Source organism: Lathyrus oleraceus, chromosome 3, assembly GCF_024323335.1.
Source record: "Lathyrus oleraceus cultivar Zhongwan6 chromosome 3, CAAS_Psat_ZW6_1.0, whole genome shotgun sequence".
Lineage (NCBI taxonomy): Eukaryota > Viridiplantae > Streptophyta > Magnoliopsida > Fabales > Fabaceae > Lathyrus > Lathyrus oleraceus.
The window spans coordinates 38302119-38374207 of NC_066581.1; the positions used below are offsets into that span (position 1 = coordinate 38302119).

Below are 72089 nucleotides of genomic sequence, written 5' to 3' on the forward strand. Positions count from 1 at the left end.
CCAGAAGAGTTTACTCCTCTCCGTTGGTGTCGATAAACGTTGAGTTTTTCCCGATCATCCGTTGATGATTTGGTTGTGTTCATTATCTCCATTACTCCTCTCCGTTGGTGTCGATAAACGTCGAGTTTTTCCTAGTCATCCGATGATGTCTAGTTGTACCCTCCCCATGTGGACTTACCTCTCCGTTGGTTTTGGTAAGCGACGAGTTTTTCCTATTCGTCCTATGACGTCTAGTTGTACTTTTCCCCATGTGGATTTACCTCTCTGTTGGTTTCGACAGTCGTCCGTTGACGTCTGGTTGTGTTTCTCTTATTCCCATTCATCTGTAAATGTCTGGTCGATCTTTTTGGTGTCTGTAAACATCATCTTTCGATGTCTGTAAACGTCGAGTTTTATCCCATTCATCCGTCGATGTCTGGTCGAGTCTTCCCATTCATCAGTAAATGTCTGGTCGATCTTTTTGGTGTCTGTAAACATCATCTTTCGATGTCTGTAAACGTCGAGTCTTCCCATTCATCAGTAAATGTCTGGTCGATCTTTTTGGTGTCTGTAAACATCATCTTTCGATGTCTGTAAACGTCGAGTCTTCCCATTCATCAGTAAATGTCCGGTCGATCTTTTTGGTGTCTGTAAACATCATCTTTCGATGTCTGTAAACGTCGAGTCTTCCCATTCATCAGCAGATGTTTGGTTACCTCTCCGTTGGTTTCGATAAACGTCGAGTTTTTCCTGGTCGTCCCCAGTTGGTTACCTCTCCGTTGGTCCCGATAAACGTCGAGTTTTTCCTAGTTGTCTGTTGGCATCTAGTTGTGATTGTTGTTCCCATTCACCGTCGTTGTGATGTCTGGATGTGGCCGTACCCTTTGAAAACAAAACCAAAAAATATATACCCAGCAATAAATATCAAATCCCAGTGGACGTTTCCATTGGTGGATCCCTGTATTGTGCAAATTCTACGGTTCTTGGTATTCAATCCCTGTTTACCCTGAAAGTCTGACAGCCGTTGCTCTCATCCATTCGGGTTCCCAGCTGATTGAATAGGGGCAGCTGTAGCACCTCAAATTTGCACCTATCATTGTACATACATTTTCATATTAGGTCATAGCATATCATGGTCCATTGCATAGCATTGCATTGCCTCATTTGCCTCAAGTGCAAGTCAATCAAGAAATTGGGTCAAACTGGTCAGGAGATCAGTCAGTCAAGCAAGCAAGTGCATTTCTCAAGGAGCCAAGGCCCTAGGGTTTGTCCAACAAGTTCACATGACTTGGAAGTCCATTTGAAGTGTTCAAGTCAAGGGTTGAAGGCTCAGAGGTCATCAGTTCATGCACAGACAGTCAAAAACCCTAGACAGTCAACAGTCAGTCAAAGTAGTGGATGGTGGCCATTCTTGTGGAATTTGGGCACCATGATCATTAATCAAGAGTTCATATGTCTTGGGACATCATTTGAAGTCAAGTTCTCAAGGAATTAGGGTTTGGAATTCATCAGAAGAGGTTCAGTCATCCAAAACCCTAGAAAAGTCAACTGTTGGTCAACTGTTCATTTAATCAGTAATTTGATGATGGAAATTGGTTTGAGAGGTCTCATTCATGTCCATATAGGCCTCATATATCATGTCAAACACCATCATGGAAGAATTTGAAGCCAGATCAGAAATTTCCAAAAATGGAAACTGGACCTGTAACTGAAACTTACCAAAAATGGAAAGTCTTGATCCTCAAACTTACATCATGATACAAGCTTCAAATGAATTTTTTCCCAACATGAAAGTTGAAGATCTTGTTCTCCCATTTCCAAAAAGTCCAAGAACTCTCAATTCCCATGTGTGGTTGGCAAGTTATGATCGAATCGATTTCAGAAAATCTTGAACTTCAAAAGGCCATATCTCTCAAACCATTTGGCCAATTTTGGTGGGGTTTTTTCCTACAAGTCACATTTGATCCCCTCTTTCCAAAATATAAATTTCATGAGCCAAAACCTTGCCAATCAAAATGGCATTTTTTGACTTGTCTCATTTAAATTCAAGTTTGACCAAGAGTTGACTTTTTGATTTAATCATCTTTTAACCATTTGGCCATTGGAATATGTTCAGAAATGTTATTTAAAACTTGTTGGGAGCCCATTCCCATGAAGTACATACAGCCCATGCTAGTTTGCTTGATTTTTGGAAAGAAAGTACAAGTTTCACCAAACCACATCCCACAAATCCATGGACCATGCCTTGTACATCAAAAACAGAAGATTTTTACCTCATTTTCTGTCACAAAAAACCAGCTGCAGCCACATTGGACAGCAGACACAAACCAAATTCACTCATGCTCAAAAACTTCATTTTTGGCCATTTTTTCTAAAAAAACAGTAAAACTTCCAAAGTGAAAAAGCATTGCCTTACCACAAAGCAGCATCCAACAGCAGGTCCTTTCTTCATTTTTCTGTCAAATGAAACTCATAACAAGAGACCATAAAACACATTTGCATACAGAACTTCACATTCACTAAAAAACCTTGCTTGCATTTTCGAAAACCAGTCAAAAAAGCGCCAAAGAACTGAGCCTGTACATTGTTCATTCATCATCCAAGTATCATTTTGAACCTGTTTCAACCATATTTCCCCAGCTGGAAGTCCCTTTTCTATTACTGTTTTCAAAGAGCTTCATCCATGGCAAGGGTCGAGTGAAGTGGTTCCAAGTCGTTTCAGGCCCAACTTCTTCCTCCATCCACCTTTTAGAAGCTTCATGTACAACTGTTTTGGGCATTTGCAAGCAAAGAACCCCTAAATCACGACTGCCCTCCAATCTTGGTGAGTTTTTTATCTTCACCATTCTTAAAACTATTCCATGCTTTAGATAGAGTATGCCATGCTGATCACCATGAAATTTAAATCGTGAAAAACCATCAAGAAATGAGAGAGAACGAGAGTTTTGAAGTTTCATGTTCATGATGAAAGTTGCTCGATTTGTGCTTGATATGTTGTTATTTGATGGATTGATTGTTGTTTGTTGATGCTTGATGGTGGATCTACGCGGTGCATTTTGTAATTTTCGTTTCTGGAACTTTTTATTTTTGCTGGGAATTTGCGTTTGAAGGTGATGAAGAACACCTTGCTGTTTTTTTGGTTGCTGCGTTTTACCTGCGGATTTATCCGCGACCTTCATGGCCAGCCGCGGATTTTCCTGCGGATTTCGCATGTTAGGGTTCCGCCTGGACCGCGCCTTTTTTCATTCAAACGGACCAATAGGAACATTTCGTTCCTTGGCCCAAAACGGCAGCGTTCCATTTAGTGGCTTCCAGAATTACAACTTTGCCATTCTTGCTTCATTAATCCAAATTAATTTCTTCATTTTATTTCACTTTGATATCCAATCTTCTAAAAATCATTGCGCCTTCAATTTTAATCCAAAAATCATGGGAATTTTTGCATTGTCTTCCTCATGACCTCTAGTATTTTATCATATTTTTTCCAGATTTTTTTGATCAATGGTTTTTAAATGGTGCTAGGGTTTGTGACATGTGACCAATTTTTATACACTTTGCCAAATCAATTGTGAAATGATGAGGATGTATCCAATGGTTCCCAAATTTTTTGTGCTTAAACTAGACACACTCATGGTGATTTTGGTGCAAAGTTTGTGAATTTATCATTGGTGGTTTGTAAGTTATGATTTTTTGAATTAGGGTGTGACAATTTGTGTCACACCATTGATGTCCAACTTCATGATTTTCATAGCCATGCTTCTTGACCTCCAATTGATCTGATTTTTTGCATGAATGTACTCTTGTATGTCTAGTTTACATGTGAATTTTCTTGGAATTATTTGTGGCATTTCCTAATTGTTTGAGATTTTCTCCCCTGCTTGGTCATATGTTGACTTTTTGTGACACTTGTTACTATTTCATTTGTGAAATTCTCATACTTTATTGGATGGACAGGAAATTTGACATGAGATAACTAGACATCCTTATCTTTGCCATGGTTTTAGTCCCATTCATTTATCATACACCATCTCTGATTTATGATTTTTCTAAGTTGATGCATGTTTGGTTGACTTCTTTGAGCATGTTCAAAATTGCCTTGACTTTCTGATTTTCATTGACTGCCTTCCACTTGTCCAAATGAGATGAAATTTGACATGCTTACCATGTTATGTGTTGGGATTGATCATGATTTATTTGGTGATTTTTGGAAATGTTTAAGATTGCTTTTGAGTTAAGTCTTGCTGTTGACTTCTATGAGCTTCTGTTTGCTATACCTTGACCTAATTTGTTCATGAAATGATGATGATGATTGATATGGATGTGAATCCAATTGGTTGTGTTTCCTAATTGTTTGAACATGATTTTGGATACTTGCCCTTTGCTGTTTTGGCTTTCTTATTCCCTTTTGACCCTAGGCTTGCCCTAGTGGTCCTGTTACTCACCTTTGAGCTTGTGTTTTCAGGTTGACCAACAAATGGCCATTGAGACCAATTCTTTTGATTGAGCTTGCTTAAAAATCATTGTCTAACTTGTTTGTTTTGTAGGTGGCTTGGCTCACATGCCTTAAGCTTTGTGCCTTGCACATTCACTTGCTTGTGTTGACTGGTTGATGTCTGTTTCATTTTGATTTAACTCTGACTTGTATACTAACATCTGCTTGACTGTTTCAGGTACTTTAGTTGCTTAGTTCCTTGTGAACTTTTTGCTTTGCTTTGCTTGTATAAGCAAGTTGCATTGAGGTATGTCTCTTTTACTTCATGTAGTCTGGAAGACCTGGCCTGTTACTTGGCCAGGCGACTGTCTGAAGTCCTCCTTAAGAGGCAATGTTTGTGGATGTTTAATTTTGTCCTTGCATAGAGTCAAAGACCTCCTAAGTGAAGAGGCAATTGGTGGAAGGTAGGGATATGCAATCTATCCCCCACTATTCAGTGTGTCATCTGCTTTGCTCACACCACTGTGTTGATGCATTGTAGATACAAACCCAAGATCTTGTACAATTGTACAGTTGAGTCAGTTTTAAATGTGTAGAAGGGTTCCCACTTTCTGAACCCACACATTCTTGTCTTGAGCTCTCCCAGGCCAGGGATAAGAGCTGTGAAGTCTTATCTTCACTCACCTTTCATCTGCTTCACCTTAGCCCCTCAATGGCAAGGTTAAGAGCACATTCACCCAGTTCCAGAGGTTTGTTTGTCGAGGTTGATATGACCCCTTGACTAAAACCTAACCCTTGTTTGAGCCACTTGCTTGTGTATAGTGTGTGCTATCTGTGCTTGTAGGATTGTTTGACTTGCTTCCTGTGCAAGTTAGGATTGTTTGACTTGCTTCCTGTGCAAGTTAGGGTTAGTTTAGACTTGCTTCCTGTGCAAGTTAGGTTTTGCTTGGCTTGCTTCCTGTGCAAGTTAGGTGTGTGTGTGGCTTGCTTCCTGTGCAAGTCATGACTAGGATAGGCTGGCTCCCTGTGCCAATTAGCTAGAAACCTTAACTTAGGGATGATTTTGCATGATAACATCTAGGCTCGAGTCGTAGTCTCCCTAGTGTTGTGTCTCCCTCTGTTATCTGGTTAGGCTAATCCTTTATCCCTCCGTAGGGGAACTACATCGCCCTGATCTTCATACCAGATGAAGTATGTAGGCAGGAAATTGAGCTGATCTCTCCGGGCGCCTTTTCTTTTCTTTTGTGTGTGTGCTTGACAGTTATAGGCTCGAGTCCCCGACTCCCTATTAACTTGTTGTGTTGTTGTGTGCTTGGAAGCTGATGTAAGTCCATCGAGTGGCAGTTAGGTTCCAGTGTGCGTGTGTTTGGTTCGGAAGCTGATGTAAGCCCAGCTATTGGCATTCAGGCTCCACGTTTGCCTCTTTGTGTGTGTTTTGGTTCGGATGCTGACATAAGTCCAGTGATTGGCAGTCGGGCTCCACGTTTGCCTTTGCCTGTGTCTTGTTTGTCTGTGTGCGTGTCAGCCGAGCTACGAATGCTCTGATTCTTCTCTCGTCCGAGAAGATACGTATGCATAGGATGCGACATCCTAGCGAGCATGTGTCGTCTCCCCAGTCCGAACTACTTCGACTCTGATGTCTATGCCTGATAGACTAAGTAGGCCCAGGATGCGACATCCTGCCGAGTCAGTTTCAGTCAGTTTCTTGTGTCTCTTTCAGCCAGTGTGTGTGAGTATTTGAGCAGTGTTTAGCAACCAATTTTCCTTTCTAGTGTGCGTGGATCCCGTCGAGTACGACGGATGCGTAGGGGTGCTAATACCTTCCCTTCGCATAACCGACTCCCGAACCCATTCTCTTTGGTCGCGAGACCATGTCTTTTCCCAGGTTTACTCTGAGCGTTTCCTTTCCCTCTTTTGGGATAAATAACGCACGGTGGCGGCTCTGTTGTTCTTGTTTTCCCGCCGGTTTTTCGCGTGATGCGACACTAACAAGTGGCCATGCTTATTTGTGTGGTTAGTAAGTGGTAAAGTGGTAGTAACAAATATCTCAAGTGACACTAACTTGTAATATTTGTTCTACCGGAGCTATTGACCCATTATTAGTGTTACCAAAATGTCCCAATTAATAAAAGGTCAATTCTAAATAATATTAATTAAGTCAACCTGAACTCACTATTTTCTCTATTTATCCCAATTGACAACTTTTAGAGCACATAGGAACTCAGTTGATCTCAATTAATAAGAATTTAGGCATTTAAGGAAATACGGGGTATTACATTGGGCTTTTATAGTTTTAGGCTTTGGCTTGAGGTCCAAGTTAACCTAAATCTATAAATAGAGGGAGTAACCCTTATTTTTGTAATGAAGTGAATAGAGCATTCATAACATTGTACTCACAGTATTTTACAGTTGCAAAATGAATAAGAAGTTTTCCACAGTTTGTGGGCAGAGAGAAACTCTGCAGAATTTAATTTTTCTCCTCCTTCATCGTTCTTTAGACTCTTTCTTTCTCCATTGTTCTTTTATTTTCATTGTTATTGTGTGGGTGATAATAATCTTGTTCATCAAGATTGATTGAAATTCTCCATAGGTTTTGGTGGATTTCCAACAAGGGTGACACTCAAGTAATCCATTTTCTCTATTTCTTGATCTCTGTGTGAATCATATGTTTGCAACAAAAGGGACATAATTTTCTCAATTTCAATCGACTAGGCGTATTGTTTCGATTCTTTTGAGTAATATATCGAGAAATCCCTATAGATTCCTTATTAACACTTTTTTTATGACAACTAGTGCATTCTAAAATAACAGTTATTTGGATATCTTTACCCTTAGCCATGAACCTCCTTTGGTTTTTTTATTCACTTAACTCATCGATTTTAAGATTCGAATGGAAGAAGAAAAAGGAACGAAATAAATTATAAGTTGATAATTCAAAATCAAATTCTGAAATATTTTGTTCCAATTAATTTTATATAGTACAGTAATAACTCATTACTACAATGCTTTCGAAATAGATTTTGAATCACAGTATAGCAATATAGGAAGTCTGAATATAGGAATATAATTCAATGTTTTTTTATTAATAAAACCACTTGGATTTGTCAGGGAAAGTCCGAATCCAAATTGGATTGTACAACAATTAATTAGATATTTTTATAGAGTACTATTTAAATATTATTATTTTATTTCTTTTATTCAAAGAATTATATTATAATTAAATATTAAAATAATATTTTTAATTATTCTATTTTCATATATAAATTCTATTAGATATGTCTTATTATCATTTGTATATTCTTTGTGCTTGTTATTAGACTCTTTGTATCTTATTATTTATAGATGTTATCTATTCTTTGTTTTTAATTAATTTACTATAAATATTCTATAAGAATATTTGTTCTTTATACGATCGATATAAGAAAGTAAAAAAACAAACGAGAAAAATGGCAGGATATATTCTATATATAATGGAAGAATGTGGAAAACAAGACAAAAAAATTAGAATGGCACTGGAAACTAATGTAAAGGGATGTAGCGCAGCTTGGTAGCGTGTTTGTTTTGGGTACAAAATATCACAGGTTCGAATCATGTCATCCCTATCCCTAACTATTAGTTATCGTAGCAGCAATAACAAGAGATCAATTGTGAGCGATTCAAAGTGGACATACATACTCAAGATCAATTGTGAGCGATTCAAAGTGGACATACATACTCAGTATGAATAGTTCTCCATATTGAGTTTGTATGCATGCAAAAGATGTATTTCCATCACCAGACATAAAATGATTAAAGAAAGCGCTCTTAGTTCAGTTCGGTAGAATGTGGGTCTCCAAAACCCGATGTCGTAGGTTCAAATCCTACAAAGCATGGTACCATTCTTCTAAAATTGAGACTGAAATAATGGGATAACAGTCTAAGTCTAATCTAAAGTGTTAATTTGATCTCCTGTCAATTATGATTAAAACAAAAAAATAGGAGGTCAATAAACAAAAGAGACAGTACTAAATCAAATATCCAACTAATCGCCATGTCGGTATTGTAAACAGGCCGTTACAAATATCCAGCCAAAGTAATAGGAATTAGACCTAACACGATTCCAAATAGAAAAACTTCAATCATTTGAATTTGATTGAAAGTAAAAAAGGTGGGGATAATATTGATCCTTAAATATGAATATATATTGACTATGAATCTCAATGACCAAGAATTGGAAATATGATAAGGAGAATATCCAAAATATTCTAAAATTTTCAAAATTCATCTCAAAATTGCAAAATAAAATAAGTCATATCTTATTCAAACTGATAAAAATACCCGCGGTTATAGTTAAAACTGCTAGTAGAAAACCGAAATAATTGGTTATAGTGGACATAAGGAAACTATATGAAATATATTATTTCTATACATATGTTTATAAAGCACTTTCCTAAGTTTCCATTTTTTTTTTGAGTTAAAATAGGAAAATAAGCAAAAAATACCACTTGAAAGATACAATTGAAAATAATTAATTCATGAATCAATTATTATGGACGAACAAAAAGAAAAATAGAGTTACATATGTAAGAAATTAATTAATTCATCATATGTGACATCTGCCCAACTTGTGATTCCAAATCAACATCAAATCATGACATGAAAAGCTATATATTTGTAATTCAACCAAGAAAGAACCATACATAGACTTTTTGTGTCTAATATAAGAACAACGAATCTTAATTTTGAAGAAAAAAGGATTTTTTGTTCTTATATTAGTATACATTATATACATTCACTGATATAAACACGCTGTAGCACCTCAAATTTGCAGCTATCATTGTACATACATTCTCATATTAGGTCATAGCATAACATGGTCCACTGCATAGCATTGCATTGTCCTATTTGCCTCAAGTGCAAGCCAATCAAGAGAATTAGGTCAAACTGGTCAGGAGATCAGTCAGTCAAGCAAGCAAGTACAAATTCCATTGAGCAAAGGCCCTAGGGTTGGCCCAACATGTTCACATGACTTGGGGATCCATTTGAAGTGTTTAGGTCAAAGATTGGATGTTCAGAAGTCATCAGTCAATGCACAGTTTGCCAGAAACCCTAAAAAGTCAAACTTGGTCAACTGTGTCTGATTTTATGGTTTTGATGGTTGGATTTGGTTTGAGAGGTCTCATTCATGTCCATATAGCCTTCATATATCATGTCAAACACCATCATGGAAGAATTTGAAGCCAGATCAGAAATTTCCAAAAAGGGAAACTTGACCTGTAACTGAAATTTACCAAAAATGGAAAGTCTTGATCCTCAAACTTACATCATGATACAAGCTTCAAATGAATTTTTGCCCAACATGAAAGTTGAAGATCTTGTTCTCCCATTTCCAAAAAGTCCAAGAACACTCAATTCCCATGTATGGTTGGCAAGTTATGATCAAATCATTTTCAGAAATTTTTGAACTTCAAAAGGCCATATCTCTCAAACCATTTGGCCAAACTTGGTGAGGTTTTTCCAACAAGTCACATTTGACCTCCTCTTTCCAAAAATGTAATTTTCATGTACCAAAACTTTATGGATCAAAATGGCACTTTTGAACCTACATGGATTATTTTCAAGTAAGGTGAAAAATTGAACTTTCCAAATAATCATTCCCAACCATTTCTACCATCCAAACATGTTCTGAAATGTTATTTGTGACTTGTTGGAAGCCCATTTTCGTGCAGTACACACACCCATCACTAACTTGCTTGAAAATTGGACAAAAGTACACTTTTCACCAACTCCATCCCACCTTTTCATGAACTTTGATTTGTACCCTTAAACAGCAGATATATTCATCATTTTCTGTCACTTGGAAACCCTAGCAGCCACTTGGTCTAAACAGAAAAAACTCATATTCTCTAAAATCCATTTTTTTGCATTTTGGCATTTTTCTTGAGAAAACCTCAAAGAGCTCGAGCCACACTTGCTTGTGCCATCATTCACAATCATGCTGGAAGCCATTGCAAGCATGGAGGCGCAGCTGTAACAACCATTTCACTACTGTTTTCTCCGAGCACTCATCCATGGCAGTCCTTGATTTAAGCCATCTCGAACATCCTTGAGCCAAGCTTCCTTCACTATTCAACTTTAGGAAGCTGATAGAGCATCTGTTTCACTTCAAAACGACCAAACAACCATTGCATCACAACTGTTCTTCAACCTTGGTAAACTTTCGAATCTCTCATTTTCCAAAACCATGCCATGCTTATTATAGATCCTTGTATGCTGATTCTGTTGATCTTTGAATCGTGTAAAATGGTTGCCTGTGCTGAAAGAAATGTTGAGTTGAAGTTTCACATCCAAACTTGTTTTTGCTTATTGCTTCTTTGATAGTGTGATTCATTGAAAATGGATGATATAATTTTTTGCATCATGTTCATCACAATCTCTAGTTTTTTATCATATTTTTTCCAGAATTTTTGGATGAGTGGATTTTAATTGGTATTAGGGTTTTGTTCATGTGTCCATATTTTGTACCTTTTGCCAAAACAATTGTGAAATGATGATGCTTTATCCAATGGCTCCCAAATTTTTTGTGCTTAAACTAGACACCTTCATGGTGATTTTGGTGTAGAGTTTGTGGATTTATCATTGCTGGTTTGTGAGTTATGATTTTTTGAATTAGGGTGTGACAATTTATGTCACACCATTGATGTGCAACTTCATGATTTTTGATACCATGCTTCTTGACCTCCAACTGATGTGAATTTTTGCATGAACCTACTCCTGTATGTCTAGTTCACATGTGAATTTTCTTGGATTTATTTGTGGCATTTCCTAATTGTTTGAGATTTTCTCCCCTGTTTGGTCTTATGTTGACTTTTTGTGACACTTGTTCCCATTTCATTTGTGAAATTCTCATACTTTATTGGATGGACATGAAATTTGATATGTGATTACTAGACATCTTAAGGTTTATCATGGTGTTGATCCCATTCATTTCTCATATGCTATCACTGAGTTATGATTTTTTGAAGTTGATACATGTTTGGTTGGCTTCTTTGAGTATGTTTGAACTAGCCTTGCCTTTCTGATTTTCATTGACTGCCTTCCACTTGTCCAAATGAGATGAAATTTGACATGCTTACCATGCTGTGGATTGTGATTGATCATGAATTATTTGATGATTTTTGGAATTTTTTATGATTGGTTGTGAGTTAAGTCTTGCTGTTGACTTCTATGAGCTTTCATTTGCCATGCTTTGACTTCTTTTGCTTATGAAATGATGATAATGCATGATATGAACATGAAACCAATTGGGTTTGCTTCCTAAATGTTTGAATTTGACTTTGATTGGACATTGCTTGCTGTTTTGACTTTCTCATTCATTTTTGACCCTAGGCTTGTCCTAGTGGTCCTGTGGCTTATGTTTGAGTTCTTGTTTTCAGGTTAAGCTACAAATGCTTCAAAGAGATCATTACGATTTGATTGAGTTCATTTGATTATCATGAGCTAACCTCTTTGTTTTGTAGGTTGCTTGGCTCACATGCCCTAAGCCTTGTTCCTTGCACATCCATTTGCCTCTAATTAACTGTTGATGTCTGTTTCTTTTTGCTTTGTTTGAAGTTGTATACTAATGTCTGCTTGACTATTTCAGGTGCTTTTAGTTGCTCAGTTCCTTGTGAACTTTTGCTTTGCTTTGCTTATTAAGCAATTTGCGTTGAGGTATATTTCTCACCTTCATGTAGTCTGGAAGACCTGGCCTGTTACTTGGCCAGGCACCTGTCTGAAGTCCTCCTTAAGAGGCAATGTTTGTGATTGTTTACATTTGTCCTTGTACAGAGTCAAAGACCTCCTAAGTGAAGAGGCATTGGCAGACACAAGGGATATGCAATCTATCCCCTGCTATTCTGTGTGTCATCTGCTTTGCTCACACCACTGTGTTGACGCATTGCGGATACAAACCCAAGATCTTGTACAATTGTACAGTTGAGTCAGTTTCAAATGTGTAGAAGGGTTCCCACTTTCTGAACCCACACATTCTTGTCTTAAGCTCTCCCAGGCCAGGGATAAGAGCTGTGAAGTCTTATCTTCACTCACCTTTCATCTGCTTCACCTTAGCCCCTCAATGGCAAGGTTAAGAGCACATTCACCCAGTTCCAGAGGTTTGTTTGTTGAGGTTGATATGACCCCTCGACTAAAACCTAACCTTGTTTAAGCCACTTGCTTGTGTATAGTGTGTGCTACCTGTGCTTGTATGTTTGTTTGACTTGCTTCCTGTGCAAGTTAGGGTTAGTTTAGACTTGCTTCCTGTGCAAGTTAGGTTTTGCTTGGTTTGCTTCCTGTGCAAGTTAAGTGTGTGTGTGGCTTGCTTCCTGTGCAAGTCATGATTAGCATAGGCTGGCTCCCTGTGCCAGTTAGCTAGAAACCTTAACTTAGGGATGATTTGCATGATAACATCTAGGCTCGAGTCGTAGTCTCCCTAGTTGTGTCTCCCTCTGTTATCTGGTTAGGCTAATCCTTTATCCCTCTGTAGGGGAACTACGTCGCCTTGATCCTCATACCAGATGAGGTACGTAGGCAGGAGATGAGCAGATCTCTCCGGGCGCCTGTGTCTTTGTTTTGCCTTGTCGTGTGCTTGGAAGCTGATGTAAGTCCATCGAGTGGCATTCGGGTTCCAGGGTGGGTTTTTTGGTTCGGATGCCGACGTAAGTCCAGTGATTGGCAGTCGGGCTCCATGTTTGCCTTCTTGAGTGTGTTTTGGTTCGGATGCTGATGTAAGTCTAGTGATTGGCATTCAGGCTCCATGTTTGCCTTTGCCTGTGTTTGTTTGTGTGCGTGTCAGCCGAGCTACGAATGCTCTGATTCTCCTTCGTCCAAGAAGATACGTATGCATAGGATGCGACATCCTAGCGAGCATGTGTCGTTTCCCCAGTCCGAACTACTTCGACTCTGATGTCTATGCCTGATAGACTAAGTAGGCCCAGGATGCGACATCCTGCCGAGTCAGTCTTGTCTGTTTTCTTGTGTCTCTTTCAGCCAGTGTGTGTGTGTGTTGAGCAGTGTTTTAGCAACCATTTTCCTTCCTTTTGTGCGTGGATCCCGTCGAGTACGACGGATGCGTAGGGGTGCTAATACCTTCCCTTCGCATAACCGACTCCCGATCCCATTCTCTTTGGTCGCGAGACCATGTTCTTTCCTAGGTTTACTCTGAGCGTTTCCTTTCCCTCTTTTAGGATAAATAACGCACGGTGGCGGCTCTGTTGTTCTTGTTTTCCCGCCGGTTTTTCGCGTGATGCGACAGCTGGCGACTCTGCTGGGGATATAGAGAAGTTGACCTGTGCTGGTCCGTCTTCCCTAAGCGAGTCTCTCCTAGCGCTCTCTAGGTTAGGGCTTTGGTTGCTTTGTGCTGTTATTTATTGCATTCATTTGTATATATTTGCATTTACTGTTTGCATTTATTGTTTGCATTAATGTTTGCATTCATTCATTGTTCATCTGGCTGGTTGTCTGTTTCTCTCTGTTGGGGTGGGAGTTACATGAGGTAAAAGGCCCAATACCCAGGCCATGAGTGAAATCTAGGATACTTAGGAATAGAGTGATTCATGGGAAGCGGGTGGTATTGCGCCACTTAGCGGAACATTGATATCACGAGCAGTTCAGACCCTGGTGGGACATTATCGTTACATACTTCGGGTGTGTATATGATGATGTTCTGCGAAAGGTTATTTATGCTGCGTTTCTCTCGACCTTACCCTGGCCTAGATGACACCCGTGAGTGGGGAGGGAATGATCATTATTACAGGTACAGTTGGTGACTTGTTGGTGACTTGTTGGTGACTTGTGATCCTGTTGGTGACTATTGGTTCAGAATTTTGGGGTCTCAGATGACTTTGGGTTTCAGATGAATTTGTGGTTCCGAGTTCAAGCCGAAGCTTTGATCCTGTGTTCTGAGAGACACAGCCAACCAGTCTTGTCTGCATCATTTGCATCATAGCATGTTTATTTTCAAAAAAAACGCAAAAAAAAAAAAAAAAAAAAAAAAAAAAAAAAAAAAAAAGAAAAAAAAAAAAAAAAAACTAATCCCTGCATGCATATCATTTCTCAGGTACATTCCAGAGCTTGTTCACTGATAGAGATGGCAACAGTCCCAGAGTTGAAGCGGAAGACTTGTTCCTACAGCTTTCACCGTGAACCTTTGACGTCTCTGATTGAGTTGAGCAACCTTATGACCAGTGGTAACCAGAAGGGGTTTGTTGACCAGTATGGAGATATTCTGACACTGTTGAAGATGGTAGTCGATCCGGTGCCGTTGCAGACTCTTCTACAGTTCTACGACCCAGAGCTTCATTGTTTCACCTTTCAAGATTATCAGTTGGCGCCTACTCTTGAGGAGTACTCCATTCTGCTGAGTGTCCCGGTCCGGTATCAGGTTCCTTTCTTGGATGTGCCCAAGGAGGTTGATTTCAGAGTTGTTGCCAGAGCTCTCCATTTGGGTATCAAGGAAGTCAGTGATAGTTGGAAGTCCAGTGGGGATGTTGTAGGATTGCCTTTGAAGTTTCTGTTGAGGGTAGCTAGAGAAGAAGCAGAGAAGGGAAGTTGGGAAGCCTTTCATGCTCAGTTGGCCGTCATGATCTATGGGATCGTCCTGTTTCCGAGTATGCCCAATTTTGTTGACTATGCTGCAGTCAGTATTTTCATTGGAGGAAATCCAGTTCCTACTCTATTAGCTGACACTTACTATGCTATTCACAGTAGGCATGGTAAGGGTGGGGCTATCAGGTGTTGTCTCCCGCTTTTGCTCAGATGGTTCTTGTCTCTTCTGCCAGTCAGTGGACCTTTTGTGGATGCTCAGAGCACGCATAAGTGGACTCAGAGGGTTATGTCTCTTACCTCCTATGATATCAGATGGCAATCTTACCGGATGGATGTGCGTAACGTCATTATGAGCTGTGGAGGATTCCGTAATGTGCCACTCGTAGGGACTAGGGGTTGCATCAATTACAACCCGGTTCTTTCTCTCCGCCAGTTGGGGTTTGTGATGAAGGGAAGACCACTTGAGGCTGAGGTAGCAGAAAGTGTGTATTTTGAGAAGCAGAGTGACCCGGATAGATTGGAGCAGATAGGAAGAGCTTGGAAGTCTATTGGTGTGAAGGATGGATCTGTCTTAGGGAAGAAGTTTGCCGTTGCTATGCCTGATTACACTGATTGGGTCAAGGAGAGAGTAGAAACTTTGTTGTTACCCTACGATAGGATGGAGCCGTTGCAGGAGCAACCACCTTTGATCCTTGCTGAGAGTGTGCCTGCGGAGCACTACAAGCAAGCCCTGATGGAGAATCGCCGTTTGAGAGAGAAGGAGCAAGATACCCAGATGGAGCTGTACAAAGCCAAAGCTGATAGGTTGAACTTGGCTCATCAACTCAGAGGAGTGCGAGAAGAAGATGCTAGCAGACTGAGAAGCAAGAAGAGATCCTACGAGGAGATGGAGAGCATGTTAGATGCAGAACACCGGGAGTGCTTGAGGCTGCAGAGAGTTGAGGCCAGCTATCAGAAGAAGATCAGAGACTTGGAGAAGCAACTCAGAGATAAAGACATCCAGTTGAAGAAGGAAGTAGACTTGAGACAGGCATCAGAGAACCACCTTGGAGGAGAAGTGGTAGAGCTTAGACGACAACTGAAGGAGAAGATCACTCTTTTGCCAGAATGTTCAGAATGTGACCTGTTGATAGACCAGTGTCAGTACTTGAAGACTCTCATTCCGGGAGGCCGTTTGTCTTAGCTTGTATCTTTGATATGTATGTTGAGAATCACCTCCAGGCTTGTTGGATGGGATTCATTGTTGTACTCCGATTGTTTGGATTTTCTTTGTCGACTTTGTTGTATGATCCTGTTACTCATATAGATGAGGTTGTTGGTTTCACCTTGTACTCATCACTCTTGTGTATGTTGTTTCTGTGCTTCTATGTTGTTCTTGCTGCAGGTTGCCATCTTTTGAGGATGACTCAGGCTCTTTGAATGCCTGAGGAATGAACATATCATGTGCATCATACGCATCATTAGCACCATACTCATATCATTTTGCATAACAGGTGTTCTTGGTCGTGACTTCTCACTCTTGGTTCCTGTTCAGGCAGGATAGCTGATCAACGTCCGCACCGCTACTCAACAAGACTGAATCAACAGAGAGGTATGGATCAAGTTCAAGCTGAGTTGGCTGAGATGAAGGCTAACATGGCCCAGTTTATGAATATGATGCAAGGGGTTGCACAAGGTCAAGAAGAACTTCGAGCCATGGTTCAGAGACAAGAGGCTGCAATTCCACCGGTCAACCATGCTCCGCCAGAGGGAGGCCCGGTCAATGATAACAATGTTGCTGCTGCTGTACCCATCAACAACTATGCTGTAGGTGATGAGTTGGGGGGTATTCGAATCAACGGTCAACCTATTGCTCCAGATGCCGCTAATGCCAGAGCAGTCCGTGCCCCGGCCCGTAATCCTGCTCCGATTGTTGACAGACAAGAGGATATGTTCACTCTGCTCAGTGAAGACGAAGACGTTCTGGGAAGGGTTGATGAGAGGGATCGTAAAGTTGATGCCCTTGCTGAGAAAATTAGAGCTATGGAATGTCAGAATTCTCTCGGTTTTGATGTTACCAATATGGGGTTGGTGGAAGGTTTGAGAATCCCTTACAAGTTCAAAGCACCGTCCTTCGATAAATACAACGGTACTTCTTGCCCTCGCACCCATGTGCAGGCTTATTATCGAAAAATCTCTGCGTATACCGATGATGAAAAGATGTGGATGTATTTTTTCCAAGATAGTCTATCTGGGGCTTCTTTGGACTGGTACATGGAATTGAAGAGAGATTCGATCCGATGCTGGAGGGATCTGGGTGAGGCCTTCTTGAGGCAATATAAACATAACATGGACATGGCGCCTAGCCGGACTCAGCTGCAGAGTCTATGTCAGAAATCCGAAGAGAGCTTCAAGGAGTACGCCCAGAGGTGGCGTGAACTGGCTGCTAGAGTTCAACCCCCTATGCTGGAGAGGGAGTTGACAGATATGTTTATCGGTACTCTTCAGGGTGTGTTTATGGACCGGATGGGGAGCTGCCCATTCGGTAGTTTTTCTGATGTTGTCATTTGTGGAGAGAGGACTGAGAGCTTGATTAAAACTGGGAAGATCCAAGATGCTGGTTCCTCTTCTTCTAAGAAGCCGTTTGCTGGGGCACCTCGTCGAAGAGAGGGTGAAACTAATGCTGTTCAACACCGCAGAGATCAGAACAGAAGTGAATACCGTCAAGCTGCTGCAGTGACCATTCCGGCACCTCAACCTCGTCAACAACAACAACAAAGAGTTCAACAACCGCAACAACAACAACAACAGCAACGTCCGTATCAGCCCAGACAAAGGATGCCTGATCGACGTTTTGATTCGCTACCCATGTCGTACGCCGAACTGCTGCCCGAACTACTCAGGTTGGGGATGGTTGAGTTGCGTACAATGGCTCCGCCTACAGTATTGCCTCCTGGGTACGACGCCAACGTCCGTTGTGACTTTCACTCTGGGGCACCAGGGCATCATACTGAGAAGTGTCGGGCTCTCCAGCACAAGGTCCAAGATTTGATCGATGCCAAGGCGATCAACTTCGCTCCAGTGCCTAACGTCGTAAACAACCCTATGCCTCAGCATGGTGGGCATAGAGTGAACAATATTGAGGGGAAAGAAGCTGAAGATCTGGTTGTTAATGTTGATGATGTTCAGACTTCTCTGCTAGTTGTGAAGGGCCGTCTGCTGAATGGGGGTGTCTACTCGGGCTGTGATGAGGATTGTTTGGGCTGTGCAGAATCTGAGAATGGTTGCGACCAGTTAAGGGCCGGTATCCAGGGTATGATGGATGAGGGTTGTTTGCAATTCAGTAGGGCTGTAAAAGATCGTGGGACAGTGTCAACTATCACCATTTACTTTAAACCGTCTGAAGGACGTGGACAAAGGGTCGTTAGTGCACCTGCAACAAATGGTACCCCAGTTACCATTTCCGTGCCTGTAACCATCAGTGCTCCAACTACTATCGTTGCGTCTGGAAGAAGGGCTGTTGAGAATAGTAGAGCCGTGCCGTGGAAGTATGATAATGCTTACCGCAGTAACAGAAGGGCTGAAAGTCAGACGAGACCAGTGAATCAAACTCCAGTGACAATTGGTTTACCGAATAGAGTTCCTGCAACTGTTGGTCCGGCTGTGGATAATGTAGGGGGTCCAGGAGGTTTTACCAGAAGCGGTCGTCTGTTCGCACCGCAGCCTTTGAGGGACAATAATGCTGAGGCTCTCGCCAAAGCAAAGGGTAAGCAAGCTGTGGTTGAGGAAGAACCTGTCCAGAAGGAAGCGCCCGAGGGGTCATTTGAGAAGGACGTGGAGGAGTTTATGAAAATAATCAAGAAGAGTGACTACAAGATTGTAGATCAGTTGAATCAAACTCCGTCCAAGATTTCTATACTTTCACTGTTGTTGTGCTCTGAGGCACACCGTAATGCCTTGCTGAAGATGTTGAATCTGGCTTACGTGCCTCAGGAGATTTCTGTCAATCAACTGGAGGGTGTGATGGCCAATGTGAGCACCAGGCATGGTGTAGGATTCACCAACCTGGACTTACCGCCTGAAGGGCGAAACCATAACAAAGCCTTGCACATCACCATGGAGTGCAAGGGGGCAGTGTTGTCTCACGTATTGGTAGACACCGGGTCGTCGCTGAATGTGCTGCCTAAGCAGATTCTGAAGAAGATTGATGTGGAAGGGTTTGTGCTTACTCCCAGTGACCTGATCGTTCGTGCTTTCGACGGATCCAAACGTTCTGTGTGTGGGGAAGTTACCTTGCCTGTGAAGATAGGTCCTGAGGTATTCGATATCATCTTCTATGTTATGGACATCCAGCCCGCCTATAGTTGTTTATTGGGGCGTCCATGGATTCATGCAGCAGGGGCAGTCTCGTCGACTCTCCATCAAAAGCTCAAGTATGTCTGGAACGGTCAGATTGTGACTGTGTGCGGTGAAGAAGAGATTCTGGTGAGTCATCTATCCTCGTTCAAATATGTTGAGGTGGATGGCGAGATCCACGAAACCTTATGCCAGGCGTTTGAGACTGTGGCTCTTGAGAAAGTGGCGTACGCTGAGCAGAGGAAGCCAGGTGCTTCAATTACTTCTTACAAGCAGGCTAAGGAGGTTGTTGATTCTGGCAAAGCTGAAGGCTGGGGCAAGATGGTGGACTTGCCTGTCAAAGAAGACAAATTTGGCGTTGGTTATGAGCCTCTCCAAGCAGAGCAGAATGGTCAAGCGGGTCCGAGTACCTTTACCAGCGCTGGGCTGATGAATCATGGCGACGTCTCTGCAACCGGTAGTGAAGACTGTGACAGTGATTGTGATTTGGACAACTGGGTTCGCCCGTGTGCACCAGGGGGGTCTATCAACAACTGGACGGCTGAAGAAGTGGTTCAAGTTACTCTTCTGACAGAGTAATTTTCTGTTGTTTTTTCATTTTGCATGAAAATCCTACGATCTGCCCAAGGCGTAGTGATTCATTGTAGGGCCTCATCATGTTTTAATGATTATCATTAATGAAGGACATTTTTTGAAATCAAACTTTGTGATCCCTGTCTTTCTATTTTTTTGTTTTCATCCTTTTTCAAAAACAATAAAAATGGCAATGTTTTTGTTTTTTGTGACTTTATTGAACTCTTTTTCTAAAACAAAGCATTAAACATGCAGAAGCGATCTTATGGCATTCACTATGAACAGTTCTGTTATGGCTCAGTATGATTTCGACAATCCCATCTACCAAGCTGAAGAGGAGAGTGAGGAAGACTGTGAACTCCCTGCAGAATTGGTCAGATTGCTGAAGCAGGAGGAAAGGGTCATCCAACCTCATCAGGAGGAGTTGGAGGTTGTTAATTTGGGTACTGAGGACGCCAAAAGAGAAATCAAGATTGGGGCTGCTTTAGAGGACTCTGTCAAGAGGAGGCTGATTGAGATGCTGAGAGAATATGTGGAGATATTCGCCTGGTCATATCAAGATATGCCTGGGTTGGATACAGACATTGTGGTGCATCGATTACCTCTTAGAGAAGGATGTCCTTCGGTCAAGCAGAAGCTTCGTAGAACGAGTCCTGATATGGCAACTAAGATCAAGGAAGAGGTTCAGAAGCAGTGGGATGCGGTTTTTTGGCTGTTACAAGTTATCCCCCATGGGTGGCCAACATCGTTCCTGTGCCGAAGAAGGATGGTAAAGTCAGAATGTGTGTCGATTACCGGGATTTGAATAGAGCGAGTCCGAAAGATGATTTCCCATTACCTCACATTGATGTATTGGTTGATAATACGGCTCAATCCTCGGTATTCTCTTTCATGGATGGTTTCTCTGGATATAATCAGATCAAGATGGCGCCAGAGGACATGGAAAAGACGACATTCATTACACCTTGGGGCACGTTCTGCTATAAGGTGATGCCATTTGGGCTAAAGAATGCTGGTGCTACCTATCAGAGGGCAATGACGACTCTTTTTCATGACATGATGCACAAAGAAATTGAAGTGTACGTAGATGATATGATTGCGAAGTCGCAGACAGAAGAGGAGCACCTGGTTAATTTGCAGAAGCTGTTTGACCGGTTGAGAAAGTTCAAGCTGAGGTTGAATCCGAACAAGTGTACGTTTGGGGTGAGATCAGGGAAGCTTTTAGGCTTCATTGTCAGTGAGAAAGGGATTGAGGTTGATCCAGCGAAAGTCAAAGCTATTCAAGAGATGCCTGAACCAAAACGGAAAGCAAGTCCGTGGGTTTTTAGGGAGATTGAACTACATTGCAAGGTTCATATCTCACCTAACTGCCACGTGTGAACCAATTTTCAAACTGCTCAGAAAGAATCAGGCGATCAAGTGGAATGATGATTGTCAGAAAGCTTTTGACAAGATAAAGAGTATTTACAGAAACCTCCAATCCTTATACCTCCAGTTCCAGGGAGACCTCTGATAATGTACCTGTCAGTGACTGAGAACTCGATGGGGTGTGTATTGGGACAGCATGACGAGTCTGGTCGAAAAGAGCATGCCATATACTACCTTAGCAAAAAGTTTACCGACTGTGAAACAAGATATTCACTGCTCGAGAAAACTTGCTGTGCTTTGGCCTGGGCTGCTCGCCGACTGAGGCAGTATATGTTGAACCATACTACCTTATTGATTTCTAAGATGGATCCAGTGAAGTACATCTTTGAGAAACCGGCTCTCACCGGACGCGTTGCTCGTTGGCAGATGATTCTAACAGAATATGATATTCAGTACACGTCACAAAAGGCCATCAAAGGTAGTATTCTGTCAGACTACCTCGCCGAGCAACCGATTGAAGATTATCAGCCTATGATGTTTGAATTCCCTGATGAAGACATCATGTATCTTAAGATGAAAGATTGCGAAGAGCCTCTTGTCGAGGAAGGACCGGATCCGGATGACAAATGGACACTGATGTTTGATGGGGCTGTGAATATGAACGGTAACGGTGTTGGGGCAGTATTGATCAATCCTAAAGGTGCTCATATACCTTTTTCTGCCAGATTGACGTTTGACGTCACCAACAACGAAGCTGAGTATGAGGCTTGTATCATGGGGATAGAAGAAGCCATTGATCTGAGGATCAAAACTCTTGACATTTTTGGAGATTCCGCTCTAGTGGTCAATCAAGTCAATGGAGATTGGAATACGAATCAGCCGCATTTGATTCCGTATAGAGATTACACCAGAAGAATACTGACGTTCTTCAAGAAGGTGAAGTTGTATCATGTCCCCCGGGATGAGAATCAAATGGCTGATGCTTTGGCACTTTGTCGTCTATGATCAAAGTTCATTGGTGGAATCATGTGCCACATGTTGCGGTGAATCGACTCGAGAGGCCTGCGTATGTGTTTGCAGCCGAGTCTGTTGTGATTGATGAGAAGCCGTGGTATTATGACATCAAGAACTTCCTCAAGACTCAGGAGTATCCTGAAGGTGCGTCGAAGAATGACAAGAAAACCCTGAGAAGGCTAGCTGGAAGCTTCTATTTGAATCAGGATGATGTGCTGTATAAGAGAAACTTTGACATGGTCTTGCTCAGATGCGTGGACAGACCCGAGGCGGACATGTTAATGCAGGAAGTTCATGAAGGTTCCTTCGGTACTCATGCCGGCGGACATGCAATGGCTAAGAAATTGTTGAGAGCGGGTTATTACTGGATGACTATGGAATCCGATTGTTTCAAGTATGCTCGGAAGTGCCATAAGTGTCAAATTTATGCTGATAAGGTGCATGTACCACCAAGCCCTCTGAATGTCATGAATTCGCCTTGGCCGTTTGCCATGTGGGGCATTGATATGATTGGGAAGATTGAGCCTACTGCTTCGAATGGACATCGCTTCATTTTGGTAGCGATTGACTATTTCACCAAATGGGTGGAAGCAGCTTCCTATGCTAACGTTACCAAACAAGTGGTTACCCGGTTCATCAAGAAAGAAATCATATGTCGTTATGGAGTTCCTGAGAGAATCATCACTGACAATGGTTCGAATCTCAATAACAAGATGATGAAAGAGCTTTGTAAAGATTTCAAGATTGAACATCACAATTCTTCTCCTTACAGACCGAAGATGAATGGTGCTGTAGAAGCGGCGAACAAGAATATCAAGAAGATTGTGCAGAAGATGGTCGTTACGTACAAGGATTGGCATGAGATGCTGCCTTTCGCTTTGCATGGGTACCGTACCTCAGTACGTACGTCGACCGGGGCAACCCCTTACTCCCTTGTGTATGGTATGGAAGCTGTCCTACCTGTTGAAGTGGAGATTCCTTCTCTGAGAGTTTTATTGGATGTCAAGCTGGACGAAGCCGAGTGGATTCGAACAAGGTTTAACGAGTTGAGCCTTATCGAGGAGAGACGGCTAGCAGCTGTATGCCATGGACAGTTGTATCAGAGAAGGATGAAGCGAGCCTTTGATCAGAAAGTGCGTCCTCGAAGCTATCAGATCGGTGATCTAGTTTTGAAGAGGATCCTCCCTCCCGGTGCAGATAACAGGGGCAAGTGGACTCCTAATTATGAAGGTCCATATGTTGTGAAAAAGGTATTCTCCGGTGGAGCCTTGATGCTTACAACTATGGATGGTGAAGATTTTCCGTCTCCTGTTAACTCAGATGTAGTCAAAAAATACTTCGCATAAATTGACCCGCTGGACAAAAAGAAAAAGAGTCCAGGCAAAAAAGGGCATCCCGGCGAACCAAAAAACAGAAAGAAAAGGTTCGGGCAAAAATTAGGGATAAAATGAAAAGAATTTGTACACCCGGTAAGTCGAAAACCCGCAAGGGCGGCTTAGGCAAAAATGGGTATCCCGGTGGATTGAAAACCCGAAAGGGCGATCCAGCCAAAAGAGGGATTAAAGCGAAGACTACAGTCTGAGTTGTCTGTACTTCATCAAGCTTTGTCGTCTGCCATCTCGAAAGATGTGATCCGTCCAGTCATTCTTCTCAGAAAGCAAGGAGTTGGGAGGAAAACTGATGATCTGTGAGTTATAACAGAATTGGGAAATAGTGGATGCCGTGTTCACATTGCCATTAGGATAGATTTTTCCTTTTGTGCGCAATTACCTCTTTCTAGGAATTGCTTCCCAATGTATTTGCCTCTTCAGGCACATTTTCAATCAATAAAAGTCGTTATTCAGATAAATGGCTCTTTGTTTTTATTTTTACTGTTTTGTTTGCAAAAATGTCCGAATTTTTGATAAGCATTGCATATAAGAACATGAAGGCTACACAATAACGTGCAGAAAGATAAAACATTTGAAAATCATTTTGAATGTTGAGGACACTTGAGCGTATCTTGTCCATGTATCCCCTGGGGGCATTTTGTTGTGCTGTTTTTCAGGTTGGCATCTGTGAGGACGTTTCCTCAGCAGATATTTTCCCCAAGCAAGTTTGGAAGCTATCAGAGCTATGTTCCCCTGCGGAGACGTCTGTGGATAGTGCCTTCTATTCCCCAACAGATCTAAGGATTGCCTATCCCCAGCAGGCCTGTATTTGCCGATTTCCTCCCGAGTGAGGCAGGTCATTGAAATTTATCTCCAGCATTTATCCTATCTGTGGACTGAAGGATATCCCCAGCGGAGTTTACCTTCCCCAGCAGCAGTGCTATTCTCCAACATGAGTGAGAAGTCGTTGCTCTCCTTGCAGAGTCTCCCCGCAGAGTTGGAGTACCCGATCAGTTTTGGCTCCCCAGCCGGAGTTTTTCATCATTCTTGCATTTTTGCATTTTAGTGATCATTGCATCCTCAAACTGCGTAGCATTCCCATTCAATATGGAGCATTACGCCATAGAAAAATTCAAACATATGCATTCATGTGTTAACCTCACCAGACCGTATCCCCGGCCGAGGCGGATCATTTCATTCAACATCAGCACAGCAAGTCTGCAACAGTTGCTCTTGACAGCATTCAGGTTTGATATCCCCACAGAGGTTTATTACCTCACCCGTTGGTGACAGAAAGTTTTTTTCTCCCCAGTGAGACCCCCAGCAAGTGGTCGACCTTGTCTTGACATATCTAAGAAGTCGTTCTTGTGATACCGGTAAGTGTCATACTAGCACCCGCGTGTGTTTCTTTGTTTGGTGTCGGTAAACACAATTGTTTCGGTGTCTGTAAACATCGGGTTTTCTCCCCAGTCATCAGTAAATGTCTGGTCATCATTTTTGGTGTCGGTAAACACCATTGTTTCGGTGTCTGTAAACATCGGGTATTCTCCCCAGTCATCAGTAAATGTCTGGTCATCATTTTTGGTGTCGGTAAACACCATTGTTTCGGTGTCTGTAAACATCGGGTTTTCTCCCCAGTCATCAGTAAATGTCTGGTCATTTTTTGATGTCGGTAAACATCATCTTTCGATGTCGGTAAACATCGAGTCTTTTCTGCAGACATCGATAAGATGTCTGATAATCCCCAGCTAGAGATCCCCAGTAGAGTCATCGGTAAATGTCCTGTCTGGTTTCCGGTTGCGAATATTTGTTTTTTCCCTTCCCAATAAATTTCTCCCCCAGTCATCGGTAAATGTCTGGTCGTTTTTGGATGTCGGTAAACATCATCTTTCGATGTCGGTAAACGTCGAGTCTCATCCCAGTCATCGGTAAATGTCTGGTCATGCTTTGTTTCCTTGTTGATAAAATCAAGATCCCAGAAGTCGTCGGTAAACGTTTTGTCTGATTACACCACAAAGATTTTGTTCTTCCCCAAGTGGAGACGCCATCGGTAAATGGCCCCGTATGCTTCGATATCGGTAAATATTGAATGCCCAGTTTTATCCGCCATCGGTAAATGGCCCCGCTTTCTTCGATATCGGTAAATATCGGATCTCCAGTTGCAGTAGCCATCGGTAAATGGTCGAGTTGAAGTTGATATCGGTAAATGTCAAGTTTCTTTGAAGCCACCATTGGTAAATGGTTTCGCTTCCTTTTACATCAGAAGTTGTTTCCCAGCAGCCATCGGTAAATGGTCTTGCTGAAGTTGATATCGGTAAATATCAAGTTACCAGTTTCTAACCATCGGTAAATGGTTTCGCTTTTCTGAAGTTGTCAATTGCAGGCGTCATCAGTAAATGACGTGGTTCTTCTTGTATCATATCCGGCAGAGTGCAAATTTCTACGGTTCTTGGTATTCAATCCCTGTTTACCCTGAAAGTCTGACAGCCGTTGCTCTCATCCATTCGGGTTCCCAGCTGATTGAATAGGGGCAGCTGTAGCACCTCAAATTTGCACCTATCATTGTACATACATTCTCATATTAGGTCATAGCATAACATGGTCCACTGCATAGCATTGCATTGTCCTATTTGCCTCAAGTGCAAGCCAATCAAGAGAATTAGGTCAAACTGGTCAGGAGATCAGTCAGTCAAGCAAGCAAGTACAAATTCCATTGAGCAAAGGCCCTAGGGTTGGCCCAACATGTTCACATGACTTAGGGATCCATTTGAAGTGGTTAGGTCAAAGATTGGATGTTCAGAAGTCATCAGTCAATGCACAGTTTGCCAGAAACCCTAAAAAGTCAAACTTGGTCAACTGTGTCTGATTTTATGGTTTTGATGGTTGGATTTGGTTTGAGAGGTCTCATTCATGTCCATATAGCCTTCATATATCATGTCAAACACCATCATGGAAGAATTTGAAGCCAGATCAGAAATTTCCAAAAAGGAAACTTGACCTGTAACTGAAATTTACCAAAAATGGAAAGTCTTGATCCTCAAACTTACATCATGATACAAGCTTCAAATGAATTTTTGCCCAACATGAAAGTTGAAGATCTTGTTCTCCCATTTCCAAAAAGTCCAAGAACACTCAATTCCCATGTATGGTTGGCAAGTTATGATCAAATCATTTTCAGAAATTTTTGAACTTCAAAAGGCCATATCTCTCAAACCATTTGGCCAATTTGGTGAGGTTTTTTCCAACAAGTCACATTTGACCTCCTCTTTCCAAAAATGTAATTTTCATGTACCAAAACTTTATGGATCAAAATGGCACTTTTGAACCTACATGGATTATTTTCAAGTAAGGTGAAAAATTGAACTTTCCAAATAATCATTCCCAACCATTTCTACCATCCAAACATGTTCTGAAATGTTATTTGTGACTTGTTAGAAGCCCATTTTCGTGCAGTACACACACCGATCACTAACTTGCTTGAAAATTGGACAAAAGTACACTTTTTCACCAACTCCATCCCACCTTTTCATGAACTTTGATTTGTACCCTTAAACAGCAGATATATTCATCATTTTCTGTCACTTGGAACCCTAGCAGCCACTTGGTCTAAACAGAAAAACTCATATTCTCTAAAATCCATTTTTTTGCATTTTGGCATTTTTCTTGAGAAAACTCAAAGAGCTCGAGCCACACTTGCTTGTGCCATCATTCACAATCATGCTGGAAGCCATTGCAAGCATCGATGCGCAGCTGTAACAACCATTTCACTACTGTTTTCTCCGAGCACTCATCCATGGCAGTCCTTGATTTAAGCCATCTCGAACATCCTTGAGCCAAGCTTCCTTCACTATTCAACTTTAGGAAGCTGATAGAGCATCTGTTTCACTTCAAAACGACCAAACAACCATGCATCACAACTGTTCTTCAACCTTGTAAACTTTCGAATCTCTCATTTTCCAAAACCATGCCATGCTTATTATAGATCCTTGTATGTTGATTCTGTTGATCTTTGAATCGTGTAAAATGGTTGCCTGTGCTGAAAGAAATGTTGAGTTGAAGTTTCACATCCAAACTTGTTTTTGCTTATTGCTTCTTTGATAGTGTGATTCATTGAAAATGGATGATATAATGTTGATGTGCATTGCTTACTGGTTCTAGTGATATGCTTATGGTCCATTTCTGGGCAAAAATTTTTTTTCGATTTTGTGGATGAAGATGAAGATTTACTGTAGCCATAACCCTAATTTTCCCAGATTTTCTCTCCATTCACGTGTTTGCATGAGCCATACTGTTCCAATCCCCCATGACCAATCAGATTATTTCGTTTTCTAGCCCAAAACGCAATGTTTCGATCAATGGCATGGTTTATTACAAGTTTGCCACTGCCATGGCATGTGACCTATTAGTTCATGTTATTTTTCAATGTTTATTTCAAATTGATACACCAACTTACAAAAATCATTGCGCATCCATTTTAATCCAAATTTCATGGGATTTTTTGCATCATGTTCATCACAATCTCTAGTTTTTTATCATATTTTTTCCAGAATTTTTGGATGAGTGGATTTTAATTGGTATTAGGGTTTTGATCATGTGTCCATATTTTGTACCTTTTGCCAAAACAATTGTGAAATGATGATGCTTTATCCAATGGCTCCCAAATTTTTTGTGCTTAAACTAGACACCTTCATGGTGATTTTGGTGTAGAGTTTGTGGATTTATCATTGCTGGTTTGTGAGTTATGATTTTTTGAACTAGGGTGTGACAATTTGTGTCACACCATTGATGTGCAACTTCATGATTTTTGATACCATGCTTCTTGACCTCCAACTGATGTGAATTTTTGCATGAACCTACTCCTGTATGTCTAGTTCACATGTGAATTTTCTTGGATTTATTTGTGGCATTTCCTAATTGTTTGAGATTTTCTCCCCTGTTTGGTCTTATGTTGACTTTTTGTGACACTTGTTCCCATTTCATTTGTGAAATTCTCATACTTTATTGGATGGACATGAAATTTGATATGTGATTACTAGACATCTTAAGGTTTATCATGGTGTTGATCCCATTCATTTCTCATATGCTATCACTGAGTTATGATTTTTTGAAGTTGATACATGTTTGGTTGGCTTCTTTGAGTATGTTTGAACTAGCCTTGCCTTTCTGATTTTCATTGACTGCCTTCCACTTGTCCAAATGAGATGAAATTTGACATGCTTACCATGCTGTGGATTGTGATTGATCATGAATTATTTGATGATTTTTGGAATTGTTTATGATTGGTTGTGAGTTAAGTCTTGCTGTTGACTTCTATGAGCTTTCATTTGCCATGCTTTGACTTCTTTTGCTTATGAAATGATGATAATGCATGATATGAACATGAAACCAATTGGGTTTGCTTCCTAAATGTTTGAATTTGACTTTGATTGGACATTGCTTTCTGTTTTGACTTTCTCATTCATTTTTGACCCTAGGCTTGTCCTAGTGGTCCTGTGGCTTATGTTTGAGTTCTTGTTTTCAGGTTAAGCTACAAATGCTTCAAAGAGATCATTACGATTTGATTGAGTTCATTTGATTATCATGAGCTAACCTCTTTGTTTTGTAGGTTGCTTGGCTCACATGCCCTAAGCCTTGTTCCTTGCACATCCATTTGCCTCTAATTAACTGTTGATGTCTGTTTCTTTTTGCTTTGTTTGAAGTTGTATACTAATGTCTGCTTGACTATTTCAGGTGCTTTTAGTTGCTCAGTTCCTTGTGAACTTTTGCTTTGCTTTGCTTATTAAGCAATTTGCGTTGAGGTATATTTCTCACCTTCATGTAGTCTGGAAGACCTGGCCTGTTACTTGGCCAGGCACCTGTCTGAAGTCCTCCTTAAGAGGCAATGTTTGTGATTGTTTACATTTGTCCTTGTACAGAGTCAAAGACCTCCTAAGTGAAGAGGCATTGGCAGACACAAGGGATATGCAATCTATCCCCTGCTATTCTGTGTGTCATCTGCTTTGCTCACACCACTGTGTTGACGCATTGCGGATACAAACCCAAGATCTTGTACAATTGTACAGTTGAGTCAGTTTCAAATGTGTAGAAGGGTTCCCACTTTCTGAACCCACACATTATTGTCTTAAGCTCTCCCAGGCCAGGGATAAGAGCTGTGAAGTCTTATCTTCACTCACCTTTCATCTGCTTCACCTTAGCCCCTCAATGGCAAGGTTAAGAGCACATTCACCCAGTTCCAGAGGTTTGTTTGTTGAGGTTGATATGACCCCTCGACTAAAACCTAACCTTGTTTAAGCCACTTGCTTGTGTATAGTGTGTGCTACCTGTGCTTGTATGTTTGTTTGACTTGCTTCCTGTGCAAGTTAGGGTTAGTTTAGACTTGCTTCCTGTGCAAGTTAGGTTTTGCTTGGTTTGCTTCTTGTGCAAGTTAAGTGTGTGTGTGGCTTGCTTCCTGTGCAAGTCATGATTAGGATAGGCTGGCTCCCTGTGCCAGTTAGCTAGAAACCTTAACTTAGGGATGATTTGCATGATAACATCTAGGCTCGAGTCGTAGTCTCCCTAGTTGTGTCTCCCTCTGTTATCTGGTTAGGCTAATCCTTTATCCCTCTGTAGGGGAACTACGTCGCCCTGATCCTCATACCAGATGAGGTACGTAGGCAGGAGATGAGCAGATCTCTCCGGGCGTCTGTGTCTTTGTTTTGCCTTGTCGTGTGCTTGGAAGCTGATGTAAGTCCATCGAGTGGCATTCGGGTTCCAGGGTGGGTTTTTTGGTTCGGATGCCGACGTAAGTCCAGTGATTGGCAGTCGGGCTCCATGTTTGCCTTCTTGAGTGTGTTTTGGTTCGGATGCTGATGTAAGTCCAGTGATTGGCATTCAGGCTCCATGTTTGCCTTTGCCTGTGTTTGTTTGTGTGCGTGTCAGCCGAGCTACGAATGCTCTGATTCTCCTTCGTCCAAAGAAGATACGTATGCATAGGATGCGACATCCTAACGAGCATGTGTCGTTTCCCCAGTCCGAACTACTTCGACTCTGATGTCTATGCCTGATAGACTAAGTAGGCCCAGGATGCGACATCCTGCCGAGTCAGTCTTGTCTGTTTTCTTGTGTCTCCTTCAGCCAGTGTGTGTGTGTGTGTGTGAGCAGCGTTTTAGCAACCATTTTCCTTCCTTTTGTGCGTGGATCCCGTCGAGTACGACGGATGCGTAGGGGTGCTAATACCTTCCCTTCGCATAACCGACTCCCGATCCCATTCTCTTTGGTCGTGAGACCATGTTCTTTCCTAGGTTTACTTCGAGCGTTTCCTTTCCCTCTTTTAGGATAAATAACGCACGGTGGCGGCTCTGTTGTTCTTGTTTTCCCGCCGGTTTTTCGCGTGATGCGACACACGCATATCAAAAAAAGTAAACTGTCACCACCATTGTGTATTGTTACTTATTGGATATAGAATAGATCTGCTTCTTTTTGTTCCTACAAATAGAATGTTCTTTTGTTTCTAAAAAACTAGAACAAATATCAATTCTACTAGCACAAATATAAATTCTTTAATGCGAGATAATTTACTAAAAGGGGGAGGTCCATAGCATAGTTTTTTACAGTGCAATAAAGTTACATAGTGTCTATTTTTGTTAATATTAAGGGGTATTTCCATGGGTTTGCCTTGGTATCATGTTCATACCGTTGTATTAAATGATCCCGACCGTTTACTTTCTGTCCATATAATGCATACAACTCTGGTTGTTGGTTGAGCCGGTTCGATGGCTCTATATGGATTAGTAGTTTTTTATCCCTCTGACCCTGTTCTTGACCCAATGTGGAGACATGGTATGTTCGTTAAACCTTTCAGGACTTGTTTAGGAAAAACTAATTCGTGGGGTGGTTGAAATATTACAGGAGGCATTATAACGAATCCGGGTATTTGGAGTTATGAAGGTATGGCCGCGACACATATTGTGTTTTTGGGCTTGAGCTTTTTGGCGGCTGATCGGTAAAATAGCAAGTGTACTATTTGCACCCATGTAGTAATAAAATGGGAATTCTCCCGAGTATCGATCTCGAGGACTGCGTAATAAGTACAAATATTTACAATAATTCCATTGAACAAAAGATCATAGGGGGTTTGATGATTGTTTTCAAAATGATAAGAACCAGAATAAATTATATAAAGCGTATAAAAAATTGTTAAACGGTATGAGAAAGCATGCTAAGGCAAGATGTGTGAATTACTTTGTACTACACTACTTCCATATTATATAACATTTACGTTATAATTATTCAAAAAGTGTTCATACAGTAGCAATTCAGGGACACCCCCTAGCATTGGGGGGTTTAGCTTCTCATAGTATTCAAAGACAGTAAATTACAAAATAGAGACATTACAATTTGTTGGTGATGAAGGTTGATCTTCAATCTCTTCCGATCTTAAAAATCTCTTCTTCTCCAAACACCTTGAAAGCTCTCTTCTCCTTTCTGTCTATTCCTTGTACGATCCAAAAGTCCCTTTCTCTTTTCCAAAATGCAGACTAAATAGTTCCCAATCATCTAAAAACATCATGAAATACCAGAACTGCCCTCCGGACTTACAAAGAGCCACAACAATAAAAATAAGCAAACTGGGCGAATTGGCCAACACGGGCCGTGTCAGGTGACACGGGCGCCCATGTTGGCTCTCTGTCAACTCAAATCATATAGCCCTTGTTGACACGGGCACCCGTGTCAGCCCCCTGTTTTCTGGCTTCCACAATCTCCACTTTGTACATGCTGACACGGGCACCCGCGTCAGCCCCCTGTTTTTGCCTTATCTTGCTTTGCATGATGTCTTTGACTTCCATTCTTCTGGTACGCATCTTTCGGGATTATTGTTAGACCTGGAAACCAAATAGCACTACCATGGAAATTCATAAAATGCGACAAAAAGAGATGAACCACTAATGCAACATAAAACAAGCAGATATTTATAAAATGTGATAAACATAAGAAATCAACTAAAAGAAAGAACAAAGTGTTGCCGATTCTTGAAGATTCGTGTTGGATGGATGATGAAAACTAAGTGCAAATGGTGACCAATTAGCGGCTATTTGGAATTGGGTCTATTGAGATATCAAAATCTTTTGTGATAAAGTCATACCTGAATGCGCTCTTTTGTGTTTGGTTATGTTGAAATATCACCATGTTGGATAAGCTTGCAGGCTCCAAACCACTCTTTATGACAAACAGCTTTTTTTCCAGCTTGGGTTTACCTTCCCCTCTTTCGGTCTAGATTTGCCAAGTTGCGTCCAACATTTTCTTTCTCAGCTGTATCAACTTCCAAGTTGCCTCGGGAGCAAATCCGGGGTTGCATCTTTCCCTCACTGGTCACTAGTCCATCATTTATCCAGTAGAATCCACTTTTATCTATAACTTAAGGAAATAAAACAGACACACAAAGACAAAATAAAGTAACAAAGCAAACAAACACAACTAAAATAAAATACAAAATAATAAACCCCCCACACTTGAACCAAACATTGTCCATAATGTTTATTGTCAAGATAAGAGGGGTACTCACAATGATCACTGAGGAGGTGGGGGCGGGTACGGATAATGCAATATCATGTGTTGCATCATCTTATTCATCTCATCCAAAACCGTCCCTTGGCGGCGTTGTTCGACTCCGAACCTAGTGAGCTCCTCACCTTGCCTAGATTGCTCCCTGCGAAGGTGATCGATCTCATCTTGAATCCGACCCCATTGGTCTTGTGGCATGGAGTAGGACCCTGAAGCTTGAGTCGATTCTTGTGGTTGTTGGTAAAACTGCTCCTCAGTGCTAGGTGCACCCTCCATATGTTCATCTGCAGGCAAAGAATCAAGAAAATCTTCGTCCCCTTCATCCAGGTCGGGACACTCATAAAGCCAGTTGGCTTTGTTAGTAATACTGATGAAATCATAAGCGGGTAAAGCAAGAACATGGATTTTTTGGAAGATAAGAGAATAGTAATCTTGTTTTACGTCAATCATGCCTTGTTGAATCAACGCAGTCATGTCCAGTTTATTTTTACCTGGCACCTGTGGAGCATCAGCAAGCGCAACACCAAATCCAAAATGGTCGGTAATCTGTGTGATCATTCCGCCAACCGAAATGTCGCCTGAGGTAGCGCGACCAACTCTACCTAGGTAGTCAGCTGCAAATGCTGCTACATTGATAAGAGTTTGTGCTGCCATACTGTACAGAAAGAGCAACTCCCTTTGGGTGGCGACACCGGTGCTATCACTGCGACCGAACATGGTGTACGCCAAAGCCTTCTGAGCGTACCTGGAATAATGGTTATGGATACCCGATGCTTTTTCCCCTTTGGAGACATATTTAGCATTACCTGTTATAGCGGTCCAGAATTCCGCCGGAACAAAAGTATTGGGCACCGTTCCAGGGCCTACTATTGGGAGTTTTAGGATACTCCCCACTTCATCCACAGACAATTCCAGATCAGTATTAAATAAACGAAAACGCAAAGTACCATAGTACTCTTTCTCCGTTCCATTCCACCGATTTTTCATCTTAAATTCAATGGTACTCAAGAATTCAAGAGTTATACGCGCAAAAGTTGGCGCTTCTAACTGCATGAATTCCAACATACCTAAGGTCTGGAACATTCGGTGAATTTCTGCTTGCAATCCCAATTCCTGCAAAGTGCCACCACACATGTATCTAGTGAGTGTTAATTTTCTTTTAAGATGAGCAGTATACCTTTTTTGGTGCTCCAAGTCTTCAAACACAATGTCGTGCTCATTCGGAGTCCTTCTTGCCCGTTGACGTGGCCGGGATGATTCCGCCACATTTTTGCTTCTGTCTACTCGGTGAGACATGTTCTTACCTGCACACAACAAAAAGAAACTTGAAATTGAAAAGAGAGATTAGGCAAAAAGATTACCGTAGGAAGGTAGAGATGGAAAATGGAAGAAGTTTTGTGAAGGAGGATGGAGATTTGATGGAGTTATGAGGTGAAAGGATGGAGCTTTATGTGAAGAAAAATGGAGGTTTTTAGGTATTTTTAAGAGAAAGAGAGATGAAAGTGAGAGAATAGGTAAGAGAAGAGGTTTATGAGGAGTGAATGAGTGATAAAATTGATTTAGTGGGGGAAATTCGACGGTGGGCCCAATGCCAAACGGTCAAAAAATTTGAAAATTTTCCCAACGCGCTTGCTGACACGGGCGACCGTGTCAACGCTAAGGACCTCCTTGACATGGGTCATGTCCTTCCTCTATCAGCCTGGTTCAGCAGGGGCTGACACGGACCGTGTAAGCTGACACAGGCACCCGTGTCAGACCCTTGGAAAGCATCCATCTCCTACACTTCCTGACACGGGCACCCGTGTCAGGCCCCTGATTTTTCTTTTTTCTTTCATTGTTGTCTCTGGTTGGTGTCGGGGTTCTGCTTCCGATTTTTCCAGAGACTTTTTGCACACCAACTTTTGGACCCTCTATCAAACATTGTTCAAACCTACAAGTCATTAACACACAACAAAATAAAGAAAATAATTAGGCACAAAAGCGTGGGTTGCCTCTTATGTAGCGCTTCGCTTAACGTCGCTTGGTTCGACGGTTGTTCATCTTATCAGACAAGATGAACAACATTAATTTGACCAACTTCTTGCTCCACATTGTAAGGCTTCAACCTTTGGCCATTCACTTTAAAAATGTCCCCATTGGATGGATTTTTTATTTCAATTGCTCCATGGGGATATACCTTATGTACCATAAACGGTTCTGACCATTTCGATCTCAGTTTTCCCGATAACAACTTCATCCTTGAATTAAACAATAGCACCATTTGTCCTTCCCAAAATTCCTTCCTTTGAATCCTTCTATCATGCCATTTTTTTGTTTTATCTTTGTAAATTTTGGCATTTTCGTATGCTCGGTTCCTAAATTCTTCTAACTCATGGAGTTGAAGGATTCGGGACTCTCCCGCTTTCGAAAGATCCAAATTAAGGAATTTTGAAGCCCACAAAGCTTTGTGTTCAAGTTCTAAGGGTAAGTGACAGGCCTTACCATATACCAATTGATAAGGAGACATACCAATCGGTGTTTTGAAAGCAGTTCGGTATGCCTAAAGCGCATCATCAAGCTTACTTGCCCAATCTTTGCGAGATGAGTTAACCGTCTTCTCCAGAATTTGTTTCAGTTGCCTATTCGACACTTCAACTTGACCACTTGTTTGCGGGTGGTACGGAGTGGCTATACGATGTTTTACATTATACTTCAAGAGTAGCTTCTCCATTAGGTAATTTAAGAAATGAGTTCCTTCATCACTTATTAGAGCTCTTGGCACTCCAAACCTGACAAATATATTTTCCTTTAGAAACTTGACTACCACTTTTGCATCATTCCTCAGTAGATCAACTGCTTCTACCCACTTGGATACATAATCCACCGCCACCAAAATGTAGTTCTTTTCGAATGAAGGGGGAAATGGTCCCATAAAGTCAATACCCCAAACATCAAAGAGTTCAACTTCCAACATGGGGTTTTAAGGCATATGATTTCTTTTCGAGATGTTTCCCATCCTTTGATACTTATCTCACTCTTTGATCAATTATTGAGCATCTTTGAAAAATGTAGGCCAGTATAAGCCTGACTGGAGGACTTTGGCTGCAGTTCTATCACAACTAAAGTGTCCACCATAGTCAGAGTCATGGCATGCTTTCAGGACATCTCTCTGTTCTTCTTCAGGAACACATCTTCTAACCAACCTGTCTACTCCTTTATTGTACAAGAATGGATCATCCCACAAGTAAAACCTGCAATCATGCATAAACTTTTTATTTTTGTGAGAGTCAAATTCGCTAGGGATCACCCCTCCTACTAGATAGTTCGTGTAGTCTACGAACCACGACATTCCAATAACAACAAGGATGTGTTCGTCAGCAAACTCATCCTTTATTGGACGCTTTTCCTCATTCTCTGTTATAGGGGACATCCGAGAGAGGTGATCGGCCATAATATTTTCACACCCTCTTTTGTCACGAATTTCCACATCAAACTCTTGGAGGAGTAAGATCTATCTCAACAGTCTTGGCTTAGAGTCCTGCTTAGCAAATAAATACTTCAAAGAAGCATGGTCAGTATAAACAATGACTCTAGAACCCAACAAATATTGCCTGAATTTATCGAAGGCATATACCACCGCTAGCAACTCCTTCTCGGTAGTCGCATAGTTCATCTGTGCAGGGTTCAAAACATGACTAGCATAATATATGACATGCAACTGTTTATCTTTATGTTGCCCAAGAACTGCTCCTACTGCAATGTCACTCGTATCACACGTGATCTCAAAAGGTAGAGACCAATCTGGGGCAATGACAATTGGTGTCGTCACCAATTTATTTTTTATAGTTTCAAATGCAACGACACACTCTTTATCAAAAATGAAATCCTTGTCCTTAACCAACAGGATAGTTAAAGGTTTAGCTATCTTAGAAAAGTCTCTTATGAACCTGCGGTAGAAACCCGCATGCCCTAAGAAACTTCTTATACCTTTTTCGTTCATTGGAGGGGGTAGCTTTGCTATTACCTCAATCTTGGCTTGGTCCACTTCTATTCCTTTGAGAGAAATTTTATGACCCAAGACTATGCCTTCTCGCACCATGAAGTGGCACTTCTCCCAGTTGAGAATCAAGTTGGTCTATTAGCATCTTTCTAATACAAGGGAAAGGTTAGTCAAACAATTATCAAAAGAGAAACCAAATACCGAGAAGTCATCCATGAAGACCTACATATGCTTTTCGAGCATGTCCGCAAAAATGGAAGTCATGCATCTTTGAAATGTAGCTGGTGCATTACATAATCCGAATGGCATTCTTCTGTAAGCAAAAATACCATAGAGGCAAGTAAAAGTTGTCTTCTCTTAATCTTCTGGTGCAACCGCTATCTGATTATATCTAGAGTAGCCATTAAGGAAACAATAGTAGTCATGACCAGCCAACCTTTCCAACATCTGATCGATGATGGTAAAGGAAAGTGATCCTTTCTTGTCTCCAAATTCAACCTTTTGTAGTAGATGCAAACACGCCACCCCATGATTGTCCTTGTAGGGAGCAACTCATTTTTCTCATTCTTTATCACGATAGTTCCTCCTTTCTTTGGAACCACTTGAATAGGACTCACCCAAGCGCTATCAGATATGGGATAAATTAACCCAACATCTAATAGTTTAACAACCTCTTTCCTAACCACTTCCTTCATTGCGGGATTTAGTCTTCTTTAGGGTTGTACCACTGGTTTGTGACCATCCTCCATGAGAATTTTATGCATACATACAGTAGGGCTAATCCCCTAAAGTCTTCTATCGCCCATCCCATTTCACTTTTGTGCTTCTTCAGAACCTTGACGAGCTTGTCTTCTTGGGAAACTTCTAGATTAGAGCTTATAATAGTCGGGCATCTCCTTTTAGAATCTAGAAAAACATACTTGAGATTTTTAGGCAGTTGTTTCAGCTCAGCCACTTTCTTGGTCTCATCTTTCTTTTCCTCAAACTGGGGTTCCCTCAAGTTTTCCCATCAGAGTGATCGGGATCCCTTAAAGGGTGGTTGTGTTTCCATCATAGCTAACACTTCCCTCTCATTTTCATCAACTTCTTGGTGTCTTCCGAAATTGATAAACTTAGAACTCTCTCCAAGGGCAATTATGGTTCACCTAAAGGATTTTCTTGCAGAACCATTTGATCAATCACCTCTATGTGTTGACTGGTGGCCACATCATCTTTGTATCTCATGGTGTTACGCACATCAATTTTTAACTCTTCATCGTAAACTTTTAGAGTCATGGTGCCCTCTTCTATATCTATCAAACATCTTTCGGTCTCCAAAAATGGTCTACCTAGAATGAGTGGTATCTCTTCATCTTCCAACACTTCTAAGATGACAAAGTCCACCGGAAATACAAATTTATCAATCTTCACAAGAACATCTTCCACCACTCCATAAGGTCTCTTCACAGAGTGGTCAGCAAGTTGAAGTGTCATTCTGGTATCTTGCACTTTTCCAATCCTCAACCTCTTGTAAATGGATAACGGCATGAGACTCACACTTTCCCCCAAGTCTATAAGGGCCTTTTTGATCTATCCCCGATAGTGCAAGGGATAGTTACTGAGCCTCGATCTTTCTTCTTCACTGGAATCTTCATACCCTACAAAATTGCACTACAAGTTTCGGTTAGTACAATAGGGTCAGTGTCGGTGCTCCTCTTTTTTGAAATAATATCCTTCATAAATTTGGCATAAGAGGGCATTAGTTCAAGTGCCTCCAAGAACGGAATGTTAATCTCAAGCTTTTTAAACATCTCAAAGAATTTCTCGAAGTTCTTCTCATGTTGCTCTTTCTTCTTATTTCTTGTGGGGAAAGGGAGTTTGACAACTGGCTTTGATTCACTAACTTTTTCTTTAACCATCAGTTTAAGCACTACCACCTCTTCACTCACAACCTCATTTTCTTTTATTTCCAACTCAACTTCAAGCAATTTGTCTTCTTGGTCATCATCTTTCTCAGGGACTTCTTTCGATTTACCACTTCTTGTGGTTACAAGACTCACATTATTATGCTCTCGTGGATTTGTAACTGTAGCCCTCGGTAATGCACCAAGTATTTGAGAACCCTCGAGTTGTTAAGCAATCTGACTCATTTGCACTTCCAGATTTTTTATTAAAGCATCAGTCTTTCTTAGATTACTTCTAGTCTCCTCTTGAAATTTGGAACTTTGAGCCGCCATTTTTTCAATGGAAATTTCCCAATCTGCTTTTCTTGGTACCTGTGGTTGAAATTGTTGTTGGGGTTGGTGAAACTGTTGCCGGTATGGTTGTTGTTGTTGTTGTGGTCGATACTGTTGTTGTGGTTGGCTTTGATATTGGTTGGGCGCTTACTTCTGAACATTTCCTTGCTGGTCCTTCCAGGAGAAATTTGGATGATTTTTCCATCCAGGATTATATGTATTTGAGTAAGGGTTGTTCTGCTTCAGAAAATTAATCTCTTCTACCTGTTCTGCAGTTGCCACACAATGCATGGCGAAGTGAGGCCCCCCACAAATTTCACAACTAACCGCTTGGATAGGTTGAACCGGTTGAACTTGTGCCATCGTTTGAGTGTCAACATCCATTTTCTTGATTCTTCGCTCTACTTCAGCTATTATTTGATCTTCCATCTTCACAACTTGATTTGCTAGCTTGAGATCAATGATGCCTTCAGGTTGACTTACACTGTAGGAGAATGGCCATCCAAGGCGCAGCGGAATTTAAAAATTTCTCCATTTAGTGATCCTTACGAATGGGCATGATCAGTGATAGAATTGTTACCTCTTGTGGCGATTCAAACCTTTGGTGCAGATTTATGATAATGATCAAAACCTTTGATACAGATCCACGGGGCGATCACGAACGTTGAACGATGACAACGTCTCTACTCAGTCCACACGAACGGATTCCTTCAATCGCAGTGCTAGCTGTTATGAATGAAGGCTTTGAGTGAGAGAGAGATACGAAATTCCAACTCTTCAGTTGTGTTTTCTGTCTAAGTGAGTTACCATGCTTCTACCCAAGGGGTTCTATTTATAGAACCACTTGTGTGGGCTTCAAGCCAAAAAGCCCACTTAAGTGCATTTTGGCCCATATCTCATAAAATGCCAAAATCACTTAAGTATTTGGTACCTTACCATATTTCGTATTCTACTTAAGTACACCGTACCTTACGATGTTCCTTAATTATTCTATCTCTCATCAATCCGTCCTTTGTGTGTGACCCTATAGGTTTTCGCAGCGTTGGCAATTATATTAAATCACGCATTTAACATAATAAACAGTGAGCGGTATCTAGCAACATATCACTGCTATCCAAGTCACGAAAATGTCATGTGATCTGACAAAACCTCCTGTGATAATAATTATGTGTATAATTACCCCTTTGCCCTTATGTCTATATTGAACACAAGGTATAGACCGTGTCACCCTTGTCCAGTTCAATATTGGGCCCATAGACATTTATCTTGTTATGCAGGATTGGCAAATTCCATCTAGGACACTCATGTCCCTCAGCATGCTTCGTGGAGTACCCATCAACTGTCTTTATGGTTATCCAGTTATGGACAACGTTGGATCAGCAATAAAGCACTCAACTCTACATCTAGGATCCATAGTGGTTTCAGGTCGAAGAGTGGTATACACTATTATCACCATGAGAATAACTTATGACACTTTGCATAACTTTCTATATAGTATTCTCATAGCGGGTCAATCCGGTATAAATATTACTCCTAATATTCATACCTATGTTTAAGACTTGATAACTCCTTATCCATGATCCATGAGATGTGATCATCAATCTACAAACATAATAGTCTCAATGTTTTAATGTTATCCCACTTCACATTAAAGCTCGACTACAAATACTTTAAGAATAGTGTCCTTATGTTTAATGTGTTCTCATGATTAAGTCACACTTAATACATTAAACGGACTATCTATTCCAGGGACTTTATTAATCAACCATAATAAAGAAAATGCCTTTTATTATTAATAAATAATTCGATACAAGTACCAAAAGTATTGGCCTCTAGGGCTTACACCAACATTACATTGCGGTCATAGAGCTCCAGATGCTCATTTGCTGCAATGGCTTTGATGATTTTCTTTATTTCAGTGGTTGTTGTAAAATTTGTTGAGCCATCGGCAGCTGTGTCTATGAGTTGCTTAGTCTTCATTCTAAGGCCATTCACAAAATTTTGCATATGTTCAGTTGCATCCATGTTATGAGTAGGACATGCAACCAACAATCGCTTGAACCTCTTATGAGCGTCTTCGAGTGACTCTCCTTCCTTCTGTTTAAAATTAACAATATCACACCTCTTACGGATATACACAGAGGTAGGGAAGTACTCATTCAAAAATGTTGTCTGCATTTGTTGCCAAGCTGTAATGCTTCCCGTGGGTAAAGAGTAAAACCACTATTCGGCATCTTCCGATAGTGTAAATAGAAACATCACCCACTTTTTAGCTTCCTCTGAGTGTCCCTCAATTTTCAACGATGTTGTCATGGTCAGAAATCTTTGTAAATGCTTGTTGGCATCTTCGTTGATTTTTCTGGAGAACGGTCTCCTTTCGAGTTGACGAATCATTGAAGGGTGTAGCTGAAAATGATCAACATTCACTGGTCGGTTTACAATTGTTAACCTTCCAGTAGGAGCATTTGCACCTCTATAGTCACCCAAAAGTCTTTCCACATGAGGTGGAGCTTCAGCCATAGTTTCAGACACGGTTTCGAAGTCTTCCGAATGAACTGAAACAACTTCTTCTTTTTCAGACTCAGAAACAATGGGGGTTGCTTCTGATAGTTCCAGTCTAGTTGTTCGGCGTCTTACGCACAATAATCTTTCTGGTTCTGCGTTAAAAAGAAATTCAGCTGAGGCCTTACTTCGCATACAAATATTAGACAATTATTAGAATTTATAAAAAAAAACAATAGTATAGAGAAATAAAATTTTGGTTGCAGAGCAACAAAATTTCAATTGAATTATTATTCAACTTATACTTTGGCAGTCCCCGACAACGACGCCAAAAACTTGATCGGTAAAATAGCAAGTGTACTATTTGCACCAATGTAGTAATAAAATGGGAATTCTCCAGAGTATCGATCTCGAGGACTGCGTAATAAGTACAAATCTTTACAACAATTCCATTGAACAAAATATCATAGGGGGTTTGATGATTGTTTTTCAAAATGATAAGAACGAGAATAAATTATATAAAGCGTATAAAAAAACTGTTAAACGATATGAGAAAGCATGCTAAGGCAAGATGTGTGAATTGCTTTGTAATACACTACTTCCATATTATATAACATCTACGTTGTAATTATTCAAAACCGATTCTCAAGAATTGTTTTCTCTAATTCCTTAGCCGAAAACCATTAACAGTCAATTTCAATCCTAATTCCTTAGTTATTCAAAATGACATTATGAATATGCAATTGATCAAGAATTAACGACTACTACGGTTTGATCCTTATTCCTAAGTGATTAAACCGAAGTATTATTATACAACAAGCGATAAGGTGGTTTGTTCAACCTAAACCTTAAACATGGATCAAAATTCCATTTGTCCGATAAAATAAAGCATTACGAACGTTGTATAATAATTTGAATTAAGAAAACGTCGATGATCATAAAAACATAGAAAGAGTGTTTATATAGTAGCAATTCAGGGACACCCCCTAGCATTGGGGGGTTTAGCTTCTCATAGTATTCAAAGACAATAAATTACAAAATAGAGACATTACAATTTGTTGGTGATGAAGGTTGATCTTCAATCTTTTCCGATCTTGAAAATCTCTTCTTCTCCAAACACCTTGAAAGCTCTCTTCTCCTTTCTGTCTATTCCTTGTACGATCCAAAAGTCCCTTTCTCTTTTCCAAAATGCAGACTAAGTAGTTCCCAATCATCTAAAAACATCGTGAAATACCAGAGGTGCCCTCCGGACTTACAAAGAGGCCACAACAATAAAAATCGGCAAACTGGGCGAATTGGCCAGCACAGGCCGTGTCAGGTGACACGGGCGCCCGTGTTGGCTCTCTATCAACTCAAATCCTATAGCCCTTGCTGACACGGGCCGTGTCAGCCCCCTATTTTCTGGCTTCCACAATCTCCACTCTGTACATGCTGACACGGGCCGTGTCAGCTGACACGGACACCCGTGTCAGCCCCCTGTTTTTTCCTTATCTTGCTTTGCACGATGTCCTTGACTTCCATTCTTCCGGTACACATCTTTCGGGCTTATTGTTAGACCTGGAAACCAAATAACACTACCACGGAAACGCATAAAATGCGACAAAAAGAGATGAACCACTAATGCAACATAAAACAAGCAGACATTTATAAAATGTGATAAACTTAATAAATCAACTAAAAGAAAGAACAAAGTGTTACCGATTCTTGAAGATTCATGCTGGACGGATGATGAAAACTAAGCGCAAATGGTGACCGATCAGCGGCTATTTGGCATTAGGTCTATTGAGATATCAAAATATTTTGTGATGAACGTATTGGAAAACCTTATTTGGATTTGCCAAAAATATTTGGAATTCATTTATTTCTTGCAGGGGTGGCGTGTTTTGGTTTTGGCGCCTTTCATGTAACATGATTGTTTGGTCCTGGAATATGGGTATTTGATCCTTATAGACTAACAGGAAGGGTACAATCCGTAAATCCCGCATGGGGTGTGGACGGTTTGGATCCTTTTATTCCGGGGGGAATAACCTCTCATCATATTGCAGTAGGGACATTTGGCATATTAGCAGGTCTTTTCCATATTGCAGTAGGGACATTGGGCATATTAGCTTTTTATGATTACATCCGTAATAATCCGGAAAAATGGGGTTTGTTTAGAGCGGACTCAATGGACAATGGAGATGGAATAATGGTTGGTTGGTTAGGGCATCATATCTTTAGAGACAAAGAGGGGCGTGAACTTTTTGTACGTCATATGCCTACTTTTTTTGAAACATTTTCGGTTGTTTTTGTAGACGGAGACTGAATTGTTCGAGCAGATGTTCCTTTTTTAAGGGCAAAATTGAAGTATAGTGTCGAACAAGTAGGTGTAATTGTTGAATTCTATGGTAGCGAACTCCATGGAGTTAGTTATAGTGATCCGGCTATTGTGAAAAAATATGCTCGACATGCTCAATTAGGTGAAATTTTTGAATTAGATCGTGCTACTTTAAAATCGGATGGTGTTTTTCGTAGCAGTCCAAGGGGTTGGTTTAATTTTGGACATGCTTCCTTTGCTCTGCTCTTCTTTTTTGGGCACATTCGGCATGGTCACATAGATATCAAATCATCATAGGCATAAAGTGATAAGTTCAGAATATTTTTCAATTTATATATACATTCTCTAAATTATGCTTGTATGGGAGTAAGTGATATTCATCTGTTGGTTTCAACATATGATTCCTACATGACCAAAAGATTGGAAAAATATCTACGAAGAAGAGTTCTTTTTGTCTTTGATTGTAGTTTTGATGAAAACAAACGCATCAACCTAAAGAAGTCAAAGCTTGAAGAGTTCTTTTTATCCTTGAGTATTCTTTATAATTCAAATATATATATATATATATATATATATTATATATATATATATATATATATATATATATATATATATTATATATATATATATATATATATATATATATATATATATATATATATTATATATATATATATATATATATATATATATATATCTTAATTGCTCAGAATTATCATGACATTTCATCTTGTGTATGCATTCATTTTAACATCATGTGGAACTTGTTTGAAACTTAATTTTTAAGTATTTTTCACTTTCATAGCAGGTGTAACCGGTTACATAAACATAAAATTGGTTTTTTAAAAGAGTGTTTCAAACATTATGTTTTTCGTAAATTGAGGCATTTGAAACCGACTCAAGAACATCTTAAAACCGCCACAATTTGTATCGGTTACTCCAACCTAAACATACCTTAGTTTTTGAAAAAGTATCAGGTGTAACCGGTTACACCTTTTATGGTAACCTGTTACAAATTCAAAAAATTTAAATTTTCATGAAAAATCTTATACCAACGTTATACAACTTTCATACATCAAACATGACAATGTCTCATGAATATACACTCTTTCAAAAGGGTATATTGCATGTATATATACATGTGATTTCAGTTTTTCAAAAAGAGACTCTTAGACATAATTTTTTTATATTTCAAAAGAGACTCTTTGATATACAACCTTCACATCTCATAATCCAAACAAGTTTCTAAACTTTCAAATATGGAACTTTCTGCATGAACTTTCATACATATTCGTTAAAGTTTCATTCATATTATTCATAGCACTTATGTGTATATGTTTGGATTATGATCAATATAAAGAGAAGATCAATTAATACATAATTGATCCAAGAGCTATAACTTATGTTACAAACTCATATTTGTGTATACCTTGTTGTCCATGATTGTTGGAAACAAGAGAGTGAAAAAGAAAGGTTTCTTTTCTTTTTTGACTTGTGTTGCTTATGTTAGAAGATTGTAGGATTGATCTTGGTTGAAGATTTGTACAAAGATCTGGCATAGTGGAAAATCTCTCACGGGGAGTGCGGGGACTTGAGTACTCTTGAATTGTAAGGGGAACCAATATATATCGGTGTGTCCTTTACTTTCTACATTTATTTTTCAACATATTTACTTTCATATCATTATGAAAAATAACAAAATCAGTGCTAACGCTTCAAATCGAGAAAAGTTCAATAAATCTAATTCACATGCATCCCCTCTTAGAGACCGCACATAAACTGACATTATCCACCTCCGATCTAATCCTCGCCAAGGTTGATCTTCGTGTAAGTCATCTTATCCCATCCATTTCATAATTTAGGATTCCGATCTCCTTCTATTTTCTCTACATTCTATTCCACTACTTCCTTTCGTTCACTTCCAGTTTCAGAAATCCGGAATTAACCGAAATTACTTCATTTCAATTTCTCATATCTACTATGTTTATATGTTCTTTACCCACCGAACAAAATGCATTTTTTTATCATTTTCTTTTTACATAAAATTTTGTTGAACTTGATGTTTTATGGCTTATTTTGTTCGTTTAATGAATATGCACACAACATGTTTTGGAAATTTGATTCATGTAATATAATAACATATGTTTTGGAAATTGCATTTTCTTTCTTATGCCAAAATTGAAGCTTCTCATTTTTCTTCAAGCTCGTTGACAATCACGTGACTTGAATTTTTTAAAATTAATTTTAGGTTTGGGGAGGTTTGTAACCCCTACAATTCAACATGTTTTTTTATAATTAAGCATGATGTGGACTTTAAATGACGTGGCGTACAACGTCAGCTTCTGTTAGATCAGATAGACGGTAGTGACTAAAATTGTGGACGAAATTTTTTAGGAGGACCAGTTTTTGAAAAGAAATTTTTGAGATATTAAAGTTGAATCTTAAGATATTTATGAGGACCTTAGACATACTTAATGTTGTTCTTTTATCAGACTAAAAAGATTTATTTATCTTGTTGGTGTGTGTTTTTAGTCTAAATTTATAAGCATTAGGGATAATGCATATAATTTCAGGAGATATAAGTATTATTGGGGGAGTTTTTTTTACTATGGAGCATCGAATATAGTGAGACTTTTTTTCTTCTTGGAGCAACAGTTTTGTGAGACACACACCACATATTCACCCAAAATCTTAAGGTGATAGGTGGGTGGATTCTCTCACTTATAAATGCTCAAGTCTCACACTACTCACACTTGATACATTCTTAACACTCCCCCTCAAGTGTGAGTCCACAATGCTCCCCTCAATTGAAAGCTCTTCTTACTCTTGTAGTGCATGGAATCTTTCTTATTCATCAAACGGGCGCCGCTGACACTCTTCAACGAAATGTTTCTTATTCACCACACTGACGCCATTGACTTTCGATATAAGTAAGTCGGTCCTTTTTTCTTGAACTAAAGACTCATGATACCATTTGTTGGGGGAAGTTTTTTACTAGGAAACATTGAACATAGTGAAACTTCTTTTCTTTTTGGAGCAACACCTTTGTGAGAGACACACCACATATTCACCCAAAACCTTAAGGTGATAGGTGAGTGGGTTCTCTCACTCATAAATGCCAAAGTCTCACACTACTCACACTTGATACATTTTCAACAAATATATTATTTTATGTTTATCATTAGAGATATATCCATATAATTAGGGATACTTTATGTTTTTTTTTAAAGTATTAATTAATAATATTTATAGTTTTCAATTTAAAATATATATTAGTATCATTATTAAATTTTGTTAAGAGTTTTAAATATTTTTTATTAGAATTTTTTTTGTTAGCCATCAGTTATTTTATTTTATTTTATTTTTTAGTGGAGTTATTGATTTACTTTTGTGCTAATCTTTAAATTTAACAAAATAGTATTGTTATTATTTTTTTAGATATTAGATAGTGAAAAAATTATGAGGTAATAGTTGTGATTAATTAAAAATAATTCTTGTGGAGTAGATAATAATAAGTTGAAGTTATTAAATTTAGTGTACAATTGTTTAAATTTGTTGTTAGATTCAATCTCAAAATTTGTTGTTAGATAAGAGTGATACAAAGAATGACTTGTCACATTTTAAATGATGTGGCAAATATAAAATTGTATGGCAAGATATGTTGTTATATAATCTATTGCTTCAAATTTAACCAATATAATAGATGCTATATGATATAGAGTTAAACATATCCAATTCACTCATTCCTACATTATTCATCTCATTGGTGTTGAAATTAAACGAAAATGAAATTGTGAGAAATAAATAAAGATCATGACACTACTAGATGTAAGTAATATATATATTGACAATCATGACAATTTAGTGACAATGAGTAATAAAATAAATAAAACATGACAGTATGCCTTAGAATACAATTTGCAAGTCAGGCAAGGAGAAGCATCACTACATTCAAAACCATTTTTGCGATGACAGAAGTGCTGGTAGTAGCTTAAAAAATAATCACTATTCAACTCTACTCTTTAACTTAACCAAGTATGCAGATATTCAGCTAACACTTCCATCTCCTATTATTTGTTGAAAAACAATGCTGTTACGACGCGGCCTTGTTTTGCCTCTTGTGCGAGCCTTGCGGCAAGGATTGAATATATGTGTGTGTGTCTGGATGTCATTCTTGTTTTGCCAGAATTTATATGTTATACATTCCATTGCTTTAACTGTCATTTTGCTGTTTCTGCTGCTCTGTCTCCTTGGATTTATATCAGCCTGTTGTTCCAAAGAACCATAATCGCAATGTATGCTACTTCTGTCTTCTGATGAGGCGCTTGAACTTCCATTCTGCTGGTGGCAAATTGGATCACAAACATTTTGGTTGGCATCTAGAATGCTAGAAATACAAGAGAATCTTAATTTATCAGATCCCAAACCTCCTGAAAAATTCTGAATGACGCGGCTATTCTCTGCCTTGGCACAAGCAGTCAATCTCCTCCTTTTAGTAGGAACAGCAGCATGATTAGAATCACCTGATCTTACTCTCCAATTGAACTCATGATGCTTTATGATCCTCTTCACTTGACTATCATCAAACACGCAGGTGTGTTGATTTTTCTGGCTTTCGACCATCTTGTTCACATCATTCTCAGGATTATCATGTATTTCTTTTTCAACAAAGACTCCACTGTTAGATACACCAATGCAACTATCAGTTTTCTTTCTGCCATATATCAGAATCTTGGATTCCACCATCCTTGGTGAAGAACCACCATTACTTTCGCTTAGAAGATCGGTAGTCATTTTAGAAGCATCTTTCAATTCAACAGGCAGATATCTCATTTGTTTCACCTTCAATAGTTTTCTTTTAGGAAGTCCATTGGTATCAGTAACTAATAACTTTGTTGACCTCTGTGTAATGCTTTTAGACATATCCTTGCTATGGTTTACTCTCCTACTATATGTGTTCCCTTTATATCTTTTACCATCAACATCTACCTCATCTCTATGCACTGTATTAGACGGAACGTATTTCAACGGCTTTCCGCAATGCACCAAACTTATAGAAGATCGAGGCTTGAGGTAACATTGACGATGATCGTCAGAGAAATCATCTTCGTTTGGTCCTCCTTCTTCAACTTCTTCTTCTTTGAGCACAATAATATTAGGTTCAGCTACTACTTTGCTCAATACATCCCTAACAGAATCAAAGTAATGTTGCCCTTTCAAATGTTTTCTCCAAGAAAACTTCTCAACGCCGGGAATAAGAAAAACTAGATAATCTTGATTCTTTGGTTGCTCAGAGTGCCAACCTCTTGCCAGTAAGCGGGGCCAAACAGCTTCCCAGAATAGTTCATTACTTCTGGTTTTGCTCAGCCAACATCCTCCTGCCAAAGATTGTATTATATCACCCGGTCCAAGAGAAGACAAAGCTTTGCAAGCTGGTGCTAAAAACTCCTCACAACTGTTTTTCCTAGGTTCCAAATCAAGCCGAGTAAGGACTCCATTCTCCTTACCAATACCTATCGCTTCTGCAAAAACGCCAAGCCCAACTATAGACTTCATTGTAGATATGTATTTTTCTAGAGAACTTTTGCCTTCCACATATGAGTTAGAAGCCTGAGTATAAATAAGCAAAGTGAGGACTGAAACTAATGATATATATAATTTTTTTTTAAAAAACATAGAGATAAGATTGCAGAGTTGAATACCTTAGACAAAGTATGTTGTGATTTTTTAGTGACATGAGGATTCAAGCGAGACAATAGATCATGTTGCCTCATTTTGGTAGAAAGTTTCTTTGCTATCATACACTTTCTCCCTTTTAACTTCCTGCACTCCGACCATCTTTGATATCCATCCGACTTGTAAAACTTTCCATAGTAAAATGAGAGTATTTCTCCCATCCCTTTGTTCTCTAACAATTTTTTAATCAGAGTAAAATTCTTCCCAAAAATAAACAAACCGAGTACCAAACATTCTGCATCAGCATCACTCCACGTGACTGAGATGGGCAAACAAATTGAAGGAGAGTGTAATTCATCATACTCATCTTCTTCTGGATAATCAGAATCCATTTGAAGTGAAAGCTGGTCTGAATATGAAAGAATCTCCGCCTGGTGGTCAGGACCTATTTTAGGACTGGGGCCTTCTTTCTCGTCTAAGGACACCATCTGTCAAGAAAAATAGGAAAGTAAGGCAGATAAGTATAAACTCAGATTAAGGGTTAATAAGAAATGTCATATAGGACATGTAGATGAGGCATAAAATCATCAAGGAGCATATATCAAACATGAGTTAATCACAAGCTATTGATGTTTAACCGGCGACTGGTTTTTGAAAGCATCATATAGTACTAGTTATTGAAAGAATTGAGATTTCATAACTATTACTATCCAATATTCATTCAATTATCCCTAAGGAACCTAAAATAGAAGAAGCTTAGAGTACAAAATTGCGAATACGAGCTAGAACATGAAAACCCTGACTTCACCACTGTGACTATATTTGGGACAGGCTGAATATAAATAAATACATTTCAAGAATGATTTAGGGAAAACGTAGAAAATAACAAGAGAATGAACCGTAGATAGATGATGAGAGTGAAAAGCCCTCATTTGCATGTTGAGAATGAATAAGAAAAAGCACATTGATGGACGAAGAACAGGAAGATTAGGATTGATCACACACAATTTACAAGCAATCAATAAAAATAAATGTTTGTTTGTGATTATCTATGTTATTATCACATACATAGCATAACATTAACAGAAGAACGTTGGTTGAAGAATAGTATTTGTTTGTTAATCTTTGAGGTTTTGAAAGGAAGAACAAGTATATACATGATAATAGAAAAAGAAATAAACGAGTGATGATTGATAATGCAAGAAGATAGTGTAAACATTAAAGGAGAAAGGGAAAGAAAGAGAAGGAACCTGTGAAAGAGGTGAAGAACGAAACGATAGAAGCAACAGAATGAAGTGAAATAGTGAGGTTAGTGTAATTTTTCTTACTTTTATAACACGCGACTTGAGTTCTATTCTATTCATTCAAAAAGACCAAAACTCTCGGTGCTGATTTTTCTCAACAGTTTTTCCTCAAGGGTTAAATATGTTTTTAATCTATCATTATTAGTCCTTACAATTTTTTTTTAATAAAAATAGTTTTTTAAATATTTTTCATCCATATTATTAGTCTTTGACATCGATCTCATTCTCAGCATCATAAATCTATCACTTTTTTTTCTTTGAAATTGAGACTTGCTTGACTTATGTCCTTGATGGTATCATACTCTTGACATGATTACTCATACTTAGATTGTAAGCCGATGGTTTGACAAATCCTGGTTTCTTGATATTCTGAAGGTCATGTCATACTCCATTAGTGGTATTTGACGTCAGGGGTCAAAAATGTGAATGAAAAGTATTTGAAGAACTATTTTTTGAAGAAAATTTTTAGAGAGATTAAAAATGATATTGACTATATTTACCAGAAATCAAAGTAAGAGTACTCAACTAAGACATAATATGTTCCTTTGGGGTACCATAAACCCATTAGAGGTATGCTGGTGAGATATATCTTAATGCATTTTATTGTAGTGAGATGTGATTATTTGAGATTTGTTTGAATACAGGCGCAAATACATACAACCAACATGATATTAGGACAAATGTTGTAAGATAAAAAAAAGAGTCAATCATACCTCGATATTTGATTTCTTCAACTGGTTTACCTACCTCGTCTTTGTCCAAGCTACAAAAAATACTCATTGGAGTTGAGATTGACTTGCTTTATCCATGTTGCATATTTTAAGTAGCTCTTTGCGATAATAGGTTTGATTTATAAATGTGCTTTATTTTAATTGAATGATTTATATGTCTAGGAAGTACTGAAGCTCCCACGTCAATAACATCTCAAATTCATTCTTCCTCGTATCAGAAAAATCCCTACACAAGGATTCGTTAGTAGAACTGAAAATAATGTCATCAACATAAATTTGGACTAATAAAATATCATGTTCATACTTCTTGATGAAAACAATTTTATCAACCTTCTCCATTTGAATTTTTTAACGTAGAAGTTTGCTAAAACGATCATACCAAGCTCTAGCGACTTATTTCAGACTGTATAAAGCCTTTTTCAACTTGAAGATATGATTTGGAAAATAAGGATTTATAAAGCCAGAAGGTTGATCAACAAAAACTTCATATTGGACTTAATTCTTCAAAAACATAATATTTGTATCCATTTGAAAGAGTTTAAAATTCATGATGCATGAGCTATAAGGCACATGTTTCATTGAAATCTATGCATTTGTGTTGATTATATACTTTTGCAACAAGTCTTGCTTTATTTCTCAAAAAAAAAAACATCCTCATCAAGCTTGTTGTGCAAGACCTATCAGATTCCAATCACTTGATTAACATAAGTTTTGGGAATAAACTCCCTATCATTATTTTTTTCAAATTTATTTAACTCTTCTTGCATAGCAAGAGACCAATGTTCATCAATGATAACTTTATCAACTTCCTTTAACTCAATTGGAAAAGAAAAGCCATAAAGATACATACCTTTCTAAGGAAGTGTCGAGTTGTAACTCCTTTAGAAATACCCCTAATGACATTTTGGATTGGATGGTCTTTGACATTCGTCAATTTTGGGAAGATCTTGATGTTCTCCATTTGAATCTTTATCTTGATTTTTTTCTTTGTCTTCAAGAGACGTTTTCTTCAAGATACATGCCCAATCAACAAATTCTACTTCTATAGACTTTGGGTTAGATTCATCAAAGGTAACATGAACTGGTTCTTCTATTGTTAGGTTTATTTTTGTTATTATATATTATTGACAATATTTTATAGTCAACATGTGAAGCAATATGTTTTTCCAAGATGTGAGACATTCTGTCTCTAGGTGATCAAGACACTTTAGTAAGAAAGCAACATGTTAAGCATAATGTCATTCATCCTGTCTCGCTCTGAATTGATTCGTGCGCAAGCTAATTGTAGTAATTCTTGCATTTTTAAATATTTGTTTCCTTTTATATATATGCTTTTATGTATGTTTTGGATTAAGAAAATTTTATTCTGAATCTCTTTTAGCAAGATTAAATTTGAGGAATTCTGATTTGATCAAGATTCAATTAATCAAAGTTTTACAATCAACATTATTGGAGGTTGGTTTCTTGGGATTTTGGAAAGTTCAATCGCGTTCAAGACCTAAACGCTAATGGGATTTAAAGTTACCTATGTTGCTATTTAAGAAGGCATTCTCCTTTGTGAAGACTTAGTTCTTGCATTACTAAGTTTGGTGTGTTAATTTGTTTTGAGTCTTGTATTTGTTTTTCTAATACTTTACTCTTGCATCTTAATTTTAAGTTAGGAGAATAGAGTATTTAAGTTGTAGTTTCATTCTATCATTCATATACTATTGTACTTATCCAAACAATTGTAGAGTATTTGAGTGAAAGTGAGAGGGGTCTCAGATTTAGGAGGAGTCTTGGATCAAAGTTCACAGGTAGTGTTAGGAAAAGAGACATTGAATTAGAAGATTTCAAATCAGACTAATTTGTACTTCTGATTATTAAGAGTGAATTTTCTTTCATTGGGTTTATACCCTCTAGACGTAGGTGGTTTTGCACGGACCTAGGTTATAAATTCCTCTGTTGTTTATATCATACCTTTATCTTTTCAATTGTGCATTATACATGTCATACACATTGTTCGAATATTGTGTCTGACATCTTGTTATTCATATAAAAAAATTAATTGACATCACAACAGGCATCCTATTTTGGTTGGGTGGGCTCTAGGGGTTATATATATTCTTTTCAAAATGGACAATGCTAAAGAAGGAGGATCTGTAAATCGACCACCTATTCTTGATGGCACAAACTATGATTATTGAAAAACTCACATGTTTGTCTTCCTCAAGTCCATGGATGGTAAAATATGGAAATAATTTATAAAAGGATGGACACCTCAAAAGGTTACAACTGAAGATGACACATAATTTTTTAAGCCTGAGACTGATTGGTAAGAAGAAGATGATGAAGAAGTGCATGGTAACTCTCGTGCACTCAATGTCATTTACAATGGAGTTGACAAGAATATATTAAGGATCATTAACATTTGTTCCAACACCAAGGAAGCTTAGAAAAATCTCCAAACTAGATATGAATGCACCTCTAAGGTTCACATTTTAAGACTTCAACTCCTCACTCGAAAATTTGAAATTTTGAGGATGAAACCATTGTTGAATTGAATGCCCGTCTCTGTGACATTGCTAATATCTCATTTGCCCTTAGTGGAAAAATATCAGATGAGAAGTTGGCTAGGAAAATTCTCAAATCTATTCCCAAGAGATTTGATATGAAAGTGAGAATCATTTAAGAAGCATAAGATGTAAGTACTATCCAAGTTGATGAGCTAACCAACTCAGTGCTCACCTTTGAAATGACAATCAATGACAAATCAGAGAAAAGGAACAAAATTGTGGCATTCAAAACTAATGTTGAAGATGATGAAGAACAGGTAGAAGAAAATACTGATGAAAACCTAACTGAATCTATTGCCATTCTTACAAAAATATTTGTGAAGGTCATGAGAAGACATGGCAAGAGATAAATGAATAATGTTACAACCAAATATCAAAGACTATCTACCTCCCAATGCCAAAGGCTTCAATACTCAACACAAAGGTAAAAAATGAGATAAACAAAACAAAGGAAATGGAATTCAATGTCATGAATGTGAAGCCTTTTGGCACATTCAAACAGAAAGTACCAACAAAGAGAAGAGGGAAAAAGAAATCGGGAAAAAGATTAGGAAACTATGACCTATAAGATAAACACCTTACCGAAACATTCAAAGGAGAAGTTGTAGCATAGTTTGCTATAGCTCTAGTCAATAGCATAATCGTAACACCTTACCATAATTGGTGGAGGCTAAAATGTTTTTTTTCTTATAGTGAACAATCAAATGTTCATAATGGTTTTTATGATGACAACACCTAAAGTCAAACAATGTTTAGTGAAGTCTTCAATGAATCTCTAATGACGACGTATGATTGAAGAAGTTATCTCAAGCCTCATTAATTAGAAGAGTTAACTTCCAATTGTTATATTGAAAAATGTGAAACAAATAAGGCAACTTGAAACTTCAAAGTTGTGAAAGAGAGGAAGCTCACACACACGCGCGAGCGCACATGTGCACACACAGACACATAAATTTATTTTGAAGTCTCTCTTATTTGATAAAAAAATACCTCAATTTTTTATACACATTCTTAATTGGTTACTAGCTTATTTAATCAATTAGAAGACTTTTACACTTGTTAATCGATTAACATATTAAGGTTAATCGATTAACTCATTTGTAATGCCTCCAAATCAATCATGGAAGCCTTTAATTGATTAATGATGATATAATTAAAAAAAATCTTCATGTTTGACTTGTCTAATCAATAAACAACTAAAGTTAATCAATTAGAATATTAAAAAGACCATGAAACATTTCCTTTTTGAGAAAATTCCTTTTCTATAAACAGAGAACTGCTCCTCATTTCATTACACGTCATAATTCAAATTTGAAACCATTCTTTCTCACTTTGTACTCTCTTCTTCTTCACTTTTCATTTCCTCACTGAAGTTGCTTTAGTAATGAAAGGGGAAAATATCTATGAGATTTTTGTTTACCAGTGACGTGCTCATTTTGTATATCTTTGAAGGAAATTGTTGTTTGGTTCTTGAGATTAGTTAGTTAAAATTTATGTTTGGTTCTTGAGATTAGTTAGTTAAAATTTATGTTTGGTTCTTGAGCTCAATCGATGAAAAACTTGTTTGATTTGAAGATTAACTTGTTAGAATCTCTTTTTGATTTGAAGACTAGCTTGTGAAAATCTCATGTTTGGTTTGGAGATTAGTCTCTTAAAATCTCTTGTTTGATTTAGACATTAGCCTGTTAAAATCTCTTGATTGGTTTGGAGATTAATATGTTAAAATCTCTTGTTTGATTCGTGAGATTAACTAGTTAAAATCTTCGTTTGGTTGTAAGAAAGTTTATGGACCTAGCATATGAAAAACTCATATCATTAATTGAACTCTCCAAATAAAAAATTTAGTATAAAAGAATGTCAAATAGTTAACCCAAACATTTATAAATATTAGGTACATGTTCTCTTTTCCTTATCTATTTATTTTTCTTCAATTTAATTTTTTTACATTGTATTTCTTTCTATTCATTTCTTTCTCATTCCTTATTTCATCTATTCTATTTTTTAATCTATGTTTATATAATAAAATTAATTTAAATATAAACCAATTTTTTTATTATTGACCAACATAATTTACTCAGCCTCTTATATTTAAACTCACTGTGAACATTGCAAAAAACACATAACAATACTATTATTTTTGAAAGATAACAAATAATAACACTTGCAATATATGGGTTCTATAAATCGACATATATCCTCTCAATATATAATTTGGTTGTTTTTAATATTAATTCGTCTACAAATAAAAAAGTTGAGTCAAAGTATGATTAAAATTCATGAAATTTTTAAATAGATATACTCCCTCCGTTTTTTATTATAAGTCGTTTTTGACTTTTCACACGTATTAAGAAATATAATAATTGTGGTATAAAAAAGAGAAATTATAAAGAGTTTTATAAAATTGTCTTTCATCAATGGTATTGAAAAAATAAATTGATATAATTGAAAGGTGAGAGAATAATAAATATTTAATGGTATAATAGAAAAAATAACATTAGCATTCATTGGTATTATAAAACCATTTATATTGTGATACAATTTTTTTTTTCAAAATTACTTATAATAAAAAACGGAGGTAGTATAATCTTAAACCGTCAAAAGTAATTTGATTCATTAATTTTTCTCTAAGCATTTTTGGATAAAATATAATTATAAAAGTATTTAAATTTTCTTGCTTTCAAAATTAACTTAAGTGAAATCAAACTGGTTTAATAGTGTATTTTCTCTCTCTGGATTTTTATCAAACACAAAGAGCGCAATTGAATTGAAGAAGAAACGAAACCCCATAAACAAGAATGCATTCATTCGGTTACAGAGCCAATGCTTTGCTAACATTTTCGCTTACGATTCTCGCCTTTATGTGCGCGATTTCTTCTCTATCTGACTCTCTGAATTCCCCGTCTCCTTCTGCACAAGTCCAGGTATCTTCTCTTTCACAGATCTGTCATTCAACAACTCTTTCAATTTTTTCAACCGTTTTTTGTTAACCAGTGTTTTTGTGCGTGTAGGTGTTGAATATTAATTGGTTTAAGAAACAACCAAAAGGCAATGATGAGGTAATTCCTGTTTGTTTTCTCGCTTTAAGGTTGGACTTATTTAGATTTTTCAATTGTGGTTAGTTTTTTTTATATGCATTTTATTCTGCAATTAGGTTTGTGATAACTTTCTACTATATAGTTGTTGCTGATGGGCTTTCCTTTAGATATAGGAAAGATCTGAGTTGTTTTTTTTAGGAAGAACTAGTTATGATGGTGATAGGAACTAAGAGTTCTCCTGTTCCGGTATATCCGAGGAACACAGTTTATGACAGTGAAATAGTAAAGACTAGAAGATAATTTTAGAATTTTTGTTGTCATTACATATCTTCTCTTTTATACCATAAACCATGAAAAAATTCTCTAGTTTTTCATGGATATCTACAATGACTGTGGTGGTGCATCCTCCGCCTCATGAGGCATAACCACTTTCAGCTCGACAATTTTTGATGCGCCAACAAATAGCGATAGCCACTTCACCCAGCGTTAATAAATAATTGTAATTACAGTTTAAATATAGGAAGTTGTTTCTTACATGGTGCCCGGTCATTCTTGATGCACCAATGCAATATTCTCCTCGAACCCATAGTGCCGATCGCACCTTATTCTGTCTCTCATCGCTTGCCAAGTCCTACTCCTTAATACATTGAAGTTCCAATCCTCAATGATTTGATTCAGGCTAGAAAGAGTCACTCTGGGAATGAAATTTAAGCAAAAAAAGTACCTGAAAAGTTGATGTATCTGATCTTAATTTTAAATTAAATTCATCAATTTTTCATATATTATTATTTTTTGCTTATATTTCATTCAGGCATATGAAAGGAAACCACTCTCACCGGTGCTTAAGGAAGGGTGTGACGTGAACCAAAAAGAATATGAGAAATTAGATCGTCAGAGAGTGAAGCAAAGAGTTCTCTCAAATCCCATACCTCATTCTCTATCCCTTGCCTTATATGTGAAGTAGCATACCACCTGTTGAAGACTCTCACTCCATAGCTCTTTTTGATTTCTTGATGTGTTGTATTTAGTGCTAAGTTTCCTTTTTATTCATCTGATTTTTGTTACTTTTACATTGTGGCTTTGTTTGGGAGTTTGGAGGGAAGAAGGTAGAATTAGAGACAAATCTTTCACATTATTTGAGAGAATGTTTTTGGAGATAATGATGATTGAATGCTTATGATTAATATAGTTTTAATTGAGAGTATTATAATAACATGGAAAGAATTTGAAGAATGTTTCTAAACCTTTCAAAATCCCCCTCCAATACTTTTTTTAGTTCCTACATGTTACGGGGTTTTTGTATTGTGAAGAAAAATAAATTTCCACATTCAAGCTAGACGGCTATCCTTTCTTCCCGTTACTCCTTCCTTTTCCTTCTCTCATAAACTCCCAAACAGAGCCTAGTAAGAGTATAATAGAACTTTGATGGTCTATATACCTCCCTAGCCAACTTTAACTCTTTCAAATGACAAGATATGGCTCACCCCCAATCTCTTAATTTATTTTCATCAAATCACTTCCAAATTGGCGGGCTTTTAATATAATTGCTTCAAATACTTGTTGGAATGTCCATGTTTTTACATACAACAGACAAGGGTACTTGTGTTGTGTGTACATGAAATAGTCAAGATCAAAGCTTGAAATAATTGGAAAGATCATGCGGTTTTAGTCCACATAATATTTTTTAGGCCTCAATTCATTTTTAATTACTTGTATTTTACATATATTTTTCAGCACAAGCTCCAAATCCCAAACTGCCTTACGATATTGTGATCTGAATGTCATACTGAGTCATTGTCATATACCACATTGTTTGGATCCCTTTCTCTTACATTCAATTGTCATCTTATTCATTTTTCAATCTGAACCGAAAGCATTATTATTCTTGCAGATCAGTGTAACACTGAATATTTCAGCAGATTTACAGTCTCTGTTCACATGGAACACAAAACAGGTTATTGATTTCAAATTACATTTTTCATTTAAATGTTGTCTTCTTTCCGGAAAGTATAAACTCTTATAAAAAAGTTGAATATCAGGACTGGATGAGAAAGAGTGGAAACTGATTTTGGTTTTGCATCTTTTCTATGCTTTCAGGTTTTTGTCTTTTTAGCAGCTGAATATGACACGCCAAAGAATTCCTTGAATCAGGTATGATTTGGTTAGTTTGTTTGCAACTCCATTTGATATGCGAACACTCAATTTGTAGGTCATTGATGGATCTTGAACTTCCATTGTTGAGATAGCAGCTTCTGAGTTTCTTTGCACTATTCATGATTCAATGTCACTCAGATAGCTGTGGTGTCATTGCATGTTATACAGCATTTCTGTCATCTTCGAATATATATGTTGCTCACTCTCTTGAGATGCAATTTTACAGATATCCCTGTGGGATGGTATCATTCCGTCTAAAGAGCATGCCAAGTTTTTGATTCACACATCAAATAAATACCGTTTCATTGACCAGGTCTATAACTTTTCAAGGAAGTTTGTCTAATATGAATTGCTTCCGACTTCTTTATGCTTTAATTTTGCCATCTTTTGTTCCAGGGAACCAATTTGCGCGGTAAAGAATTTAACTTGACTCTGCACTGGCATGTAATGCCAAAAACTGGAAAAATGTTGGCAGATAAAATAGTAATGCCAGGTTACCAATTGCCCAGAGAATACAGACGATGATGCATTCTTGTCATGTTAATGTTTTTTCGGTAACTTTAGCCTTTGGATATTAAACGTTCTTTCAAAGAACCAGGATCAGAAAACTGTGCTTTCGGTAGGGGGAAAATAGCTTTTGAATACTTTTCTTTTTTTGAGATATAGCTCTTGAAAGTATCAGGAATTTCTTGTGGTATTTTAAAGCTTATTACTCTTTTCCTTTAAACACATCATACCATAACAAATCCATTGAATGTCCGCTATCAACTAAGTTGGACTGACAACACGATTATCATCAAATAATATATATGCTAATCTTCAACACCCCCCGCAATCTGAGTGGTAAATGTCATTCATACCCATATTGGATTTGATATTTTCATAAGTATTCCTTGGAAGAGTCTTGGTTAAGATATCTGCAGTTTGCTCGCATGATAGGACATGATCAAAATTTATAATCTCATGATCAACTTTTTATTTAATGAACTGTCAGTCAATTTCCACATGCATAGTTCTATCATGTTGGACTGAGTTCTTTGTAATGTTTATAGCAGCTTTGTTATCACATACTAACGTCATAATATGGTTCACATGAATTTTGATTTTATCTAGTATCCTCTTAAGTCACATTCCTTCACAAATACCGATGACCATAGCTTTAAGTTATGCTTCTACACTGCTCCTCGTCATTACAAATTGTTTCTTGCTTCTCTAAGTTACTAGGTTCTCCAATACAAATGAATAATAGCATGTAGTTGATTTTCTGTCTGTGTAGCATCTTGCCCAATCTTAATTTCTATAGACTTCAATGCCTATGTTTGAATTCCTCTTGAAGTGGAGGCCTCAACCCAGTCTGCCTTTGAGGTATTGGAGGATTTTATTCACCATTTTCATGTTAGACTGAGTTGGATTTGACATGTAGCAACTAGCCAAGCTTACAGCGAACCTAGTTTCGAGTCTAGTGTGAGTTAGGTAGATTAGTTTCCCAATTAGACTTTGATATATATCTCTATCAGTTGGTGGACTTTCATCTTCTTTTCCTTTTATTAGTTCTACGAGTGTATTAGCTGCCTTGTACCCAAGCATTCCAGTTTCTTGAAGTCAAAGGTGTATTTCCTCTGTGATACATAGATATCATTCTTTGTTCGAGCAACTTTCATCCCTAAATATACTTAAGTTGTCTCAATTCCTTGACTTCAAAACACAGTCCATCAATTCATCTAGTACAATGAGATACATGATTAAAGGCCTACCAGGAGTCGATGGTCTCAAGATCGGTGGTTCTTGCAAATAATTTTTTATATTGTCAAATGCTTCTTGGAAATTACCATTCCACATGACCGCTTGATCTTTTCTTAATAATTTGAATATTAGTTCACAGGTAGCCGTCAGATGCGAGATGAATCGGGATATGTAATTAAGTAGTCCAAGGAAACCTTAGACCTCTTTCTCAATTCTGGGAGCTGGCATGTCTTGAATGACTTGTACTTTTCTTGGATCAACCTCAATACCTATTTGTCTCACTATGAACCCCAACAACTTGCCCGAACGGACTTCGAAAGTGCACTTAGTAGGATTCAGCCTTAGCTGGAATTTTCGGAGTCTAGCAAATAACTTCCTTAAATGGTCCAAATGGTCATTTTCAGCCTTGGACTTAGCAATCATATCATCTACATACACTTCAATCTCCTTGTGGATCATGTCGTGGAAAAGAGTCATCATAGCGCGTTGATATGGTGCACCTGCGTTTTTCAAACAGAAAGGCATGACTTTATAGCAGTAAGTTTCCTAGGGTGTGATGCAAGTTGTTTTCTCCATATCAGCTGGAACCATCTTGATTTGATTATACCCTAAGAAGTCATCCATGAAAGAAAAGATTGAGTGTTGAGTAATGTCATCTATCAAAACATCAATATGCGGCAAAGAAAACTCATCCTTTGGGATGGCTTTGTTGAGATCACGTTTGTCTACACACATTCGAACCTTCCCATCCTTCTTCGGAACCGGAACAATATTGGCGACCCCTGAGGATATTTTACGATAGCTAGGAAACCAGCATCAAACTGTTTCTGGAGTTCTTCTTTGATCTTCAGTGTCATGTCAGGTTGGGTTCTGCGAAGTTTCTGCTTTACCAGAGGGCATTCAGGCTTGAGTGGCAAGCAATATTCAATAATATTGTTATCCAACCCCGACATATCTTGATAAGACCAGGCAAAAATATCAACATACTCGCGAAGTAACTCTACCAACTCATGGTATACATGCTTGGTAAGGGATGCCCCAATCTTGACCTGTCTTATGATTTCCTCAGAGCCCAAATTGACCACTTCCAATTATTCTTGGTGCGGCTGAATCTCCTTTTCCTCATGGTCAATAAGTATGGCAAGCTCAGGCGGCACTTCACAATCTTCCTCACCGTTGTCTTTGGCTTGGTTAATTGGAAGTTCAGATCTACAGCGAACTTCAAAAATGTTGCGTTCAGTGGAATCATTTATTCTTCATGTTATGAGTTTATTTTTAGAATGTAATTTTTATTTGAAAAAGATGTAAAGATAAAGAAAAAGAAACTTTTACCATTTATTTTTAAGTGAAAAGTAAAAGAAAGAAAAGGATCATGATTTTGAATACAAAAGATGTCTTTCATTGATTGAATAATACTTGAAAAACATAGGAGGCCCTTACAAGCTTACCACATGCCTCGGGCGAAGGATTAAGAAAAATACAAAATGAATTACATTTCTTTTGAGAACACCATAGGAACCACAATAGAAATCCAGTTATCAAGCTTAAATCCCAAAGGACGCTTGCGAATAAGATCGGAAATTGCACGTTGACTGGAGCTTGCTCCATCTACTACTGCTATAGAAGAATCCCATTGGTAGCCTGTGTAACACCCCATTTTCTACCCCAAAATACTTAACATATAATCAGAGTAAATAAGCACGCATATAAACAAAAGGGCGTCACATCGGCGTTTTCAAAAACTAAAAGCTTTCAAAAACCAAACATCATTCATCATCAACATACAATACACCTGGTCATTTAAAATAACACAGCTCAATTATCATGAATATTCAAGAATATGCGTTCGCAGCGGAAAATAATGAATACTCATGTATTTCATAAAATGATCCACGTCCCATACCATGATCATCTCTCAATAATCTCCTCAAGATAAAATAAAATCATATCCAGAATGTTTGGCACGATGGCCTCTCCAACAGAAATTTCAAATAAATATATTCACAAGTAATAACGTAATGCATATCCAAATAAGATATGAGTTCAATACTACCAATCTACCCCGTGTTACATGATAAGAGCATTGACTCATTACCTAGTCCTCAACTAAAATACGGAAACTCTCCGGCTAATCTCGAGTGAGCTACTGTCCACTTACTTCAGCAATACTACTTCGGAGTATCTGCACGATGCCGTGTAAAACATCATTCCAACAGAAGGGTGAGAATTCAAATCATTATGAAGAAGTATAATAAAGCACAATGATTAAATCAACAATTAAAGGAATTCATCACACTTCATATAACCATGTAAATAATATCAACCAACATTTATTTCACATGTTTCAAGCACACATAAAAACTCAAGGAGTATAATATTCAAATCCAATATTATATTCCCAAAAATACACATAACTACAATTATCACATAATCATATACTTTGCCAAGTTATGTATCCAAGCATCATCAAATTCAATTACCATATCTCATACACACATCACAATCACAATAATGCATACACTCAATAATCACATAACTCTAATGTGACTCAATGCAAGTCATGTGACTCTATGCATGTGGTACCGCAATGTGAACCCAACGTTTCACCGCTTTCCGATTCAATATCTAGAATCCAAGCCACGCTTCCGATCCGGACAAGATCAAAGCCACTACGTCTATTTCCAATTAAGGATCAACGTCTACTACGCCTATTTCCAATTAAGGATCAACGTATGCTACGTCTACTACGCCTATTTCCAATTAAGGATCAACGTATGCTACGTCTATTTTCATTCAAGGATCAACGTCTATTACGCCTATTTCCAATTAAGGATCAACGTATGCTACCATGTGAACCCACAGTTTCACCGCTTCCACCATGAAGCCGACCATGCCATGAATGAATGTACAAATACCAACACATATGCAATTAAGATCATCTCTACCATCTTAACATTCCACATATCACCATAATTCAACTCTATGAATTATCCACCAATGGTACATATACACATTCATAACAATCTATCATTCACAAATATAGGCTAATTATCAACTAAGCACACTAGATCTCATTGCAAATGAATACAACTTTTTAAAATCTCAAATTTTCATTTTTCAACAGTGGTAACCGGTTAACGCTCGGTGAGTAACCGATTAACACAAAACAGAGCAAGTAACCGGTTAACGCTCGGTGAGTAACCGGTTAACGTAAAAACAGAATCAACAGATTTTCAAGCAAGTAACCGGTTAACTCTCGGTGGGTAACCAGTTAACATAAAACAGAATTAATAGATTTTCAAGCAAGTAACCGGTTAACGCTCAATGAGTAACCGGTTAACACAAAACAGAATGCAGAATTTTCTGCGTTTTTCATCGTTTGAGGACTTTCGGACCTCCGATTTCGATTCCGTAAAAAGCCAAACGTTCAGAAAATTGTAACTCATACAATACCCTAGGTATATAACGTTAATTTTCAATTTTAACACAATTAAATCACCACAATCAAGAATACTCATCAAGACCTAACCATTCCAAAACCATGCAAATTAGGGATTTCAACCTAAACATATTTCTACCCATTGCCCCAATTATACTAACCCATAATTATAAGGATTCTCCCCCTTACCTCTTCAATTTTCTGGAAACCCTATCTTACCTCTTCAATTTTCTGGAAACCCTATCTTCCCTCTTGTTCTTCCCCTCTTCTCCTTACTTTTCCTCTTCTCTTTCTCTATGGTTGTCAAATGATCAAATGAATCCTAATTCTCACTCTCCTCACCTCTTATATACTAGTATTCTATTTGGGCTTAAAGCATGATACTTCTAATTTAATTAATAGGCCCAATAAGACCTAATATTTAAATATCTCTATTTAATTCAAATAAATCAAACCAACTCAATATACACACCAAGTTAATTAATTCCATTATTCATTATATCTCATATCAACTAAATAATTAATTAACACACCAAATTAATTAATATAATCGATTATTATACTACCTAACAACTAATTAATTAATTAACACTCCAAATAAATAAAATAAAATATAGTAATAATAATATAAGAAGTAATTACTAAAATTGGGTTGTTACAACTCTCCCCCACTTAAAAGATTTTCGGCCTCGAAAATACCTCAAACGAATAACTCCGGATACGATTCCTTCATCTTATCCTCGAGTTTCCAAGTAATGTTGTCATTGGCGGCTCCGCCCCATATCACTTTCACCAAAGCAATCTCCTTACCACGAAGCTTCTTCACTTCTCGATCTTCAATTCGCATAGGTGATGTATCAACCGTCAAGTTATCCCTCACTTGAACATCATCTAATGGAACAACATGCGATGGATCCGCAATGTACCTCCTCAATTGAGACACATGGAACACATCATGAAGATTAGAAAGTGATGGTTGTAATGCAATCCGATATGCCACTTCACCTACCCTCTCGGAAATCTGATAAGGACCAATGAAACGCGACGTCAACTTACGCGACTTCAAAGCTCTACCAACACCCGTTATTGGCGTAACTCAAAGAAACACATGCTCATCCTTCTCAAACTCAAGAGCTTTCCTCCTCTTATCATGATAACTCTTTTGACGACTCTGAGAAGCCTTCATCTTCTCTTGAATCATCTTAATCTTATCTGTAGTCTCTTGAATCAACTCGGGTCCAACCACAACACTCTCTCCCGATTCGTACCAACACAAAGGAGTTCTATACCTTCTGCCATAGAGAGCCTCAAAAGGTGCCATTCCAATACTCGAATGGAAACTGTTGTCATACGTAAACTCGATCAAAGGCAAGAAACTATCCCAATTTCCTCCTTGTTCTAAAACACAAGACCTCAAAAGATCTTCAAGTGACTGAATAGTCCTCTTCGTTTGACCATCAGTTTGCGGATGATATGCCGAACTCAAACGCAACTTCGTACCCAAAGCACTTTGCAAACCTTCCCAAAATCTCGAAGTGAACCTCGGATCTCTATCTGAAACAATGCTCAACGGAATACCATGCAAGCACACAATCCTTTCGATGTACAACTTAGCAAGTCTCTCCATCGAATAATCCATCCTTATCGGAATAAAATGAGCACATTTCGTCAACCTATCCACAATGACCCAAATCGCCTCATAATTTCTCGATGTTCTCGGCAAACCCAAAACAAAATCCATAGAGATACTATCTCACTTCCACTCGGGAATAGATAACGGTTGCATCAAACCAGACGGCTTTTGATGTTCAATCTTTGACTTTTGACAAGTCAAACATACATACACAAATTCCGCTACATCCTTCTTCATACCTTGCCACCAAAACATCTTTCTCAAGTCTTGATACATTTTAGTAGCACCAGGATGAATACTCAGACCACTTCTATGCCCTTCCTCGAGAATCCTCTTTCTCAAATCCGCAACATCCGGAACACAAACTCGATCATGACACCTCATGATACCATTCTCATCAATCCGAAAGTCACCACCTTTGCCTTGATTAATCAATGTCATAACATCGACTAATTTCAAATCTGACTTCTGACCTTCTCTAATCTCGTCAAGAATTCCACACGTAAGCTTCAACATACCAAGCTTAACACACGAAGACGTCACTTCACAAACCAAACTCAAATCTCTAAATTGCTCCAACAATTCAAACTCTCGAATCATCAACGTAGACATGTGCAATGACTTTCTACTCAATGCATCGGCTACAACATTCGCCTTTCCAGGATGATAATTCAAACTAAAATCATAATCCTTCAAGAATTCCAACCATCTCCTTTGCCTCATATTCAATTCTTTCTGATCGAACAAGTACTTCAAACTCTTGTGATCACTAAACACATCAAATCGCGATCCAAACAAGTAATGTCTCCAAAGCTTCAACACAAACACAACGGCGGCCAACTCTAAATCATGCGTCGGATAATTCCTCTCATGAACTTTAAGTTGCCTTGAAGCATAAGCTCCAACCAGCTGATCCATCAGATCGTCAATCCTCGGAAGTGGATACTTATTCTTAATCGTCACTTTGTTCAGTTGTCTATAATCAACACATAATCTCATAGAACCTTCTTTCTTCTTGACCAACAGAACAGGTGCACCCCATGACGACACACTAGGACGAATAAACCTCTTCTCGAGCAAGTCTTCAAGTTGACTCTTCAACTCTTTCAACTCAGAAGCAGACATCCTATAGGGAGCCATCGATACAGGACTAGTTCCAGGAACTAAATCAATCGAAAACTCAATCTCACGTTCCGGCGGTAAATCACTTATATCTTCCGGAAATACCTCCGCAAACTCACAAACTATTGGCAATTCTTCAATCGTCCTCTTCTCACGGATATCCAAAGTTGCCAACAACATAAATAACTCGGCACCATCTTTCACTGATTCATCAACTTGCTTAGCAGACACAAACCAATCTTCCTTAGCACCAACCTCAGGAAAATAATCGTCTTCTCGAAACAATTGATATACACCCGACTAACTTCTAACCAACATCATCCTCGAATCCGACCTCACTTTGGGTTCAAGAAAATCACAACATTCTCAAACAGGTTAACTAGCCGACACTGCACTCTTGCATGCAACAACATAATATCCCAGCTCGATACGATTGGAACATCCAAGAGAAACAGACGCTTCTCCCCCACTTATTTCATTCCCAACCTGCAATGGAGAATAAAACAAGCATCGACAGTGTTCTCACACACATGTCACATACTAGGGAACAAACCTAATTAAACAACCTGGCCGGACGGACCGACCTGCTATGATACCACTAATGTATCAGACAAACAGTATCGATCGTGTCAGATACACGAATCAAATACAACGGGATGGAAAACCCTAACGACTATTGACCAACTGGTCGACCATGCTCTGATACCACTAATGTATCACCCCTTTTTCTACCCCAAAATACTTAAAATATAATCAGAGTAAATAAGCACGCATATAAACAAAAGGGCGTCACATCGGCGCTTTCAAAAACTAAAAGCTTTCAAAAACCAAACATCATTCATCATCAACATACAATACACCTGGTCATTTAAAATAACACAACTCAATTATCATGAATATTCAAGAATATGCGTTCGCAGCGGAAAATAATGAATACTCATGTATTTCATAAAATGATCCACGTCTCATACCATGATCATCTCTCAATAATCTCCTCAAGATAAAATAAAACCATATTCAGAATGTTTGGCACGATGGCCTCTCCAACAGAAATTTCAAATAAATATGTTCACAAGTAATAACGTAATGCATATCCAAATAAGATATGAGTTCAATACTACCAATCTACCCCGTGTTACATGACCAGAGCATTGACTCATTACCTAGTCCTCAACTAAAATACGGAAACTCTCCGGCTAATCTCGAGTGAGCTACCGTCCACTTACTTCAGCAATACTACTCCGGAGTATTTGCACGATGCCGTGTAAAGCATCATTCCAACAGAAGGGTGAGAATTCAAATCATTATGAAGAAGTATAATAAAGCACAATGATTAAATCAACAATTAAAGAAATTCATCACACTTCATATAACCATGTAAATAATATCAACCAACATTTATTTCACATGTTTCAAGCATACATAAAAACTCAAGGAGTATAATATTCAAATCCAATATTATATTCCCAAAATTACACATAACTACAATTATCACATAATCATATACTTTGCCAAGTTATGTATCCAAACATCATCAAATTCAATTACCATATCTCATACACACATCACAATCACAATAATGCATACACTCAATTATCACATAACTCTAATGTGACTCAATGCAAGACATGTGACTCTATGCATGTGGTACCGCAATGTGAACTCAACGTTTCACCGCTTTCCGATTCAATATCTAGAATCCAAGTCACGCTTCCGTTCCGGACAAGATCAAAGCCACTACGTCTATTTCCAATTAAGGATCAACGTCTACTACGCCTATTTCCAATTAAGGATCAACGTATGCTACGTCTACTACGCCTATTTCCAATTAAGGATCAACGTATGCTACGTCTATTTTCATTCAAGGATCAACCTCTACTACGCCTATTTCCAATTAAGGATCAACGTATGCTACCATGTGAACCCACAGTTTCACCGCTTCCACCATGAAGCCGACCATTCCATGAATGAATGTACAAATACCAACACATATGCAATTAAGATCATCTCTGCCATCTTAACATTCCACATATCACCATAATTCAACTCTATGAATTATCCATCAATGGTATATATACACATTCATAACAATCTATCATTAACAAATATAGGCTAATTATCAACTACGCACACTAGATCTCATTGCAAATGAATACAACTTTTTAAAATCTCAATTTTTCATTTTTCAATAGTGGTAACCTGTTAACGCTCGGTGAGTAACCGGTTAACACAAAACAGAGCAAGTAACCGGTTAACGCTCGGTGAGTAACCGGTTAACGTAAAAACAGAATCAACAGATTTTCAAGCAAGTAACCGGTTAACGCTCGGTGGGTAACCGGTTAACATAAAACAGAATTAACAGATTTTCAAGCAAGTAACCGGTTAACGCTCGGTGAGTAACCGGTTAACACAAAACAGAATGCAGAATTTTCTGCGTTTTTCATCGTTGGAGGACTTTCGGACCTCCGATTTCGATTCCGTAAAAAGCCAAACGTTCAGAAAATTGTAACTCATACAATACCCTAGGTATATAACGTTAATTTTCAATTTTAACACAATTAAATCACCACAATCAAGAATACTCATCAAGACCTAACCATTCCAAAACCATGCAAATTAGGGATTTCAACCTAAACATATTTCTACCCAATTCCCCAATTATACTAACCCATAATAATAAGGATTCTCCCGCTTACCTCTTCAATTTTCTGGAAACCCTAGCTTCCCTCTTGTTCTTCCCCTCTTCTCCTTACTTTTCCTCTTCTCTTTCTCTATGGTTATCAAATGATCAAATGAATCCTAATTCTCACTCTCCTCACCTCTTATATACTAGTATTCTATTTGGGCTTAAAGCATGATACTTCTAATTTAATTAATAGGCCCAATAAGACCTAATTATTAAATATCTCTATTTAATTCAAATAAATCAAACCAACTCAATATACACACCAAGTTAATTAATTCCATTATTCATTATATCTCATATCAACTAAATAATTAATTAACACACCAAATTAATTAATATAATCGATTATTATACTACCTAACAACCAATTAATTAATTAACACTCCAAATAAATAAAATAAAATATAGTAATAATAATATAAGAAATAATTACTAAAATTGGGTTGTTACAGCCTGCACTGCTGAATTTGGTCGGGTTGAATCTCTTACTTCCCATTGTAGTTGGGTGACGGAAAGTAGGATGATAACCGAGCCCTAAGCAATCACGTTCTCAGAGACTCACACAATCTGGCCCCATCCAGAAAGAGGACCATTCTCCAAAGTCTGCTTGGCGCTCTTGGCTGATATAAATACTAAGGTTGTTGATTGGCTCTGATTGACACATGCGGACTAACTTCTTCAAAATCTAAACCTAGGAAAGGAACCTCGGTCATTCCCTCATCAGTTTCCACATATCTGAAAGAAGACAGCTCACTGATTATGGAATTCTTTTCATCGTAAAGTATGACAAGCTTGTCCTCAAACAAGAACTTCAGTTTTTTGGTGCAGAGTGGAAGTGACGACATTGACTGCATGGATCCATGGCCTCCTTGTTAAGCAACTGTAGACAGGGTGGATATCCATGACTTGGAAGGTGATAGTAAACTGGTGGGGATCCACACATATTGGAAAATCAACTTCCCCAATAACCTCTCTCCGAGATCCATCAAAAGCACAGACAACCAAAGCGCTCACTCTCATCTCTTGTCCCTCATACTGCATTTGACTTAATTTGCTTTTAGGAAAGACATCAAGTGAAGAGCTAATGTCAACTAGGACCCTTGAGATTAGAGTGTCTGCACAAGTCACAAAAATATGCAGGGCTTTGTTATGATTTTGTCCATCGTTGTCAATTCGGCCTCATTGAACCCCAAGTAAGTGCTCGCAGAAATATTGGCTACCACATCATCAAATTGATCTACCAAAATATCTTGCATTACATGAGTTGTGTTGAGTACCTTCAGAAGAGCCTTTCCATGAGCTTCTGAGCTAAGCAACAATGACAAGATTGATATTTTTTAGGGAGTTTGACCCAATTGGTCGACAATCTTGAAATCATTGCATTTGATCAGCTTTAAGAACTCCTGCCCTTCTTCAGCAGAAATGATCTTCTCGACTTGCTCTTTCTCACTGCTTACCTCATTCCCTTTTGAATTTGTTGTCCCTGCAGAATGATCAGAAGTAACTTTTGTTGTGGAATAATCAGATGTCTCCTATGGAATGGTAGGAACGTAGACAAATGCCCCTGCCTGAGGAGAAGGAACTGTTGTAGGAACCTCTTTTGGAGTATATTTTGGTGCGAACACACGACCATTGCAGGTCATCCCTCTCGAACCGGATATATTGATTGTTTATGCACTGGGAACCTGGACCTCTTTCCCACCAATTAATATTGTTTCATTATACTTCCAAGCCACAACCTTGGAATTCTGATTCAGAAATGGGGAAGGAACATGAAACACAATGGGTTGAATCTTCTTGATCAGAGTTTCAACTTTTTTCTT

At 38.4% G+C, this 72089-nt stretch overlaps 2 protein-coding genes, 1 non-coding gene and 1 pseudogene across 3 annotated transcripts; 3 read left to right on the top strand and 1 right to left on the bottom strand.

Moving 5' to 3' along the window:
• Positions 1–8209: 8209 nt before the first annotated feature.
• On the top strand, positions 8210–8283 carry TRNAW-CCA (transfer RNA tryptophan (anticodon CCA)). The gene has a single exon. It is a non-coding gene; the product is annotated as a tRNA-Trp (tRNA).
• A 22994-nt stretch (positions 8284–31277) lies between these two features.
• Positions 31278–44485, top strand: LOC127129521 (photosystem II CP47 reaction center protein-like; annotated as a pseudogene).
• A 3586-nt stretch (positions 44486–48071) lies between these two features.
• Positions 48072–51247, bottom strand: LOC127128898 (uncharacterized). Its single transcript, XM_051058261.1, has 3 exons — positions 51115–51247; positions 49891–50352; positions 48072–49798 (listed from the first exon to the last, which is right to left on the bottom strand). The coding sequence occupies exons 1-3, from the start codon at positions 51226–51228 to the stop codon at positions 48236–48238; spliced, it is 2139 nt and encodes a 712-aa protein (XP_050914218.1). The 5' UTR covers positions 51229–51247; the 3' UTR covers positions 48072–48235.
• Positions 51248–57127: 5880 nt separating this feature from the next.
• On the top strand, positions 57128–60370 carry LOC127132339 (signal peptidase complex subunit 3B). Its single transcript, XM_051061279.1, has 6 exons — positions 57128–57375; positions 57463–57510; positions 59381–59443; positions 59587–59640; positions 59870–59956; positions 60040–60370. Exons 1-6 carry the CDS (start codon positions 57250–57252, stop codon positions 60166–60168), a joined length of 507 nt encoding a protein of 168 aa, XP_050917236.1. The 5' UTR covers positions 57128–57249; the 3' UTR covers positions 60169–60370.
• Positions 60371–72089: the final 11719 nt, after the last annotated feature.

What these genes read in the sequence shown, in the direction of transcription:
- LOC127128898 (XM_051058261.1), bottom strand. Translation starts at nt 51,228, where the DNA reads ATGAATAGAATAGAACTCAAGTCGCGTGTTATAAAAGTAAGAAAAATT. An exon ending in GTTCTTCACCTCTTTCACAG is followed by an intron (nt 50,353 to 51,114) that starts GTTCCTTCTCTT and finishes TTTTCTTGACAG; the next exon opens with ATGGTGTCCTTAGACGAGAA. An exon ending in CACAACATACTTTGTCTAAG is followed by an intron (nt 49,799 to 49,890) that starts GTATTCAACTCT and finishes ATTTATACTCAG; the next exon opens with GCTTCTAACTCATATGTGGA.
- LOC127132339 (XM_051061279.1), top strand. Translation starts at nt 57,250, where the DNA reads ATGCATTCATTCGGTTACAGAGCCAATGCTTTGCTAACATTTTCGCTT. An exon ending in AACCAAAAGGCAATGATGAG is followed by an intron (nt 57,511 to 59,380) that starts GTAATTCCTGTT and finishes TTATTCTTGCAG; the next exon opens with ATCAGTGTAACACTGAATAT. An exon ending in TCACATGGAACACAAAACAG is followed by an intron (nt 59,444 to 59,586) that starts GTTATTGATTTC and finishes CTATGCTTTCAG; the next exon opens with GTTTTTGTCTTTTTAGCAGC.